The sequence below is a fragment of the Chenopodium album genome, chromosome 22 (assembly GCF_948465745.1).
Source record: "Chenopodium album chromosome 22, dcCheAlbu1.1, whole genome shotgun sequence".
Taxonomy (NCBI): Eukaryota; Viridiplantae; Streptophyta; class Magnoliopsida; order Caryophyllales; family Amaranthaceae; genus Chenopodium; species Chenopodium album.
This window is the reverse complement of record NC_137855.1, coordinates 29359951-29432039: the sequence shown is the minus strand read 5'-3', so window position 1 is coordinate 29432039 and position 72089 is coordinate 29359951. Positions and strand designations below refer to the sequence as shown.

At 34.6% G+C, this 72089-nt stretch overlaps 1 protein-coding gene across 1 annotated transcript; it reads right to left on the bottom strand.

Annotated features, from left to right (window-relative positions):
• Nucleotides 1-28855: 28855 nt before the first annotated feature.
• On the bottom strand, nucleotides 28856-65514 carry LOC145606003 (calcium-transporting ATPase 3, endoplasmic reticulum-type-like). Its single transcript, XM_081662067.1, has 35 exons — nucleotides 65370-65514; nucleotides 65015-65122; nucleotides 64868-64918; nucleotides 64637-64670; nucleotides 60520-60537; nucleotides 56937-57073; nucleotides 55294-55368; nucleotides 54557-54602; nucleotides 54327-54386; nucleotides 54142-54222; nucleotides 52870-52955; nucleotides 50870-50971; nucleotides 50682-50735; nucleotides 48254-48355; nucleotides 46110-46168; nucleotides 45867-46011; nucleotides 44347-44454; nucleotides 43716-43868; nucleotides 43457-43561; nucleotides 42566-42762; nucleotides 41877-41988; nucleotides 40777-40875; nucleotides 40468-40613; nucleotides 40032-40089; nucleotides 37354-37446; nucleotides 35753-35803; nucleotides 35526-35657; nucleotides 33899-34000; nucleotides 33277-33331; nucleotides 33017-33102; nucleotides 32135-32283; nucleotides 31099-31204; nucleotides 30950-31003; nucleotides 30122-30170; nucleotides 28856-29326 (listed from the first exon to the last, which is right to left on the bottom strand). The coding sequence occupies exons 2-35, from the start codon at nucleotides 65045-65047 to the stop codon at nucleotides 29259-29261; spliced, it is 3006 nt and encodes a 1001-aa protein (XP_081518193.1). The 5' UTR covers nucleotides 65048-65122; nucleotides 65370-65514; the 3' UTR covers nucleotides 28856-29258.
• Nucleotides 65515-72089: the final 6575 nt, after the last annotated feature.

Genomic DNA, 72089 nt, shown 5'->3' with positions numbered 1-72089 from the left:
ATGGTAGTGAGAACCACCCTATCGTGGCCAAATTCTGCCTCTAAATATGATTTTCGAGCAGTTTTTCATTTTTAACGAAGTTTTTTATGCTTAAAATTTTATCCTTGATTCTGATTAATAAAATTAATTATGTTTAAAGTTAATTAAGCATATAAATATGTTTTTTTTACTTTAATAAGTTTTTCATCATATTATATTGTTGGAAATTTGACGTGGGGAAAACTATGTCGTTGAACTAATCCTCCCTACGGTCAAACAAATTTATAATCACTCAACTACCTAAATACAAGTATAGAGGTAAGTCAAGGGTCGAACCACTAGGAACGGTTATGTTCAAGTGTTTCTAATTAACGCCTAAGCTAGGTCGAAGTCCAAGGTGAAAGTTAACGCTATTCTACTTTCTAAATCAAGAACCAAACAAATGAAACACTAGGGAATGGGGATCAACATGCATTCATGATAACCAAGGTAATTAGGGAGTCAAGAAATCCAAGCTATGCAAAGACAAATAGTAGGAGCAATTAGGGGCATTCAACTAATCATCCTCACACTCTCTAACATAGATTTCTCTAGTGCTAAACAATATGAAGAAACATAATCAAATACTCAACTAATTATGATCAAATCGATATCAAGTGGTCATGTCAATCAATTCAATCACGCAATCAATGCTAGCAATCATGGTTAGCTACTCCAATCAAACTTATGCAACATGCAAACCTCTATGAATCAATTTAATCACAACACAAGAACTACTCTAATTCCCAAATCAATCTCAATCCATCAATCACACATGTTTACCCAAACCCTAGCAAGTAAACTACTCAAGAAACATGATCAAATCTACTATCAACTATAGAAAACAAGAATTAACAAAATATCAAGAACAATTACTCTAATCAAACATCAAATATCAAAATCAAACCAAACAAACATCAAATTAAACAAAGCAATTAAATGAGATAAAGTTTAGAAATGCTCATTGATAATAGAGAAAATCTCAAACACAATTGTCACACTTGCATCTTCAATCTCTCAATCACCATTGAAATCTCTCACTTTCTCTCTCTAAAACTACTCCTAAAATAGCCTAATCTAGAGAGAGAAGCTCTCAACCTAAGAGAGAGAAAACTAAGCTAATCCCAAATAGAATAAAAGTTGGATACTAATTATCCCCCAAAAATGGGTATTTAAACTAAGCTAAGAAAAATAATAAAAGAAGGAAAATAAAATAAATAAACTAAGAAAAGGAAAATAAAAATAAGAAAGGAAAATAAATTAAGAAAAGAAATAAGAAAGGAGAAATAAAATAAAATAAAAAGGAAATAAATAAATAAATAAATAAATAAAAGGAAAAGAAAAAGAAAACAAATCCCCCACCCAAAACCAAATCATCAGACCCCAAATAATTCCCTTTTTCTTCGATGTATTGGCTGCTTGATCTCCATTGAAGCGCATCACCATCATCACCGTCCATCGACCATCATCAACACCACTCATCTTCATCATCTATCATCAAGCATCAATCGAGGCCGTTGATCTTCATTAATACCACGTGAGGAGCTTGTGATACGGTTCAAATTGAACCCACAAAGCCGCGCCCGCGGTGGTCTAAGCCGCGCCTTCTCCATAGCCACTGCGTCCGCGGGAAGACCTCGGGACAACCGGGGCTACTTACTGCCTGATTTGTGACATCGAGCCCGCGTCCGCTCCTCTTACACCCGCGTCCTCGGGGAAATCCAATTGAATTGGGGGAAATGAAGGAGGTTGCGAGAGTGGTGGCGGTTTTGGGTGGTCTTGCGACTGTGGTTGCTGCGGGATTTTGGTGGTTGTTTGCGGGTGTTTTACGGCTGGTGGCGTGTAATTGGAGGTGATTGGGTGCGGCTGGAGCAGGGGCAATTGGTGGTTGTTGCGGGAGCAGGGGAGCTGCGTGAGGATGATTATTGCGGGATGATTGGTGGCGGATTTGGTGTTTGCTGGTGGTGGAGTGTGCGGTGGCAGAAGCTGCTTTGGTGTTGATGTTTGCGGGATTGAAAGTGGTGAAGGTGGCTGGTTGTGTTGCGTGGTGGTTGAGTGTGTGATGGTGGCTGGGAGCTGCGATTGGTGTTGCTGAGTAGTAGTTGTTGTTGTTGTTGGTGATTGCAATTAAGGGAGTGATTTGGTGAAGGGGGCAGGGGAGGTAATTGGTGTGGTGTAGGATAGGATATGGTGGGGTGTAGGATAAGATGGCAGCAAGGGGATAAAACATGTTGGCTTGTGATCGTTGCAACACTTAATTGACTTTGAACTTAAGACCTCGAAACATCAAGCTTGAATATCGGAATTCCGAATATGACAATGTAACTCGTGTCTTGTCCCGAGCAATCACCTACAAGAACAACCAAACATGAGGGAGAAATAGAAGACAAATAAAATAAATAAAATGAAAATAAAATAAAGTAAAGAAAATGAAATGAAAATAAAATCAAATAAACTAAAATAAAATAAAACTAAATCTATAAAATCTAAAATAAAGAGAAAACAACTAAAATAACGAAAATAAAAGAAATACGGGAGAAAATACTAGAAAACCATAGAAAGGTAGAAAAGAGAGAGAAAGCATAAAATCGAGCATTTATTGAGCAAGAAAGCTATGAAAAGAGGATAAGAAAGGACCTAAATGCTCATCAAATGTGTGCCATTTATGACACACATCAAAATTACTTGGGATAGTAATATTAATTGTTGGTTGTTTTCTAGGAAGTGATTATTCCCTAGGAGAATTTTAAGTGATTAAAAGTGGCTCAAAGGATTGTTAGTACGAGGTACGTACATGTCTACTTCGTTATAAGTAGTATCATGTTAGGTACCAAAAGGAAAGAACTTAGTTTCATGATTAGAGAACACTTGGATGGAAATTGTTTGGTTATATATTTAATTAATTCATGTATTTATGTTATGAGGCATATTTTGGTGAATTAATTATTCTTGTATGAATTATGGATGCAAGTGTGTTGAATTATATTGGATTAATTGTTTGTATGGAATGTTGATACAAACATATTTTATTGGATTGGTTTGTTAACCACATTTGGATCATTAAAGGATTGGAATTGAATGATTTAAGTGGAATGAATTTATTAATTATTCCACAAGGTTATTATTATTTATTTATTACTCAATCATAACTTGTTAGTATGTTGAGTAAAGGTGGATTAAGCCGAAATGGCTAGGTGAGTTGACTATGTTCAACAATTTTGAATAATTTGGAAGTTTTATAGAATTAAAGGTCAATTTGTGATGTGATTACCATTGTCCTAAATAAGATTAAAAATGAATTGATGTATGATTGTTATGTATGGTTTTCTTGATTGAGTCGGCTATTAATTAAAATTTTAATCACGTAAAGTGAAACATGGATGAGCAATAAAACTCTGGAAAGCGTGCACTTCTAGAGTATTGACAATTATGGGTTGGGGTACACGGTGGTAGCCCGTGGCTTTTCGAGGCTTGTTTGATCAACATGTCCTCTTCTCTTTAGGTATTTACATTTTATTTTATAATGAAAGTTAGATGGGATCCTAGACTAACTTTGTGAGAATGGAGTCGCGCCCATTCTTGCATCGCGCTAAACTTTTATTTCAAATGGTCATTTGGGACCTGGATTGGACAACCTGGTCTATTGCTTACTCCAAACTAAATTAATTAAATTATATATAAAGGGTCAAGTGTCTGGAATTAGTTAGTAAGTATGTTGAGATAGTTGAATTGTCTAAGTGTGGAGTCTTGATTAATGAATTCGTGTTGTATGTTTATTTACTTCAATTGGTTGAGCGTGCCAGGTTTTGTGCGTTGTAGCTTGTATGTACTCAGCTTTGCTAATTGCGTGCTTTTGTGTGTGTTCTTTTGGTCATGGCCTTCGCCTTTCAATGACCCTGTGATGATCCAATTATTACTCTTGTATTATTGGGGAGCAGTATTGCACAGGTTAGCTTGATGATGTGAAATTCAGGGATTTGACGTACGCATTGTCAAGGGTTTAGTGTGGTTGAGAGTATTCGATTCTTGTGTCGAACTTATTTATGCTTTGCTATTTCATTTATGTTTTGGACTTTGATTATTGGTTTGATTTTAAATAAGGGCCTTTATGGTTCCGATTTGTAAGTTTTGGCTTATTCGTTTTCTAAACAACGTTATTTTAAATACTTAAGTTTGATTTTTCCGCTGCGATACTTTGATAAAGCCTTAACGTTTTAACACGTGGCGGTAACACGTCAATGATTCTCCACTATTTTATTTAAAGTAAGTGGTTTGAAAAAGGGAGAATTATTGGGGTGTTACAGCAGGATTCCGTATTATTGCAAAACGAGCTTGTAGTACTCCAAAATGTTTTCTAAGGTATTCTTCACTAAAGTAAGAGATAATTCCTTCCACAAAATGTTGTAGTGAATCTCTTCCAAGAGATGCACTAATTCGAATGTAGTCATCCACAGAATTAGTAGAAGTGCTTTTGGTTAGTGTTAGGTTTTTTTATTTTTTATTTTTTATTTTTATTTTTTTTATAATTTTGACTAAACTCAAGCCAAGCCTTCACAAGAACCACTTTTTCAGCTTTTGACCAAAACTTTGTTTTTCCATCTTGATTGTCTCCTTCATCAGGGACTTTGAATTCTTCAACTTCTGGTTTATTGTCGTTATCTGATGCATTCGATGTGAATGAGCAGTCGAAACTTGGAACGCGCCATCACCTTGTGACATAGGAAATTGGGACATAGGAAGTGTTGAATCACCTGAATTGAGAGATTTGAATATTCTCAAAAGATGGGATAACACTTTGATAATTTGAATAGCTAGGATTTTGTGGTGTTTGAAAAGGAAAAGAAGTGAAAGTACTTGGATTTGAGAAATTGAGATTTTGTGAACCATAATTTGAGCATTGTTGAAAATATGTATCTAAATCTGAGTTGAGATCAATTGGAAGGTTAGAATAGTAACGTTGAAGATTTGGATTATTTTGGGATTGTGATGAGTTCTGAGATTTTGTAGGGTTTTTTTCCTATTGGATTTCGGAATATTTGTAATACCCCATATTTTTATATGTATTTTAATATAAATAAGTACTTTGTAAAATGTTTAATTAATTTGAAATGATTTTTGTATGGTATTTTACTTATTTATTTAATAATTTTGGATAAACTTTATTTTATAATTTAAAAATTTATTTTGGGGCATGTGATTTTATAAAAGGTAACTTTTAAAGTCAAATTCAAATTTTAGTTGGAATAGGAAAGGGATCATTAAGGGTAAGAAAGGAATTTTAGGAAGGAGGGCTTTGAGAGAGGGTAAAAATACCCACCATATGAGCAAAATCATACATTGCCCAAGGTAGAGAATACCCAAAGGTAATTTTCTCCCTCTCTTCTTTTTTTCTCTTTCTCTCTCTTATTTTTCCCTTTCCCTTTTTTTAAAAACACCACACACACCACCACCACCACCACAGCCGTCTTTGCCACCCGTCAGCATAGTGCGGTAGTAGCAGCAGCCGCGGGGGAGGTGGCGCCGACCATCCTCCCCTTCTTCTCCTTTTCGTGCATCAAACAAAAAAAATATTCTTTTGCTTTAATCCTTCATCTAATTAATTCTTTTGGGTTTTGTGAAGAATTTCTCGAAGATTGCTAAACCTATGACCAATCTAATGAAGAAGGACAAAAAGTTTGAGTGGGATGACAAGTGTGAGGAAGCATTCCAACTCTTGAAATAGAAGTTAATTACAGCACCAGTGCTTACACTGCCAGACGATAGTGGGATCTATGATGTATACAATGACGCGTCCTAGAATGGCTTGGGATGTGTACTTATGCAAAATAAGAAGGTGATTGCGTATACATCAAGGCAGTTAAAGACTCATGAAATAAATTACCTTACTCATGACTTAGAATTAGCTGCGATCATCTTTGCTCTTAAGATTTGGCGGCATTATTTGTATGGAGTGAAATGTAGTATCTATACAGACCAGAAGAGTTTAAAATACATTTTCACGCCAAAGGAGATGGTTGGAATATACGACGGATTATGACTTAGACGACATACAATATCATGAAGGGAAAGCAAATGTAGTTGCGGATGTTCTAAGTCGTAAAACTAGTCATAGACCGAATACTTTGATAGTGGTCGATGAGTTATGTAGAGAGATGAGGAAAATGAACCTCAAAGTTGTAGTATGGGGAGTGCCAGCAGACATACTTGCGAACTAAAACATCCAACCAACAATATTTGATGAGATAAGGGAAAATCAAGCAGGAGACGTTAAGTTGGATATGATTCTAAGAAGATTTTTTGTGAGGCAAAGCTATAAATTTAAAAATTCATGAAAATGGGAGTTTAAGGTACAAAGGTCGTCGGTGTGTACCACAGAAATGTGAGGCGGTTTAAAGAAAATTAATGGAGGAAGGTCACAATACACCATAGAACAAGCTATATAAGGACTTGAAAAAGGTGTATTGGTGGCCTAGAATGAAGAATGAGGTTGCGGAAATTGTAGCAAAGTGTTTGACTTGTCTTGTCAAAAGGTGAAGATATAACACAAAAGACTGCAAGGGACTGTACAGTCATTCGAAATTCCTAAATGGAAGTGGGATTGTATTTCAATGGACTTTGTGACTTGCCTCCCAAAGTCATAGAGTGGAAACGACACCAATTGGGCAGTGGTGGATAGTCTTACACTACTAAAATTCGGTTAAATTGCGACTGTTTTTCTATGACCGTCAAGAAAACGGTCGCAAAATATGAAATATGCGACCATGCGGTCGCAATTTTACGACCATTTTGATCTACGACCGATTTACGACGTTTTTGGTCATGTAAATGGTCGCAAGGATGTTTGGACAATTAAAAATAATTCTTAATTAAAATACCTTTATTGCGACAGGTAAAAACGGACGTAAAAGACCTTTTTTTTAATTAAAAAAATACGGTATAAAAATATGCCCAATTCTCACAAGTCACAAACCCTAATCTACTTCAGTCACTTCCTCACGCTACTCACCCCTCCTCTTTCTCTTTCTCACGCTCCTCCATCTCTTTCTTTCTCTTTCTCACGCTCCTCCATCTCTTTCTTCTATTTCCTTTTTCTTCTGTTTCCTTTCTTCTTCTTCTCTTTCTTATCACGTCTCTGATCACATCTCCATTTTCGTTCGCATCTCACTCCCCTCCATTTTCAATTTGTTCGCATCTCACGCCCCTCCATTTTTGTTCTCTTTTTCTTCTTCATTCTTTGCATATCTGGAGTTTTGGTGTTCGGATTTTCGTTACGAAACAAATTATGGTGTTCGAATTTTCTTCAACAAATGAGTTATGGTTTTTCATGGTCAAATCGAAGGATTTATGTCTTCGTCGTGTGCAATTACTAGATATATAAATGGATCAAATTATGGAGATAATTAAGTCCGTACATTTGGGTCGTCGTTTTCCCATATCTAGAGGTACTAACGATCTTTTGACTAGTAATAAAAGGCCAAAGCCCGATTGGAAGGATCCTATAAGGTCACACAAAGGGGCTAGATCGAGCATTAGAGGACGAGGCCCATCATGGGCCTCATCACTCTAGGTGGCCGGCCATATGGAAGATTAGAAGGGGTTTTGGGCTTCGTGCCCTAGTCTAATTATAATGAGATTATAAATAGACTAGGTGCCTAGGTTTGCAGTAATGCAGTTTTACTGATCTATTGATCAAACCCTAATTAGCAAACACGAAGCCCAACCCCTCTCAAAGTCCTCTCTCTCACGGTTCTCTCCTCTTCCTCGGTGCTGGTGGTATCTCGTCGTGGTGGTGGTTCATGCGGTGGTCGGTTGTCCGAAAAGGTGGTGATCACGGTTTTCCTCAATCACTCGACCAATCTAGTTTTTGTGGACGGCTCGTTCGAATCTCGTGGACTAAGTAGAGGAGCAACATTTGGGGCTCTATTCTCTCCCTGATTTGCCTGTCGAATAGCTACGTGGAATTCACGCTTCAAAGGTATGTGTAGACACCAAATTGTATCTCCCCAAAACCAAACCCAGTGATGAATGCCTTTCGCGTTGAATCATAATCGAATAAAGTGAAAGTGTGAAAAGTCAAGTGTTGCGGTTAGTTTTTATTAAAATCTTTCTTTCTGTTTTCGAAAACCAACTCTATTTTATAAAAATATCCAATCCAGTTTATCTTGGTCCATGATAAGGGTCCAATAATAGTGTAGTTGGATGGGGCTCGCAAAGAGCTTTCCGACGATATATTATAAGCCCAATTCCGATGAATATTGAGGAGGTTATGGCCAAAATACTAAACTGGGCCCGGTTTGATCTTTACATGCGGCCCAATGATCTAGGGGAGGTCCCAATGTCAATTATCATTCCTAAAGCTATTAGGATTAGGGGTGATCCAAAAAACCCCCGATCCGATTTCCTAATGACCCGGTAAATATCCGATGGGAAAATTGGAGGAAAAAATTATTTTTTCGGGACGGGTTCCCGACCCGAGAAAATTGCTTGTTATCCGGGTCGGAACATGGGTCATATTTTTTAATAAGCGGGTACCTGGATTACCTAATATCTTTTATTTTAAAAAAAAACCTCCCTTAAAATAAAGCCCAACCCATTTAAAGCAATATTATCAAAATAATTCAGAAAACCCTAGTTATGGTTCTCTCTCTCTCCCTCTCTCTCTCCCCTTGCATCTCTCTCATTCCCTCTCTCACTCTCTCTCTCTCTCTTTCTCTCTCTCTCTCTCTTGCATTACCTTCCTTGAATTGAGCTTCTTCATCGACGGGAATCGACGGGAATTTAGTTCCTTCATCGACGGGAATCGACAGGAATCGTTTTCTGCCATGTACGACAATGAAGAAGAAAAGAGGAGGGGTTTATACAACCATGTTCGATTGTTCATGGCTTCTATTTCTAATTCTTGTTCTCCTCTTAATTTTCCAATTTCATTAAATTGTCAATCCCTTTTAAATTATTTGTTTATTTTTCGCATCAAAGATTCAATCTTTAAGTTGTTAATTCCATGGTTTTTTTTCTACATTTTTCCTAGAAATTGTAAATTTAATTTTGGATTTTACATTGTGTTTTTTTTTTTAAAAAAGAAAGAATTTCGAGTACCCTATGTCCCGACCCGAATAATTCGGGTACCCGGGTTGATATTCGGGTCGGAACATGGGACAGATTCACAACTACTCGAAACTCCGGGTACTCGATTTGAATACCCCTAATTAGGATTGATTATAGTCTTCTAGAACTCTCTAGAAGATTCTCTTAAATCCTAATGGAATTAGGATTGATAATCGTGTTTTTATGAGTTTTACTTGGAATAAAATGTTGTTTTATGTAAAAATACAATTTTAGCCTTCGTACGGACTGTCCAGATCAATTTTGATTGACAATTGGACTTCGTGTTGAAAGCGCGTGAAAATCCAAGCTGTCGCCAAACAACAGGCTTGTTGCCACGCGACAAGGCTTGTCGCTTGGTGACAAGTTAGTTTTGCGGCGACATCGTGGAGTTTTATTCCTTATCAAATTCTACCTATTTCCGGACTATTTTTTCCTATAAATAGGGTCTTTGGACCTCCGTTTTTAATAATTAATTCTCTATCAACTCTCATTAAGAACTACTTGATATTTTCTCGCTCTTTCTAGCTAGCCTTTTACAAACACAATACTGCACTCACAAGATCTTGAAACACCTAACCAAGTTCGAAGTTGCCTTCGCCCTAGACTTGAAAGGTTGATAATTTATGAGGGTTTAGTCCCAAATCCAGTCTAAACTTTTTAACTCTTTCTTTCAATTATTTAATTTAATTCTTTGATTTTTTTTTCATTGAAGTTTGCTAACTTGTTTATTTTGTTATTGAAAAGAGGTACGAGGCTTCAAAGTAAGTAAATTATCTTACTCCCTATTTTAATTTCAATGTAGAAAGCATGTTTAGATTTGTTTAAAACTAGTATCATGTTGGGATGTTATTTATTGTTTTCTAGTATCATGTTTAGGATGTCTCTTATTCTTTTCTAATAGCATGTTAGTATCATGTTAGATTTAAATCTTTGATCTTTATTGTTTAGTGACATGTTAGGATTTGTTATTAATCTTGTTAGTATCATACCTAGGATCTTGCTATTATTATTAAGCTTTATTATGCCTTATTATGATTATGATAATGATTATGGATATCATTGATCATGATTATGTTGCTTGATTATTGTTATTTATTGTTATTGCTTGATCATGCCTTTATGCATGTTTAAAGGGAATTTGTACTTTAAATCACGCTTAGTAAGATAGTTAATAATTTGGTTTAGGCTAATATGATTTTAATTCAAGTGATTGCCAATAATATTTTATTTGTGCATTAATATTCAACCAACATAGAAAAACAGGTTTAGGGTTAATATAATGATTGCATGTTAGTCAAAAAGCGCACATGAATACGAGTAGAATAAAGTAGAGGCCTATATTTTAGGGCGGGTCCTTTCTTTTGTAGATTGGATTAGTACCCTCATCTCCGAACCCTATTTGGTTCAAGACCTTATGGAGTTGACGATCTCATGGATCGTTAAGGGGTGTAACCTTCACCTCATGAACGATTTACAAGTTCCTAAAACTTGTTGACGACTCTTTTGCTCTCTTTTCTTTCCCTTTGGACGCCACCATACTTAAGTGTATGATCACAATAGGGTTCAAGCTTGGAGTTATGATGCTTGAAATATTCCCTATAGTATGATTATGTGTCTTGTGTGTTATGCATGTGATTCTTGGGATTAGGTGCTTAATTGAATATGATTCTTATTATTTCTGCTGCGTAGTACCTATAAACTCCTACACATATTCGACCATAAAAATTCCAGATCTGGAGTGTAATACCCCGTATTTTCTAATTAATTAATTAGGAATTCTTTTATAAAAAGGGTATTTTAGTAAATTTATTATTTGGAGCCAAAATAATATCTGAATTTTGGCGCCAAAAGTATTTTGAAAACTAATCATTATTTTGGATTATAATTATTATCCATTTATCCTATTTTAAAAATCGGATTATTTATATATTTCGGATATTTTATTTAAGGCAAAAACTATATTTTATTAATTAATTAATATGTCAAAAAATTCCCATTTATTAGATAGGAATTTCGGATTTCCTATGTGTAGGAAATCTGATTTTTCTTGGTTATTTTGTTGGTGAATAATTGGTATTTAATTAATTAATTATTTTATATTATTTATACAATTATTTTATTTCTTAAAAACCGAGCAAAATCTTCCTAAATATATCTAGAGGAATCCGAAAATTTGAGCTATGGTAAGCTCAATATTTTCGGCCCTCTTGAATTATTTTGGGGGAATTTATTAGGTAAAATTGTATTTTTAATTATCTCCAAAAATCTCTTATTTTCCTTAATTCTATTTCTCCATCTTTGTAATATTTAATCATCACATTTTCTTGCCATTCATTCTTCTTAATTATTCCCCAAGTAATTCCAATTTCCTTATTATTTTTTATGACATACATACCTTGCATATTCAATTATACACAATCACCTTGATATTAAAACTTTCCTTAATTCTTTTACTCACTTCTCCAAGTAATCCCTTAAACCCTATGTAGACACCCAAATGTGTCTCCCTAAAAACCAAACCATCAGAAGGTATCAACCTTTCACGTCTAGGGAGAAGGCAACTTCGAACTTGGCTAGGTGTGTCTAGATCTACTGTGTGCGGTATGGTGTATTTTGAAAAGGCTAGTTTAGAAAAGCTAGAAGGAGAAAGAATAAGTTATATTGCTTAACTGAGAGAAGAGAAGAACTGGTTGATTTGAAAACGGAGGTCTAGGACTTTATTCATAAAAAAAATAGTCCGGAAATCGATAGAAAAGGTTAGAATTTGAATCAGAATAAAAGACCTCCTGTCGCCAGGTGACAGGTGCAGCGCCTGCGCCAGTCGACAGGATTGTCGTTTGGCGCTGAGACAGTTTTTTTTTGCGGATTTTGTTTTTATCATATCTTTTGATCCAGAAGTTAAAATAAGGAATATAATATGTTGTTGGAAAGATCTTGAAGTCTAATTTCCAACCCAATTAGAATCAGATTAAAGTCTTTTGTAGATAAAAAAATATGGCCGAAATAGTGGAAGGGTCTCAGTTTTGGATAAAGTTTCGTATTTCTTTCATATCTTTTTTGTTATAGCTCGGAATTAATATTATAATATATCATTGGAAAGATAATTTCAAGATATACCCAACCGTATAAAATTTGGATAAAGATTATGAGGGACGAAAATAATATCTGACTGTCTTTGAACATCTTTAAATTCGAATAAAAGTAAGACTTAAAAAATAAAAAAGTAAAGTTTTATTTATTCAATTTCAAATTCTTTGATGTTATCTTTTCAAAGAAGGATAACTAAGATCTTTTAGAATCTTATAAAAGCTTCTAATTAATCCTAATTAGTTTAGGAATATTATTAAACCCTTGGACCCTCCTCCTGATCATTGGGTCGTAGCTAGGTAAAATTCGGTTTGGGCCCAATTTAGTATTTTGGCCATATCTTCTTCATTATTCATTGGAATTGGGCTTATAAATATCGTTGGAAAGGTCTTTTCAATCCCCATCCAACTACACCATTATTGGACCCATATCATGAACCAAACTAAATTGGATTAGACGTTTTTCATAAATAGAGCAGGTTTTCAAAATCAGAAATAAGGTACTTTATTAAAAATAACCGCATCACTAGACTTTCCACACTTTCACTTCATTCGATAATCAAATGACGTGAAAGATATTCATCACTGGGTTTGGTTTTGGGAAACTGATAAGTGACTTTTATGTCACTTTTAGGGTATTTATTGAGTCGTATTCCGGCTTATTTTCCAATAATTTCACCCTTTTTATCCTTATTTCTATTATTTTATTACTCTCGTCTTTTATATTTATTTTGAGTATTTTTGCTTTTTTATTAGTTTTTAGTTTATTTTTGTAGTTTTAGTTAATAATTTCCGGCTTCTCTCGTCTTATTTATTTTCTTTTAGTTTCTAGTATATTTTATTTTATTTTATTTCATTTATTTTTATTTTTATTATTTCTTTAGTTTTAGCATTTTATTTTATTTTACTTTATTTATCTTATTTTATTTTACTTTATTTTTCTTATTTTATTTTATTTTCCAATTCACCCTCGTGTTTTTAATTGTAGGTGTTTCGGGTTTCAAGGTCATGTTCGAGTTCGGGGTCCGAGGCAAATGCACAATGTCCCTGCTCTTCCCCTGCTGCTACGTTAACCATCACCACCCCACACCTTAACCTACACCACACCAGTCACGCACCCGTCTCCCCTGCTCCCTGCTCTCCCTCACGCAAAACAGCCCAACAACAACAACCAGCAGCACCAATTAAACCACCAATCAAACCTCCAGCCTGCAACCCCGCAAACACCACACACTGTCCTGCTCCAACCTCCACCCACCAACACCAACAGCAACATCAATAACACAACACCAGCACACGCACTCCCCCTGCTTCTCCCCTGCTTCACCCAATCAACAATACACCATCACCCCGCAACATCCCTCACAACAACACCTCAAATCAGCCTTGCAACTCACCCCAACCACCATCAGTCACACACACCAGGACCCACCAACACCAACACCAACACCAACAACAGCCATCTTACACCACACAAATTCCCACAGCAACCACGGCCTTCCCCTGCTGCCCAGCCCCGCATCTACAGCCTTCACACCGACACCACCCAACACCAGCAGCTGCAACCAACACCAACACCACCAATCAGAATAACAGCCCAAACGCAACTCCCCTGCTCCAGCCACCGCAACTCAACGCCTCCAGCCACCGCAATCAATTAGCCCGAATTCATAATTGCAGCTACCCAGACCTCCGCGGGCGCACAGCCCTGTCAGAAGGCGCACACAATTGGACTCCAAAGAACAGAATGATACAGTAGCATTTGCGCGACCTCTGCGCGATGTCTTCGCGGGCGCGCAATTGTGGGTTCAATCACGAGCTTCTCACGCGAGTTTTAATGAAAATTGAACGGCCTTGATTGACGCTTGATTGATGACGATGAGGATTGACGGTGGTGATTATGATAATTGATGATGCGTGATGGTGATGATGGAAGTACAGAACATCCAAATGAAAGAGAAGGGGAGATCGTGGGTTTCTGAGGGAATCTTTCTATCTAATTGATTCTATGCTTTTAATTGTGCTTTCAATCAATTGTGCGAGAGTGAGTTGGTTGAGGGTCTAAATTCTTCCATACCTTTGCTAGGCTAGTTGCACGAGAGTGAATTAGTTTAGTAGGATAATTAACATGCTTAATTGTGCGAGAGTGAGTTAATTGTGTTGATTGTTCCTAATCAAGGTCATTTTCATCTAATTGTATGATTTTGTTGAACGCATTGATGTAATTGGATTCCACCTTCCCTAGTTTTAGTTATTTGTGTCCTTAGTTGTGTTTAGTTGAATCTCTTTCTATCTCACAAGCTTTTCTAGTAGTCTAATTAGCATAGATTGATACACTTAGTCCTTTTGGGTTCGACCCTTTACTTACCCCTATACTCGTATTAGGGTAGTTTAGGTTATAAATAATTAATTTGATTAGGGTTAGTAGACCAATGACACTATCTACATTTGGGTTTCTACAGAAGCTCACACTTGCCATGGATAACCAAGGATCAAAGAAGTGACTAAGGAAAGACTTCACCCCCATTGGGATGAGCTATAATGCTGCCTTCGATCGACTCTATACTAAGGGATTTATACTCCCATTGGATTTATTCAAGATCCCGCACCTGAAAAGAGATTGCCTAGTTGGAATCTAGATGCACATTGCAAGTACCATCAAGGTAGGGGTCATACTACTGAGAGCTGTTGGAAGCTAAAGGAGGCCATCCAATATTTGATCGACAATAACAAGCTTCGTATACCTCTAGAGTCGGCAAGACGACCGTGTGATGATAAGGCACAAGACAAGAGGCGAGCTTTAACGACAAGATTTCGTGACCTCTTTTCCTATTTCTTTTTTATTCCTTTCCCCAATAAGTCTAGCATAGACACCTTTCTTTTTCCTTAGATTTATTTGGTAGGTTTTTTCCTTTTAATAAAATGAGCATTTCTTTTCTTGCATATGATCAGTATTGCATTGCAAATAAATAAATAAATAAATAAAATAAAATAAATAAAAATTCATGACGAACTAAGCACATGAATATGAGTAGAATAAATTAGAGGCCTATTTTATGGCGGGTTCTTTCTTTTTTAGATTGGATTCGTATCATCATCCCCGAAAATCCAGTCATGGTTCCAGGCCTATTGGAGTTGACGTTCTCATGGATCGTTTAAGGGTGTAACCTTCACCCCGTGAACAGTTAACAAGTTCTTAAAACTTGTTGGCGACTCTTTTGCTCTTGTTTCCTTCCCTTTGGACGCCACTATACTTTAGTGTATGATCACAATGGGGTTCAAGTTTAGGGGAATGCTTGAAATATTCCCTACACCTTACTTACCATAATTCTTCCTACATTTTTCTACCATAATTCATGCTTACACTAGCCTATAAATACCCCTTCAATTCATGATCAAATCTCACACAAATTCTCATTATTCTCTCTCAAATTCTCTAATTAATTTCTTATTCTTTTTCTTTTTTCTCCTTGTGCCAACCATCACCACCGAGCACCACCTTCCACCACCGGCACCACCTGCCGCCTCCAGCCACCACCGGCAGCAGCCACCTGCCGTCGTGCTGCTGCCCTTGCCGCACCTCCTCCCTTCTCTTCTCCTTGGTTTCTTATCTTTTCTTCTTCTTTTCTCTTATTCAATTATTATTATTATTATTATTATGGGAGATTTATAAAAAAAATTATTATGAGTAATTTTAATCTTTTAAAATAAGATTTTAATAATGTTTATGATAAAGTAATTTTAAAAGGTTTATGTACATATAGTTGGGAGGTTTTTAATTTAATTATTGTGATTATTTATTAACCTTATATTAATTAAGGTTATATTTATTTTTAGGGTGTTTTTGATCAAGATCCTTGAGGTTTCATTTGGAGTGTTTTGGCTAAGCGAGGATTAAGGTACGTTAGGTGGCTAGATACCTTGAAGTGATTGGTTGAATAAGCATTTTTGAATGATTTTGTGATGTTTGAATTACATTGAATTGAATTATGTTTTATAAAATAAAAGTATGTTTAAATAAATTTGTATTGATAAAGAAATTGGTGTATTGATTTTATATCATGTTTTAAATAAATTAAATTATGATTCATGTTTTTAAAAGGTTTGAGGTTGGAAGCATGTTGAATTTAATAAAAGGAGTTTTGGAATTTATTATTTTAAAAAGTGGGAATTATTGGTTTTAAAAGAGGATTTATTAATCATTTTGAGTTATTATTATTATTATTATTATTATTATTATTATTATTATTATTATTATTATTATTATTATTATTATTATTAATGCTTTACAAGCATGTTGGTAATCCTACTATGCGGATTTGGTTTATTGATAAGGCCTTGGACTTTGTATGACCGGATCTTTCCTCAAGAATAGCCTTGTAACATAAGGAGACTAGCTTGGGGGGTGCGCAGACTTGGGAGAGGAATTAGTTTTAAGATAATTTGATTTGGTTTATTGAATATTAATTTTGGTTATTGAAATTGGTTTTGAATCATGAGTTTGGAATTATTGGAATTGATTTCAAAAGCATGTTTGCAAATAAATTGAGTTTAATTATCTTGCACTTATCGTACTTAGCATATTTTGCTAACCTGTACTTCTTATATATTTTGTTTTGGTTCGCCCTGTTTACCGTAATGGTAAGCAGTGTTGATTTATTTCATGTGGAGTCAATGTTGAGCATTTGAAGTCACGGGAATGGTTTCACCTAGATTAGGAAATATTGGTCTTTGTATTTAACTTTGAGTACTCATGACATTGGTTACTATTTTAGTATATTATTAATTAATAAAGAAGAGTGTTGAAGTTTCCGCTGCAAAGTATTAGTTTATTTAGTAAATTTGAGTAGCCTTGCGTAATCACGCGACAGTATTACGCCTAAGTCTATCTCTACGGTATAATTATATGTATTATACTAGTATTTCCGTATAGGGAGATTTGGGGGTGTTACAAAGCGGAATCAGTTTTCAAGGTCCTAAAAAAGATTAAAATTGGAATAATAATAAAAATGGTGGGTAGACCTAAGAAGGGCATTAGGATCGATAGAGTTTTGCATTTGTGTGAAGAGTCAAAAGCTTTACTTTTACTTAAAAACTATTTTCCTATTTGTGGAAAGATGAAAGGGAAAAGGATGCTCGAGTTCTCTACGGAGGCCTGTAATGGGTACGTCTTTATGTCTTGAAAAGGCTTGCCTCAACGTCGTAGGTAACTTTCTTGGGAGACGCGGGCTTGACCGTCCTTTAATCTAGATTCAAGTACATATTTATTATTTTAAAAAATAAATAAAAGGAAAATTTGTAAATTACCACCCAAAAATAGAACCATTTTCGAAATAACCACCCATTAAAAATTTTATTTTAAATTACCACCCCTTAAATTAATTAATCACGCAGATTACCACCTTTTTAAAATTTCCGACTAAATTCAGATGTGTGGGTCCCACAACCGTGACTTCCCTCCTAGTTTTTGTTCCTTTTTGTCGATTTCACTATTCTACGCTATTGAAACTACTCCTCTCTCAATTCTCTCTTTAAATTCTCTCTGCAAATCCACCTATCTCCATAAATTCTCACCCATTTTTCAAATTAGGATCCTAAATTGCAGATTAAAACCCTAAACTCGTTTTAGTTTATCCTAAAAAGTTGCTCCTGTCTGATTGGGGTTTTGCTTGAAGCTTGATTGCGAAAGTCGCCATTATTAGGGCGTTTGCTAGGGACCAGTTGCTGAGTTCATTCACCTGACAATTGCTTGTTGTCAATGGCGACGTCAGAGGTAAGTACTTAAGTACACAAATTGCAAACACAATTTTCCCAGAATTAGCAGCAATTCAATGACTGAAAACGAAAATTGACCGAAGAACATGAACCCTAATTAACTAAACACCCAATTTCCCCCAATTACAATACAATAAGAACCCTAATTTACGAAGAAAATAAACCCTAATCAACTAATCACCAGTTTCCCCCAATTTAACAACAATAAGAACCCTAAATTTAAAGAATGAAAAAATTTACATGATGCGAATTCACCTATGAAGTTTCTTGAGGACGCTTCTGCAATTACAAGCAAATATGTTTGGGGTGAAATTTGTGGAATTTGGGGAGAATTTGGAGTATAAATTGCAAAGTAGGGTGGGAGATGTGTTATATAGGACAAAATCGAGGGGGAATTCATTTGGGAAGCAAGAACTAGCCGTTATTTGCCGTTAGGAGGGCCCCACACATCTGAATTTAGTCGGAAATTTAAAAAAGGTGGTAATCTGCATAATTAATTAATTTAAGGGGTGGTAATTTAAAATAAAAATTTTAATGGGTGGTTACTTCGAAAATGGTTCTATTTTTGGGTGGTAATTTACAAATTTTCCTAAATAAAATTGAAATTATTTGAAACTTGAGTATGCGATTATGTGTGCTTTAAAGTTGGTGTTAAAACACCTTAGGGAATGGTCATAAGCTCTGAAATTTTTGGAGTTATTACCCATGGTTGGGTGATCTTGAGTTATGCTTGGTTGATTGAGTTATAAATTGCATATGTGTATGAAACAAATGGAAAAGATTGATGAAATGAGACACCAATATTTTGACATTCATTACTTGAAAGATAGTGGAGTCAAAGTTAGTGAGTTCATGAATGGAATTTGTACTTTAGCCTTGGCCCTTTATGAGAAGTGTGGTGAGGAAGCCTTGACCCAACAACCTTGGATGGTTCTTTTGGCCTTGGCTCATTTGCCTAGAATTGAAAAATACCAGCCTCACTTTGACAAATATGGGGATGTGATCTAGGAAAATGGGATGTGGTATGAGAAACGTCATCATGAAGGGAAGTGGTTAGCAAGCATGTCTAGACTTAAGAGGGACTTGCACTATGTGGAGCGCAAGTATGAACCTAGGAGAGAAGTTGTGAAAGTTCCCACGATCCCAAAGGATAGCACCTTTGGAACTAATGATCAAATGTACTTCTTAAATGCCCAAGTACCTTTTTCTTACCAAAAGAAGAGACATGAGTATGTGGAATCTAGTGATGAGTCCATACCACCTCTTGGTAGGAGCAAGCATTACCGTTCTCCTAGCCAAATTCTAAGCTACGAATCTTCAAAACATTCTAGCCCACTTCCACATTGCTAAAAGGCCTAGAACCCGTGCCCAAGTTGCCAAAGAAAAAGCCTCATGCTCAAAAGCCCAAAAACCCATTGTTTCTTCTATAACCCTGGCCCGGACAATAACCAAAGTGATTCAGGGTCAAGTTCGTCAGGCCTTACTCCAAGCTATAGTGGTTACAACCCCATCTTTATGACTGAACCAAGTGATAGGCGAGATGATTTGATTATGATCAAGTTGAAGATGGCTATGCTCACAGTGCTATCTGAATGAATAAAACATGACTATGTTATTGTCTTTTTTTAAATAATTGCCTAGATTGCAAAAGTTGTACTTCTTATAAATTATTAATGATATGAAAGTTATTTTTATTTAAATTTTCTCTATGTTATTAAGTGAATTAAATGCTTGTATGAGTAGGACTTGTTTTGATTTCCAAAGTGTAATCATGCCCAGGAATTATGTCTCCAAGAATGAGGGATCAATAAAGAAATAAGTGCACTAGTTCCAAAGTTGGAAAGGTCCTTAAGTAGTTGACCCAGATTACTGAGAACATCACGAAAGTGGTGAATAGGGAACACCGAAATCCTGAGCTTGATTCCTATAGTGAAGTCTTTAAGAGGGTAGCTGTAGCTAAGCCACCTGTTTACTTGGGAAAGGAGGACCCAGCAACCTTGAAAACTGGATTAGGGAGTTTGATAAGTTGTTTGATGCTATCAATTACCCAAGTGAGCTGAGGGTGAATAATGGGGTTTACTACTTGAGGGAGGAAGCTGACTTATGGTGTGCCCAAAGAAAAGATGAGTTGCTGAAAAGACCAAACTATGGGTGGGATGAGTTCAAGGAAGCCTTGAAAGGTTTACTCCAATTTATTTTGGTCCATAATCTGGGTCCAATGATTGAATAGTTCGTTGAATCTTGAAAAATTCTTTCCAACGATATATTATAAGCCCAAATCCGACTTATAACGAATAAGTTATGGCCAAAATACTAAACTGAGCCTAAACCGAACCTAAGTCCACTTTACCTACGACCCAATGATCATGGGGAGGGTCCAAAGAATTTAGTCCCATTCCTAAACAAATTAGGATTAATTAGAGCATCTCCAATGGCAAGCTACAATGCTTTGTAGCTTGCTTTTCCACATAAATTTCTAAGCTACAACACTTTTTAAGCAACAACTTGTTTCAATGGTAAGCCACAACATATTGTAGTTTGCAAAAAAATAAAGTTTTAAAAAAATAATAGATAATTATACACATGTTCCAATATGAATGGAGATTATTTGTCTCTTTTTCAATCAAGCATGTAGCTTGGTTGGGCTACAATTGCTAGCATGTTGCTCAATTTTTTATTCTCCAATGGTAAGCATGTAGCTAGGAACTTTATTTAAATTGCGAGCAAGTCCTTATAATTGAACCATTGGAGATGCTCTTAAAAGCTTCTATAAGTTTCTATAAAATCTTAATTATCCTTTTTGAAAAGATAAGATTAAATAGTTTGAAATTAAATAAAACTTCTCTTTTTGAAAGTTCTAATTCTATTCGAATTGAGAGACGTTCAAAGATAGTCAGATATTATTTTCGTGATTCATAGTTTTTAACCAAATCTTAAATGGTTGGATAGTCCTTGAAATTATTTTTCCAATGATTATAATATTAATTCCGAGATATAACGAAAAAGATATAAAAGAAATACGAAACTCTATCCAAAACTGACACGGTCTTACTATTTCGGTTACATCTTTTATTCTACAAAATATTTTAATCTGATTCTAATTGGGTTGGAAAGTATTCTTCAAGATCTTTTCAACGACATATTATTTATCTTATTCCAATTTTTGGATCAAAAGATATGATACAAACAAAAACTGCAAAAATTGCTGTCTATCGAGTTTTATTCCGATTAAATTCGGATTTTATCTTAATTCTTCGACCCTTCTTTTTTCATTATAAATAGAGGCCATATCACCCCTTTTTCAATTATCAACAAGCTTGATCACCAAATCATTCTCTATTCCTCTCTTATACACAAAAATAATTCTTTCTTTTCTTTCTCTTGCTCTAGCCTAAACCCTAGCCACCATATTCTTCCATAATACATCTTTCCATAATTCATGATGTAGCAATTCAAGGAAACGCGGAAAGTGAGTAAATAATCACTTAATTATTCTTATTGATAGTATCAAGATTGGGGTTATTATTTGATTTGACTAACGCTATTATTGTTGAATTGCTTCCAATATTAATGTTGGTTTTATTATATTTATTATGATCACCATATTGCATGTTAAAGGGAATATAGGGGTGTTCAAAAATACCCGACCCGACTGACCCGACCCGATGTCCCGACAACCCGAGAAAAAATATTCTCTTGTAATTGAAAATCACAACTAATAAGATAATTTGGACGACCTGACAAGGGAATAAACGCGTCGTCAATTGTCTATCCCTAGATCAAATACAATTTATACAACCTAAACAAACCTAATACGAGTATAAGGCAAGCATAGGGGTCGAACCACAGAGAACGGTTAAACACCACCAAATGTTATCAACAATTAAGCTAGTCCGGAATAGGAGATAAATAAACTAAAGTCTAAAAATGCTAAAACAATGAAATAAAACATTAAGGGAAATGGTTTAGGTATAGCACTCACTTGAACATAAACAAAAGCATAGAAATTGAATTAACTATGAACTAAACATGCTCAAATATCGAAATAAAAGATCCAATCTAGCCGCCTTCCGGGGTCAATTGGCTTCTCCCAACATAGCCTTTATGTTTCCACATTAGAACCATATACTAGGAGGTACTATTAAATAACAATCGATAATAATGAACCTTAACTAAGACAACTTCCGTTCCTTGTTAGCAAAGATTCACCTTTAATCAACCAACAATGTGCACTTGCAAGAAGATTAAAGAATATCAAGCATATAAAGACTTTAATTACAAATAAATCAACTCTAAACCTAGAACATGCTCAAGATCCAACTACACCACAACCATCCCCTTAATGGGGAAATTACTCACTAATCATGATAATAACAAGATTAATTAACAAATAACCAAGAATCAACATGATTAACAAGTAATACCAACAACTAAAACAATAATAAAAATAAAGCAATAAAAATAGAGGAGAGAGAGTTAGAGATTCTCATTGATTGAAGATGTAAATTAATAGAAAAGATGATCAATTTCTTCTTCAAAATCCAAGTTCAATAATGGTGAAACCCTCACTTTCTCTCTCTAAACTACCCTAACCCTAAACTAAACCTAGAGAGAGAAGCTCTCCTAAAAACTAATTAGAGAGTAGAATAAAATGGATGATTCAAAAGTTCCTTCTAATTACCCCAAAAATGGGTATATATACTAAGCTAATAAAAATAAGAAAAATAAAATAAAGAAAACAAAGAAAATAAAAAGAAATAAAGAGAAAGGAAATAAAAGGAAATAAGAAAAGGAAAATAAAAAGAACAAAGAAAATAAAAGAAAAAGAAATAAAAATAATCCCACAATTCTCCCAAAACCGTCAGCCCTTTCCCCTTCCTTCGCATTTGGCTGCTCTGAACTCCATTGAAGCGCATCACCATCTCAACCGTTCATCAACCATTGATAACAATAATCAACGGTAATCAAGCAATTATCACTCAATCACCAGCCGTTCGATTAATGGAAGGAATCACAACCGCACAAATTCATTAATCCGTACAATCTCACACGCGAAACTCGGAGCGGCCGCTCATACTCATCGGAGCGTCCGCTCTGATCTTCTGCCTCAAATTGGTGAAATTGAACCAAGAATGGAGCGGCCGCTTCAGAGGAGTGAGCGTCCGCTCTGAAGGGTATTGAAATTGAGGCTGAATTAGAGCTTGCGGCTGGTGGCTGTTATAACACCCCAATAATTCTCTCTTTAAACCTGTGAGTACCCTGAACAATATCCAAGAGAATTACTGGCGTGTTACCGCCACGTGTTCAAACGTTAAGGCTTTATCGGAAAATAGCAGCGGAAAAACTAACTCAGTTATAAATAAGTTTCAAAACCAATAAACAAACCGGATTAAGTGTTACAAGTTGGAACCATTAAGGCCCTTATTCAAAATCCAAACTAGAAGAAGAAGTATAAAAATAAATCCGAGTTTAAATAAATCCAAACTCATGAAAAGAAATAAACTGCGAACAATAACCAACTCTTCACTCAAAATCCCACAACCCTGATGCGGATGTTACATGTGTAAGAACTTGTGGTTAATCTGCTCCCCAATATTACAAGTGTAAAAAAATTGGATCGTCACAGGGTCATTGAAAGGCGAAGGCCATGACCAAAGAAAGACACACACAAAAGCACGCAAACAGCAAAGCTGAGTACATATGAGCTGCGAAATAAAATAAGAAATCCCTAACATGCTACTAATAATCAATCATCATACATCTTTAAATTGTAGACTCAACACACGACTCAACTATCAATTTTTTTAAGACTTCACTAGTTAATAGTAGCTAACTCATTTCAATTTATTCATTGGATTAAGCAATAGACAAGGTTGTCCAACCCATGCTCCATTTGGAACATCAATAAAGAAAATCCCATGCCTCCTTTCGGAAACATCAATAAACATCCAACGACCACGGGCGCGACTCCGTGACCGTAGTTAGTATGAGATCTCACCTAACTCCTAGTTTTGAAAAGTATTTGAAATAAGAGACTCGCAGATCAGACGGCCTCGAGAAAAGTACACGGCTAATACCCCGTGTACCCCAACCCCTGATTGTCATTACTCCAGAAGTGCACCAATCCAGAGTTTTATTGCTCATCCATCTTGCACTTTACGTGATTTACAGGTTTAGACTTGGTGATGACTCATAACAATACAATCAATCCAATATCAATTCAATCAAGTAAAACAACTTTCCAATTTTATTTCTTGATTTATTAGTGACAAGCAACATTTATTATTTATTCCTTTAACTACCTCGGTGTATAAACACCTTGAGTGCATAGGGCACCCCAAAACCTTAACCTCGTCTTATAAGACTTGAATTCTTCTTTTACTCATCCTATTTCAGTAATCATGAATGAGTAATAAATAAACCATTCCACATACTTACATACCTTTGCCTCTAATTGCACCTTGCAAAGTTAATACATAAATAATATTTGCCAAGTAAAATAGTACACATCATTCGAAATTCACAATGTATAACCAAACAGTTATTCCCAGTCTTCTCTATACATGCTACTAAGTTCTCGTTTCATTCCTAAACATGCTTCTAAAGGCAAGGTTTCGTAACTCGTACGTATCTTGAGTAAACGAATTTGGTTGGCCACTTAACCAACTAGAATTCACCTCCTATAAAGACCTCTCCTAAACCAAACAATAAGATTTCAATCAATACTCAAACAACCAAATTTACAGCAATACTAACTTACTTTACCTTCAAAATCCAATTAAACAGCACTTTTAAACCTTCCCTTTTATTATAATCAAAAGCTTATATATAGTTCCTTATATTTCCTTCATAAAAACCTTAAAATACACCTTTATACATAAAATTACAGTATACTTAAGCTACTAAGAAAATCTGAAAATTTAGCTTGTTATTATCTTTTGGAAAATCAACACTCTACGCTTGAATAAATATCAAAGTAGTAGCTTAATAAAATGTGTAGAGACATAAATACGTCTTATTTGATACTAAGATAATACAATTCATATCACAAAGTCTGAAATTTAATTAAAAAAAACTTTAAATTTGAAACTTTATTAGCAACCCATTAACATAGTTCAATTAGAATAGCCAAGTAGTATAAATAGAACTCTAAAAATATGATTTAGGATAGTTTAAACCCAAAAAAATACATATTTTATAATCTGAAAATTAGTTTTAATAGATAAAAATATAATTTTAACATAATATATACACTATATGCTTAAGAAACTTGACTAACACATTTTAAGCCCTAAAATCATGAAAAACCAAGGCTTAAACCCTTAATTCTTAAATTAAACCAAATCTGAAATTTTATTTCATAAAATAAACATGATAAACTTATAAATTTATACTCTTTTATAATTCATATACATAAATTAAACCATAATTATAACAATTCAAAATAAAAACCTAATAAAGATTATAACTTTAAACAATTTAACAAAAGAGAAGAAAGAAGGAGGGAGGAGAAGAGGCAAACTGTTGTTGGTGTACGGTGGTGGTATGCTGGCGGTGCGGCAGAAGGTGGACGCCGGTGGTGGACTAGAGGCGGCAGCAGGTGGTGGTGATGGTCACCGAATTTTCTTTTTTTTTTTTTCTTTTTTTTTTTTGCTGTTCGTGAATAAAGGGGAAAGCAGAGGAAGATTTTTTTGAGGTTTCTTTGCTTATGTACGTAGAGTAGAATAAGTAAGGGGTTTGGGGGGTTTTTTTTTATTAAATATGGGCTTGGTGATTAGCTAGTTCTAATAAGAGATATGACTAAGATTATAGTATTGGACTTAAGGTGAGTGAGTTTTTTTTTAAAAAAAAAATAGGCTTAGTAAATAATGGGTTGGTCTTTCACAATCACTCATGATTAAAATATGGGTAGAGAAATGATTTAATAAAATACTTTTATTAACTTTATAAATATTAAATTAATTTGCTTATATCATAGTAAAATAAATTATGTAAATAAATAATCGAAACTAAACATTCACATAAATATGTTAAAATATATTTATAAATTTCATAAAATACGGGAGATTACAGTTGTTCTGATTGGAGGCCGCTGCTATGTCGGGCTTTGTGGGCGGTGGTTTTGGCGGCTGACGGTGGTTCAGTGGAGAGGTCGGAGCTGCTATAATTAATGGTTGGTGGTGCTGTGAGGGTGGCTGCTGTTGGTGGGTGCGTGAGTGATTGTGAGTGACGATGGAGCTGCTGTTGTTGTTGGTGTTGCGCGAGTGATGATGTGTGTGGTGTTTGCGGGGTTGCAGGCTGGAGGTATGCTGTGGTTGATTGTGGTGGCGAAGGAGCAGGGGGTTGTGATGGTGGCTGTTACGGGGTGTTGGTGAGGGGCTGCTGTGATTGTTATTGTTGTTGGGGCTGCTAGGTGTTTGGAACAGGGGAGATGGAGCAGGGGAATTGGTGTTTAGTTGGTGTGGTGGAGGATAGGAGATGGTGGGGTGAAGGTTAAGGTGGGCAGCATGCTTGTGAAATGGGCATTTGGCGTTTGACTCAAATTGGAACCCGAACTCACTTGACATGAATCCCGAACCCCTACACACAAAACCGAAGGAAGGAATTAGTATAAATAAAGAAAAATAAATAAAATGGAAATAAATAAAATGAAAATAAATAAAGGACGAAATAAAACAAAGCCACGACAAATAAAATAAAATAAATAAAATAGAAATAAATAGAATAAAATAGAAAATAAGAGACATAAAACTAAACTAAAAATAATTAAAACTACGCAAGCAAATAAAATAAAGTAAAATACGAAAATAGACTAAAACTAATAAAATAAAGAAAATAAACTAAAACACTCCAAAATTACCAAAATAAACTAGAAACTTTATTAAAGAGAAAACAAGAGAATAAAAGGAAAAATAAGGGAAAATAAACACGAAAATAACCTAAACACTACCCCTAGGAGTGATATAAATGTCACTTATCACGACCGATTTAGGTTCCTTTAATCTTGTTATTTAATTAAAGTGATAAAAAATGTTTTAAAATTATATGTTGCATTAATATTCAACCAATTTAGCATAATAATAGTTTGGAGCGAATTGAATCTTTGTTTGCATGCCTTTGAGATCGTAGGAATACTTTTCACTATAAGAATCGAGTAGTTGTCAATACGGGCGAATGTGACTCCATGACTCACTTCGTACCATCATTCCCGATCCTCCTTTCGTGGTTCAAAATAGAGCTGTCAATTAGGGTATTTAAGTCGGGTTCAGAACGGGTTAAATCAGGTCTCGGGTTAAATCAGGATCAGGTTATGTCGAGTCAATCTAGCTTTCAGATCAGGTTCGTGTTCGGGTTCGGGCCGGGTCAATTTCAGTTCAAGTTATAACAGGTCGTTCACCTTTTTGGATATAGGTCGGGGTTCAATTCAAGTCAAATTTAGATCGGGGTTCAATTTCAGGTTCGGGTTGTGTTGAGTCGGGTTTGGATGGGTTAATACAGTAATAAGATGGTACATTCGGGTTCGGGTTAGTGTTGAGTCGGATTTTGGTTCAAGTTTAATTCTAATAAATATCGACGTGGTCAAGTTGAACTATATAATTACGCTTCCATAATTTAATCTAGCATCATCAAGATTTTACTAAACCTATATACGAGTAATGGAGATCAAAAGGTATATAAGCTGAATAAAAGATTTTATTAAATTGGATTGAGGGTTTACAAAATTATACCAGTATATAAGCTGAATAAAAGGTATATATAAAATTTTATTAAACCTTCCATGATTCGGTACAGGTTTTAATTGGATCGGGTACTAGTTCGGGTTCGGATTGTTTTCGGGTCGGATTAAATCGGTTGACGGTTACTGGTTCAGGTCATAAAGTATTAGATCAAACTGGTGTTCGGTCAAGATCAGGTCAGGTTGAGGTCGGGTTATAGGTTACTAGTTTCACCCCATTGTTCGAGTACAGATTGGGTTCAGATCATTGTCGGTTCAGGTCGAGTATTCGGGTCGGGTCAGCTTTTGACAACTGAACCCATATGGAGTTAGTAAACTCATGGAGTATGAATGTGGTGTAACCTTCACGGGTCAATCGTTGTTGCCTATCATTGTCTCTTATTCGTGGTTGCCTTTAATGATTCGTGAACGGTTTACAAGTTCCTTACAAACTTGTTGGCTACTCCCTACTTTCCTTGTCCCTGATCGTTGTCCCTAATCGTATATGTCAATTCCCACTTCCTATGAGTGCCAAACATATTCACCACATGCTTTTACGTAGGCGCACTTCGAAAAACGCCTACACATGGTAACCTTGTTATAACAAGTCATTGACTTAGGGTTGACCAATTGGGACTATTGGAGGCAAACACATAAGCACATTAAATAGTTGAGATTATTAGATGATAAACCATAGTTTGGATATTAAGTAATAAGAGTTGGAATTATTAAAATTAAACCGCTTATATTGGAATTATTAAAATGTATTTTTCCAACACTTCAAATAAAAAGAAAATACAAGTTTATCTCCTTGCTAAACAAAATATGTTTATCAAATGATAAAAATGTAAATTAATCAAACTTTTGGTCATATATGAATCTCACAGTTTTGATTTATTTTCCGAAATGTCATGATAATTGACAAAAATGTAAATAAACCAATAAATATTTGGTCAAATATGAGTCCCACTGTTTTGATTTATTTCCCAAAATGTCATGATGAATCGACAAAATTGTTAATTTATTTATGATTTTGCCATTTGATATCAAAGAGATAAATTGGGTCATCCTCTTTTTTATTTATTTTTTTATTTCATATGATTTATCCTGTGCAATCCAAACACCTCCTCTATATATTTCAGTTATCTTATTGATCTTCAGTAGTAATTAAAAGTACACTATTAGTAATCATATTTAGATTAATTGCACAAGTATGAATACCTACGCTACATACTTTACAAGAACAGGATACAAATTTTGATATCAAAATTCTTTGTAATTGTGGCCTGGTATACACAAAAAGAGAGTTCTGTATTATGTTCAGTGTTCAAATTCCCTCATACCTTTCAATCTTTCATTCAGCTCAGCTGACAGCTTGGTGCAAGCATATAGCGAAGTTTAAGAATCATAGGCAGTAAAATTTCTTTTTCATGTTGTAGATGACCTGATGACAACAGTCATTTACTGGAAGGTGCCGCACAGAAGCTGAAGGCCAGACAGCAAGCATTGTTCTGTAACACAATAAAGCATGGAGTGCTTGGGCTCATAGCCGCCGTCAATTACTTATCACGCATTTCTCTTTTGGGAAGCAAATCAGTTTTCCAGAACCGTATCCTTAACCTTATGCCTGTAGACAATGAAACTATGAGTAAATGCTTCTGCAAACTACATAATTACATTACTTTCATTTTTCAGCAATTAAAATCTGATTAAGTTCTTAGAAATTGTGAAGCCTACCATAGATTTCAAGGACATAAGAAATATTTGGAATAAAAATAAGAAATTCAATTCTGAATGTGGTGTTCTTTACTTAGAGAGACTCGATATTCAAGTGAGAGTTTCATTGATGTAAGATACAAAAGATATTTCCTTAAAATAAGTTAGGAGTGAACAATAAAATGGAGACAAAATTCCAGCCAACCATTCTTGAGACAAGGCACATCTTACACTAACAAATATCTAGATGCCTTGGTGATACTTGTCCATTCTGATAATATTCATAAACAAAGCAAACACATATACATGACTTTGGCTGTATGGTATGATATTCATTTTTTGTCAGATATTACTACCAGAGTACATCAGAAATTTATTAAAAAAAAAAAGTGTAAGATTTGGAGTCAAAAGAAAAAGTACTCCAACCATTCCGATTTACTGTCATATAAAGCAATTTACTAGATCTCACTTGATTAAAAGAAATTAATAATTACCGTGTATTGATACCTTAAACAAAAATATATTCACGAACTTTTAAGATGACAAATAATATGAAACTTAAATGGTCTGTTAATTTGGTGTGGAGTACATCTTAACCATATCATGCATTATCACAAAGAGAATAAATCTGGACCCTATCAATCATAATTTAAGATTCTAGAAAAAAAAAAAAAGAAACTGTTTACTCAGGGCGCAAGAGCAATACCTCTTGAATTTCTGGATAAGAATTTGAGCAGTTCATCAATTAAAATTACCTACAGCCAGTATAAAATGCACTTTCAATCAATCAATCAATCAAAGCCTTAATCCCAAAAGTGGGGTCGGCTAACATGAACCAAATTTGATTATTCCGTGTAGTCATCAACATAAATCTTTCTCCTCCATCCCTTACGATCCAAAACTTCATCCTCACGTAAATCCATGCACTTCATATCCTTCCTCACTCCTTCCAACCAAGTCTCTTGCATCCCTTATGAGTATAAAATGCACTTTAAAATTCATTAAATAGCTAAAATGAGATTATCAAATTGATTTTGGCAGATAAGTGAAAGTTGACTGTAATACAGTCTCTTGCACAACCAGTGCACATTATATGTATTTGTACACCAAGCATACTATTGTATGAGAATCCACTGACTATAATTAATGCAAAACTAGGCTTGGTGCACACAGGGTAACTTTAATAGTCACTTTAAAAAGAAGTGAACAGTAACTTTACTAAGTTATACATGGGTAGAAATGGAATTGGAACAGATGGAGCATCACCCCCTTAAGTCTCTTGGCTTACCCTTACCCAGACAGGTAAAAAAAAAAAAACTGTAAAGAAAGAAAACTGTCCTATTTTGCATAATGAATGCTGGTTTACTTCATTTGGCGAAGATGCGTCATGAAAAGTTCGTATTTTGCCAGCTCCACCCCCGCCCCCCCCCCCCCCCCCTACTTGGTAAAGACCATAGGTAAAAAGCCTAAAAACCGAACGTGTCAACATCTCAGAACAATTGAAAATCTTTTATAGAGAATTTAGATGGCTAACCGGAAATGATAGATACAAAACAACTTTCCATTCAGTCCAAGATAGTGCTGTCACCTGAGATTAAGCAAAAATTGGTTACAACATGCAGCATCAGCAAAGAGAACAAACCAATCGATGCAAATAACAGTAGTGAATTGTTAACGACTTACAGAGAACAGAGCTGATAATGGTTGAACATACAAAATTAGTATGTGAAGAAGCATGGTCAATATGATAGAACCTACCAGCCACAAGTTAGTCCAGGGAGGTATAACACTGAACAAGAAACCAAATCATAACGATTAGTCACCATAAAATTGTCCACAGTCTGACAATAATTACAAGGGTAGTTACCATCTAATAATCACAATACAAGTGTTAACATTTAATATAATGGCAGCAACTGGTGAATAATCTTTAAAAATGCAAAAAACGTATTTACAAAGCCATATTGCTGGATGTCCCCCCCCGCCCCCCAACCCTCCTCTCCTCTTCAACTATGTTTTCTCTCCCACCAATTAAATTTACACATGATTGGGCCTCCAGTAGAGTTAGATTAATACATATAAACAAAGAGGATCCCGAAGCTCAATAGCTATTATGGTTCAAAGGGGAGATAAGATGAGAAATAGATCAATTATGAATACCACATGATAAGAAAACAATTAGAAGTTTAGAACCTCCAATATTCTTTTGAGTCTTGACAATATATATTCAGACAATCTGATCTTTGTTTTCATGAGGGTGATTAGGATGAAAAGCAATAACAGAATCTTTTAAAGACTTTGTAACATATCTTCAGGAGAGGAAGAGTTGAGTATTCAGTGTCTCTTTTGATACATACTCAAATTCTCTTCTTTGATAATTTCCACAACACAGAGTGAAATATGTAACAACATTTGTTTCCAAAGGGGTACTGGATCTCCCTCTTTATAACTATTCCCCCCCCATCACCCCCCCCCCCCTCTCTCTCTGGAATTTTTATAATAAGATCCACAGCATTGAAAGACCAGAAACACAAACGGTGAAAAAGAATAAAACTGTGATAATATTTCTTATGTACATGATATAATTTAGAATGATAACAACAGCAACAAGTATAGGGTTTTTTTTTTTTTTTTTTTTTTTTTTTTTTTTTTTTTTTTTTGGGGGGGGGGGGGGATAAAATATAGAAAAAAAAAAAAAAAACTTAAACTAGATACTTACAGAAGAGATTGATTTTCACACAGGTTATTTAGTGCATTGAACATCTCTACCACAACAAGTACTGTCATTGAAACAGTAGATGGATGCTGATCATCAAATATGCTGCATGGATACGTTGTCTGCCTCATATGGCAGGTGTCAAAGTTCATCTGGTACAGGAAAGAGGCATCATCATGATCCCAAAAAAGAGCACAAGTGAAACCAGCAAGAATAATAACGTAGACCGGAATATTATAACTGGTTATGTTGCACATAGTAACAGGGGAAAAAAAAACGAAAAAAACAAAACTGAGATACATTATGGAGTGAATAAATATTGTTCATTTATTGATTGATTGGATAATACAGAAATTGTACACCTAAGCTATTAGCACTACAATAAATATGTGTGTAGGTCAGAGAGATCTATCCTCATGTGAAAGCTATAACAAAACTTCTTCAGTGAGTAAAAGTTCACAGATTAGGTTTTGTAATAATCGGGGCTTTTTTTTCATAGTTGAAATTTATGTTTTATCAAGCAATTAATTGGGAGATACTGCGCCATTTGACCGTTAAATCCTCAATAAGTTGTATATTTAAATTTGTTTTGGTTCTTCCTCTTGTTTTCATCTCAGATTCTCGAATCTAAACAAGAAGCAGGCAAGATCCCTCGCCAAAGGCAGCCTGAGGCACGCACCTAGGCTCACCTAATGGACTGCACTGCGCCCAGACACTGGCCAAGCTAATTTACCAGGCGGCATGACTCGCCTAGCGCCTAGGGTCACCACACTGTGTAAATCTAAGCTTCAGTTACCAAAGAAAACTGGTTCACCAGTAGAAGCATTAACACAGTCCACAAGAGAGATTGTACAGTAAAAGAAAATAGGTATCAAAGACGCTTACCAGTTCACTGTACGGAAGCCTGGGTCCGGTATCAGCATAGACAAACCACCATATGAAACCCGCAACAGTGGCAAGGCCGACATACGCTGTGATAAATATAGAAGGGAAATAGGTTACAAAACTATTTCCTCTTTATCAAGAATCAAAGATAAACTTCCAAAAGAGTTGTGAGAGCCATATATCTACACAATCAACCCAGACCTCCACATTTCCCCACAGCTGACTAACGCATGTAAGCATAGATGATGAAAAAAAATTACCTCCAATGACTACATAACGGAAAAACAACCAGCCACTAACAACTGCTTCACCAACCTGCAGGTTTGACAATATAATACACCCACTTCAGAGCAATGCATAATTGACAATACAAAACATTATGGCTGGACAATGGAAGAAAGATTTTTTTTTTTCCATAAACGGACATTCAAACAACATGAGAATTGACTGTCATATAAAATTTTCAGTGGAAAGAACAGGAATAATATGTATCCAACTTTTTGTCTACATTCCTTTTGTCTACATTATGTCAGCTTAAACTGGTCTTTAAACTCAATGGTCAAGAACAAAGAATTAAAGGATTTGTTCTTGAACTCAAAGGAATCAGTTCAGCCTCTTCAAGCCTATGGTATAATAATTTATACCCGAAGTTCCTTTGCAGTCCTTGTTTTAGATATCGGTTACTACGTGACGTTGGAGTCACAAAGTATTATTTTGTATTCATGGATAAACAGCCACTGGTACTACCAAGCAATCTTGATATAAACTTTTCCAACCAAGGAATGACAGAAATTGGGAACTCATTAACAAGGATTCTGTCTCAGAGGATTTATTAACAGGGATTTTTACTAGGCTTTTAGATCATCAAACCAGCACATTTACCTTACGTGGTTTGGATTTCATCACGTCTGAGTCTTGTTTGTTGAAACCTATAGCAGTTGCAGGTAACCCATCAGTAACCAAATTAACCCATAGCAACTGAACCTGAGATTTAAAAAGTAATAGATGTTAAATTCAATGTGCATAACAACGTATGGATCTAAGAGTCTTCAATAATCGGCAACCCAAAGCCACAATTACAGAAGAGTTAAGACCAATGTTAGCAAGAAATTGTGCAATTTGTAATATCAAATATTTAAATAAAATCTAATATATTTTACAAAAAAAGATTAAACACTAGAATTGAGATAGGACAATCTTGATCTAAAGAATGAAAAAAAAAAAAAAAAAAAAAAAGACTTTTTCAGCTTTTTTAATTAACACATCACACATATTACTATCATTTATCATCAATTGTCATATATTTCAGATTTATTCTCATCAGTAGTCCAAAAACCAGGAAAATGAACAGCACTGTCATCAACAGAATGGAGATATTAAATTTTCAAAGGCCTTTGCAAAGGCTCTAATTTGATTCCCATTTGATAAGAAGGGACTTAATTTTTCAATAGTATTCATACTAAGTAACAAAGAAAACCAAAGTCTAGAATATAGAAGCCAAAACAAACCCATTAAACTCAAATGGGCCCACATCAATGAGCTCGTCAAGAGTTAAAAAGAGATTGCTGATTAGCACGTATAAGCATATTAGTTATAATGAGAAAAATGATAAGCAATTCGAGTAAGAATTAGAAGATAAATGATGAACTCATTGGGATATTTTTAAGAATCTTCTACTTGGAGTTGATTGATTAATTACTTGATTCTTCGTTCTTTTTTTTTTTTTTCTTTTTTTAAATATATATGTTTAAAACCAGAAATATTCTGTTATTTTCAATTCCATGTCAGATATTTGAGTTATTAAGAAAAGTTTTACAATTGTTTATCAAATATATATACTCCGAGCAAAATATACTAGTCTACTATGGTCTATAAAATATATATACTCCAAGCAAATTATCCCACTATTGTCTATCAAATATATATACTCAAAGCAGAATATCCTACTATGATTTATCAAATATAAATACTCCGAGCAAAATATCCTACTACAATCTTAAACAAGTGAGAATCCCACCAACAACTGCTAGCAAGGTTGACCCACAAGCAAGCCAACAAAACAGTCCCAAATTGTCTTTGATGTAATACTTTGAAGGCATAAACACCAAAATATATACAATGCATCCCTAGAAGAAACATTTCCCCAAATCTTTATTTCCAAATTGGAGCATGATCTTGATTAACATTAACATAAGCTCAATGCCTAACTTGCGTCGGATGGATGAGGTAAAATGTATGCAACCTTTTCATTAAAATAACAAAGTTGTTTCATGTAGACCCTTTTGTTGCAACTTTACCAAGAAATAAGTTCATAAAGTATAATGAGCAATTCAGTTAATTTCATGGTAAGCAAAAGGTCAAAAAACAAAAAAAAAAAAGAAAAACTTTTGACTCAATTGAATATGGACAGAGAGCAAAAGATTGATAGAGTAATATCAATTAAGCTTTCAGGACAATAATCACCACAATTAACAAAAGAACATTAAATTCATATCACTTATAGACTCACAGGCACAAGGGTGTCAGGGATTCCAAGTACAGCTGCTACAAATATACATACTACTTCACCAATATTTGAAGAGATCATGTATCTGATGAATTGCTTCGTGTTATTATATATAGCCCTTCCCTCTGCAACAGCCTGTAAGTGATTCAGCATTGACAATGAATTGCTAAATCACAATGATATAGTCACTGTTCAGTTATTAGAAATCAAATATGAAAAAGCAAAAATACCGCAACAATAGTGGCAAAATTGTCATCAGCCAAAACCATGTCTGATGCACTCTGCATTGGGAAAGTAGATAAACACTTAAGAAAATGTTGACTTGAATTAAAAACTAACAAATAAATAAAAAAATAAGCATAATGCCAATTACTAGACCACAGATTCACGCCAACATCCAACTGTAAATATGTGAAACAATCAACTGTGAAGGCCAGAGGATGTTTGAAAGATACATTAATGAGATCTATGAAAACTGCACAAGTAACTGGAGCATATGATTATATTTAACACTCAAACCCACAAGAATTGAGCGTTGAGAAATCAATACTGAGAAGGGTGACCCCAGATCCACCTTTACTCAAAATGTGTCCATCAAAAAGAGGAGAAATGGTTATGTAATGCAATTATCTTCCAAGAAGGCTGAGTGTGCTCAATGAAAGAAGCAGGAGGAAGAGCTGCAGCTTTTGCTGATGCTTGGCATGGTTTCTATCTGATTGGAAAGAAGAGATTTGGGTCCAGTTCAGAAGATATAAAGGAGACATCTTGTAAAGTTGTATATACTCTATGGGGTGTTGTCTAAGATGATATCTTCTCCGCAGTTAAGTATCTTACTTTACTCTCTGTTAGTCATGTACTCGTGCGAAAAGGGTGGGAAATACAGCTATTCATCTAATCATATATATTATAACTCATCTTCTTCTGCAATGGTTGAATGAAATACTCCCCCCACCCCCTTATTTCATAAATTAATGAAAAAAAGGAATAAAAGGAAAGTCAAATGTCAGGGTCCAACTCTAAGTCCTTTATGTCAGCCTCAATGAGTGGGCATAGGCGACAAAGGGGGATCTCAAAGGTTGCCTCGCCAGCCTTCCATATAGATTTTGGGCATGGCAATTATTTTTAATGAACACTCAATCAGCAGTAACAATACAACAATAATAGGCACGGGGCTCATTTGAGCAATTCATCCATACAAGGCTTGTACTCATTCAAGCATTGCAAAACATTCTTTGAAGCACTAGAGCAACACTATTTCTTTGTTGCTTTTATATTTCAACACTTAGCCATTCATGAGCCACAAAAAATGAATCAATTTCAACAGGAGTGAGCACTGAGCAGCACGCAGTGGCAAAGAGACAAGGTCAACACACAATATGCAGGTAAACGAACATTTCTGTTGCACCCACCAAAATAAAGTAAGGAAGGAATTCTTCAGTCTTAAAAGTTTTTCAAACGCTTTACTGACATTCATCTTCCAAATCTGACAGAATCAATCAACCAATCAGGCCTTATTCCCATAAGTGGGGTCAGCTAAATTTGACAGAATGTTGATTATAAATACTGGGTAGGGAAACTGTCATTAACGAAGGTCTTTGAGCTAGGGAAGTAACAAAAGACACAAAGATCTCTGATGATGCATTTTCCAACAATCTAAAGCTCCTGAAAAAATAAGATGCATGCATATTTCTATACAACTGGACAGAACAGAAAGGAAATTCTGCAAGAATATGTGTCAAAATATAACAGCTCCAACCCTCCATCAAAATTTCTTATTTGAATTTATAGAGTTTCAGGCAGGTTGGTAATGCGGGTTATAGATGTGGCTTACCTTAGCAACAGCTGTTCCAGAACCCATAGAAATTCCTATGTCGGCTTTCTTTAATGCAGGAGCATCATTGACTCCATCACCAGTCATTGCAACCTGAAACAAAATTACAAAAACAATACAAAAAATAAATTACATTAGATGAGCTGGAACTTATAATACTGGTTGCTGGAACTGATGATTTACGTTCTTCATTGCTACACATTTTGTCTAGAAAAAAAAATTCTGCAAGAACCCACAGAGAAACAAAGGCACACGCACACATTCACACATATGTTTGCAAGTAGGGGGGAAGAACCCTAGAATCTAGATACATAGGATTAGTTGTCCAGAATGCATCAAAGGATTTGCCCACATTTTCCACTACCAATCGACCTTACCATTCCTTCAAGATATTTTATGGTAAAATAAAATGTAAATAATTAAGGAAGTAAGTACTACCTCTGTTACATGTTATGTGCAACAAAGGAGGTTGCACATTTCCCAATAAAAAAACGAAAAAGCTAATCAGTATTAGTATGGGCATGTGCTTATGGAATTAATTAATTAATTAAGATGTTCCACCCCAACTTCACTTCCACCCACTGCACCACCACCTATGTACATCACCCACAACAGCCACCAGCAACAGCCATACCAACCAACGAAACCACCCTAACAACAAACGAAACCACCATACCAACCAACCGAAACCACTGAAATCACCATACCAACCAATGAAACCACCATACCAACCACCGAAAACACCGAAATCACCATGCCAACCAACGACACCACCATACCAACCACTGAAACCACCAAAACAACCTAACCCACTACCATCAAGAACCAAAAACCTACTTCTTTCCTACATTACCGAAACCTGCCATAACCATCCTCTCACCACCACCAAGATCCGAAACCTATCCCACCAACTCGCATCCACACCGCGGAGCTACCCCACACCCACTCCGTAACCACCACCGCACCTTTCCTCCATGCTCGTCCCATCGATCTTTCACCATTTTGCTTTATATCTGAGTTTTCAAGCTCAATTTCAAATTCTATTTTCTAGGATTTCAATTTATGGTGACAGCCTTAACATGTGAAGAGAAGGCGGCGGCGACAATAACGGGGGGAGGAGTAAGGTAAGGCAAATCAGACGAGATGGGGCGGCGACATGATCTGCACGGTGGTGGTGGTGCGGTGGTTGTTATAGAAGAGAGAGAAAGTGGTGGTGGCTGAGAGGGAGGACAGAGAAAATGTGGTGGTGTTGGTGCCCTTGGTGGTGGATTTGGTTGTGATAAGGATAGAGAATGTGGGTTAGGACTTTAATAAGTGATTAATTAATTTTAATTCATTAGTTGATTACATATGATTTGATGTGTTTATTAAAATTAAGTAAGGGTAGGTTGGTAATTTACTAAAAGAGGAAAGTTTTTGTTTGTTGCACATAATGTGTAGCATCCTTTTTCTAAAAATGTTGCACATAACATGTAACGGAGATAGTATTACAAGAAACTGATTCGGGTTGCTGGAGACTGATGATTTAAGTTTTTCATTGCTATACACTTTTTTCTTGATTGAAAATAAATAAATTAAATAAAAATCAAGAACCCAAAGAAAGACACAGGCACACGCATTCACACATTAATTTGTGAGCCAGGGAGGAGAGGGGGGGGGGGGGGGAACCCTAAAAGTTGTCCTGAATGTATCAAGGGCTTCGTCCACATTTTCCACACCAGTCCTCCATCTACACAGCCCACATGACCTTACCGTTCCTTCAATATACTTTATGGTATAAGATTTAAACTTTTATGAAAATAAACAATAGTATAACAACCTAGTATGCATCAAATGCCTCATCTTGCCTAGGACAAGAGCATATCTCTAGAGGCATTGTAATGATGTTGATGTTAGAAAATAGGGGTAACTCTGTAGAGCCACTATCAGACCTTTGGATAATTTTATATGGGTAATCACCCAGTAGCACCAAATTCTTCATGAATAATTAATGGCCATAGGCGCACGCGCGCGCACACACACACACATACACACCAACCATAAAGCACGGAGCAATTAGGTAAGATAGGAACCCCTTTTTCAAAGAATCCTATTAAAACTCCCATCTTTGATTTGATGGCACAAGAAAGCTTAGTGTCCTCTAATATTCTTATCCTCTCCTCCCTAAAAGTCTCTCAAATAAATTATTATTAAACCTCCATAGTAACCAAGGATTGGATTGTACCTCCACGAGATTAGAGCCTTCCCTCACAAATAAATCTAGCTCATTTAGACTCATCCCACAAGAGAAATGAATGAAGAATGGTGGGGGAGAATATTAAACAAAAGAAAAATAAAAAACTTTAAGGGGGTGCTTAGTAATTTTTGTACCATAAACTGTTGCGTTATGGGATCTGTAATACTTTAAATGAGAAATTTGATCATCCAAATCTAAAAGCCAAGAATATATATTAAACCCCAGACTGCAAGGTCTCTAGGGGAAGCCCTAACAACTAGGATATCACCTACTGCTCATGTCATATTGTTATGGCGAATCTAGCAAGACTTCACAAGACTATAACTTTTCTTAGCTATAAGCCATCAAAGCTAGTATAAGTAAAACATGCGAATAATGCACAGTTAAAGTGTTGCAAGTAAAAAGAAACAAAGGAAGCATGTACCATTCAAGAATATCTTACCACTTCATTTTGATTTTGCAGGGCTTCAACCAGCATTCTCTTGTGAGAAGGTTCAACCCTAAAAATGTCATGTAAGGATGACAGATTATTTAAAATTGCAAGGCAAATAGATTAAGTGAAACTTTCACACAAAAATATAAAAATAGAAAATAGAAAAATAACACTAAAGAAAGTGTTAAATACAAAATGGACACTTTGACATGAAGCATCAATTTGGTTAATTAAACTTCAACATTCAGCATTTCAAGATTTCCCATATGTTTAAAATCATACAGAGCTTTCTACTAATTAGTGAGTAGTGCACAGCTTAGAATTACTTTCAAACAAAAAATTTATTTTAGAGCAAGAAAGAGAACAACGAATCATCGATCAAACTATAGTGTCACATATAAATCCCCTCTAAGATTTGACAGCTATCTGAAAATTTTGTTTGTACCTTGTAAAGAGAGCCATACGTTGCAATGCTATTGTCTTCTGCAAAGCTGGAAGTTCTTCAAATTCAGATGCTGTAAAAGAGTGCCCAACAAAATCTCCAAGGTGATCAAAAGCTCCTATCTTGCGGCATAATGATTCAGCAGTTGCCTAAGGTCGACAGTCATATTACAAAACCAAATTAGAAAACTGTGACAAGCAATAAATCAAAAGCCACCTCTTCTTTTTCTTATTTTCTTCTCTTTTTTTTTTTTTTTTTTTTTTTTTTTGGAGGTGGGGGGACAAATAAAATGAATAAGAAAAGTTAAACAACCTTATTGTCTCCCGTTACAACTATGACCCGTATTCCTGCAGTCATACATGCTAGTATGGCATTTCGTACTTCTTCTCTTGGTGGATCAAGCATTCCCACCTAACCACAAGATGGAAGGTTAATATAGAAGATACACCAACTTTACAAGCATGCACATAAGGAAGTAATCAAGCAATCCCACCTAACCACTCTAAACCGCTAATAACTTTCCAAAGAACCCCCTGAAACCAGTCCCAGCAAAAAGAATCAATTACCCCAAATAACATTCCAACCACCCAAATACACCTACAACCCTAAAATTTTAAAAAGCAATAATCAAGTAAAATAGAAATCAACCTTTCTATATCATCAATGATGGTTTTATATGGTCAAATTCAACCATGAAATTTCCAGATACGGAGTTTTCATGTTCGAATTTGACCTTGAAAACCAACCTTCTAACAGAGGTGGTGGAACAATAAGAAAAGGAAGATAGCAGGAGACAGCAGGGACGGGAATAGGGGGAGGCAGTGGCGGCAATGGGAAAGGGGGTGGCTGTGGTGGCGATGAGAAAGGGCAGTGGCTGTTGCAGCGACGAGAATGGGGTAACAGTGACGGGACTGGCGGCAAGAGGAGAACATCACCCAAACAACATATGATATCAAACAGAATTACTTTGCATTACCCTTCTATCCCTTTCTTGATTCCATACCCTTTACTCCGAACGAACCAATCGCCCCCTTAGTCTTAAGGTAGGGAATTGAACCAAAAGCAAGCTCTTTAAAGGTTCATAAGGGTTTATCTTTTAAACAACATTCTTCGTTCCACTACATGTCCACAAATCTAAGTAATTAAACTTTAGTTCATACTTCAAAGAGATGATGAGATAGATAAGCAACAAATATGTGTAACGTCAGCCAACAAACAAATCATAAACTAGAGCATGATCAAATTCAAAATCCATTCAAAATTTACCAAGGGGAAGAAGTCAATAAGCAGCGGGTCTAACAAATTAACATAGGAAATCATAATCATCAAAGCCACACCACAATGAGCAAAGTAGTAAACATCAGCAAAAAAGCATAGTGAAAAAATGTGGAGAAATTACAATGAAAGCATACCATCCCAATAAATGTTAGGTCTTTCTCGTCATCATAAGATAGAACATGTTGATCCATGGGCATACGTTTGACAGCCAAAGCAAGGCATCTCAAAGTTTCTTTTCCTGCAAAACTATTATAAAGGTATAGGTCAATTTTAATACAAAGCCCTAAAACTATATAAGTGAACTGGTAGAAATACAAATCTTAAAACACATTTTATACTGAATACTGCGAAGTAAGACTAAATAAAATTTTACATGGAACCAAGAAAACAAATAGAAATGTGGGATTTTCAACGGTGTCTGTGCAAATAGTCCTACCAAAGCTGGGCTTACTGAAGCATATAATTCTACACTACCCCTCTTGATGATAGTGTGTAGGAGAGGCAAGTTAGGCTGCATTTTGAGGTATAGGAGATGACAAATTCATGGAAAGATATATCAGATTAGGCGCAGGAAAAACAGTATGGGAAGGAACACAAATTATTTTTATTGTAGGGAAGGTTCATAACAAAGATATTTCAAACACTCAAGTTACAGCAAGGAGGAAAGTAGATAAATACTGGAGATCTGATGAAGACAGAGTCAAATAAATTATTGCGATGAAGGTATACAAGATGATTTCGGTATATATGTTGCATTGGAGAGCCATGATGGAACATACATACATGTATATAAATTTGGCAGTTTATGATATAATGAGTAAACCTGTTAAATTTTGCCTCCAACTCAGTTCGAATCTCGGCTGTCAATGGTATAATTGAACCATTATCATTGCAGAGAATACTCGTGCATCTTGAAATTATGCTTTCTGGAGCACCTTTAGAAAACATTGTTGTAGATTGTTTATGACTGCAAAGCACACTCATCATCTTGCGATCACGAGAAAATTCTAGTGCAGAGATCTGCAAGGTATTTATATTAGTGTCATTAGTTACCTTAATTCTTTGGAAAAAACTCTAAAAAGATACATATAAAAGAGCTTTAGATTACGTGTAAAAAGTTTAGAGTCAAAGGGAAGAAGAATCAGTCACAGTCCTTTGGATGTGCAAGTTTCACAGACTGGTACGCAATCAGTGTACGTCCGCTCTAGGGGTTCTCCAAGAAGTATAATGTCAAAACAATGCATGTGTGTGCATGTCTACTGCTCAAGAACGTGGATCTTGTTTTGACTTAACTATCAGTATAAATTTTATTTATCTTTTTATTTGTATTTTACTACGCATTGTGCTTAGGTTACTTTCAAATTAAACTAGGGTCCTTTGGGATTGGAGGCGAAGGTAAGGGAATCCCCACGCCCAAAGTGCTAGTAGTCGGTTTCCCACAATCTCATGGTTGTAAGATACAATCCTTATCACTAGACCAAGTACTACTTGGTTCCTAAGATGGTTTAATTGTAGAAAAACAATATGGAATAAGGTTTTCATTTGTCTTTGAGGGCAAGATGGTTTCTCTTTAAACTTTAGAAAGGAAACTATAAACCCCGAAAACATATAATGCATAAAAAAAATAAGTTAATGAATTCAGCATAATAAGAAAAAGAGAAGAGAAGGAAAAGAGCAATGCCACTGGAGAAACAATATAGGAACATAAGCATACCTTCTTGAATAGATTCTCCCAATATCGATTACAATAAGACGCTCGTTCATGCTTGCTTAACATATTCAAGGCAGATGGCATAGAATCGAAGCCCGGAATTCCAATCTGAATAGTGAATTCATTTATAAAAAAAAAAAAAAATTTAAAAAAAATCTTCTTTTCATCATATGCTATGAACAAACTGTAAAGATACATGCAAAATGAGCACAAGTGCATCAGTAAAAATGTGCAATGTGCATATAATGTACATGCCAACCACCTTTTCAGCCAATACACGAAGTGCCACTTCTGTAGACTCTCCTATCTTTTCATAGGCTCCTTTGTCTGGGTTATACTGCAGTGAAGACTCATTGCACATGGCTGAACACATGGCTATGTGAAGAAGGCAAGGTTGCTGTGAAGGCAAGTCAATCTGCAACAGTTCTACAAGTCACAAATCAATTCCTGTAACACATACATGAATTCCTGTAACATAGAAGACAACCGACATATCTATCTGATTTCATAAACACATCCCCCATCTCCCCCCCCCCCCCCCCCCCCCCGACAAAAACAAACAAAAAGTGAAAGTAAGTTGGATTCTGTACCATCCTGCACAGGCCTAGCAACAAACAATTTGAAATAATTTTAGCATTCCTTTAGCAACAATGAACCTGCAGACTGACTACAAAAACTACTCCCGTCCAGAAGTCAGAAATCTAAGTGGTTTCCACAAGAACTAAGGTTCATCAATTGAACATTTTGTAACATAAAAGTCATTCACTATGACATTAACGAAATGAAAGCTATAATACAACAACAAACAAACAAACAAACAAAAAACCAAACAAACAACCCCAAACATAGTAAACATTCCACTCTGTAAACAAAGATGTGAAGAAAGAGTTTACCCGGACACCATCATCGTTAAAAATTGCCCCTTCAGGGGCATATGTTGTCCCATCAACCGCATATTCTGATGTAGCAGAACTATGGTGTGCAGAATGAAAAACACAGATCTGCAAGAAACAATTTAAAGAAGCAAACCATCAAACTTAGGTGTCCCATGGGCAATTAGCTACCCAATTAGCTTACTATTATCCAGCATAAGTTTTTCAGAAAATTGTATTGTCTCTATACCACTAAGTTAATTTGATTCTTCATTTTGTCCTACACACCCATGTCGGACACTCGATAGTCCAACAAGAGTATGAAATTCTTACTCAACACTTCTATGTTTGCACAGAAAATTTAACTATCTAAAGCCACATAATCGTTACAGAAGAATGTTTAAATAAAAGGAAGGAAAAGAAGAATATGTAAGATATGTGTTTCCAATGGGCTTTGGATAAGCATTTCAACAAGAATAAATAATCAAGTGAACGTAAAATGAGTGAGATGGCATTTCGTAGGGGTATCCAGGAATGGGCAAGGGAATCAAAACAGCTGATTCCCTATGTTGATGTTTGTATTGACATTTAGGTCATTCCCTTCCCCTCTCAATTCCCCCAAAGTCAAAGTTGATTCTGCAACCCCCCCCCCCCCCCCAATTTGTTTGGATTCCCTTTCTTTAGCCACTACCGCCAGCATCTCACTGCCATCACCGTACTGCTGCCACCTCACTGCCAGTGTTGGGTGTCGGCACCCTAACTTCCGCCACTACCACCCTAGAATATCGACCCAACCCACCAAAACCACCAATTACTCACCCCCACCTCACGAAACACAACCCCACCCCCGAAAACCCAACCCACCTTCAAAAAACACAATCCCACCCATTTAAAAACCCACCCCCACTCCCAACACTGCCTCAGCCACCCGACTACCCTGAACACCTGAAATCCACAACATCCAAACCCGAAACTAGCTTAGGTATAGAAGATTATTCATAGAGAGAGAGAGAGAGAGAGAGAGAGAGAGTAAGGAGGGGCAGCGGCGGCGGTAGAGGCAGTGACTTTGGGAGTGAGGGGCACCAGCGGTAGTGGAAGAAGTAATGGGACAGCGGTGGTTGTAATGTGGTTTTTGATTTAGGATGATGGTGGTGGTTGAAAGGAAAGGAAATGGTTGTTTAAAACAAACAACTACCTAAATCTAAAGGTTTTTGTGAACATTCTGTTTGTTTCCCTTTCTTATGCTCATTTCCTTTCCCTTTGTTAAACCAAACGACCCCAAATTGTATTAAAGAATCAGAGTTCATGTGAAACAATCTTCTTATAACAAAATATGTTCCATTATAACATGACCCCACACCCAGTATACACCTCTTTGGATCTAACAAAAAAAAAATGTTTCTGGTATTATTTGTTATAGTATTATCAACCTGATGCCATAAGATTGAGCTATTTAACAATGGAATGCTCCTGTATCTCTCATGATTCAGATGAATCAGATCCTTGTTAATTTACATCATATGAATTAGGTTCAAATGTACCTTGGAGACAGACATCATATTTGTTGTCAGAGTACCAGTTTTGTCGCTACAAATCACAGTAGTACAGCCAAGGGTCTCTACTGATGGCAAAGACCTTACAATCGCATTCAACCTGGCCATTCTTTTCGTGCCAAGAGCCAGACACCTTCAAAATGAAAGGAGACTTGTAAACAACATTCTGAAGCCAATCAATACATTAAAGATTTATCAGTGAGGAAAATATGAAAAAAGCTCTATACACACGTTGTAACAACAGCTGGAAGCCCTTCCGGAATAGCCGCAACTGCCAATGCCACTGCAATCTAGCAAATAACAAAGGAGGTCACTCAAAAGAAAAAGAGAGGGGAAAAAAATAAATGAAACTAAAATGCTACTTTCAAACCCTGAAACATCGGCAGGCATTTTTCTAAACAGGAATAGAAATTATGATTCATGTTGCAATAATCTTTAAACATCATCAAAATTACAAACATGTCCCTTCTGATCTTCATGATGTTCTAAGGAAAATCAGCGGTAATTGGCGTCATCAGGTACAATCCAAATATAAAATGTGGTAACTTAATACAAGTAACGAGACCATCAGTTATGAGGCGCAGTCCACTAATAAATTTTGGTTGCTAAGAGGTTAATATACAAAAATGGAACACGAGATAACATGTTTTCTTTCTTTTGTTTATACCTCCTCAGTTCCCTTAATATTGCACCATTTACACATTTGAAACCATTCACACACTCCACTTCAACCACATACTGTGATTTATAGGTAAAGAAAATTAGAGTCTTGTGGTGGTCATGTTAGATTCGTCTCAGAAATACATTAATGATATCAACAGTTTATAAACTTTACTCTAATATAATTAAAGATATATAAGGTTGAAAATGTGCATTGGGATGTGTAAATCCCCTCCATGGTACAATGTTAGGGGCAAAGAGGAAGTATAGAGGAATATGCTAAGAAGAAACAAAATAGAGCTAATAATAAACATGATCTTTGGGTTATACAGTAATATATCCCCATTCTATAGCTTCACTGCTTCAGACTTCTAGGTGGGCATTCGGCTGCAAAGTTACACATCCTCAAGGAAATAAAGTTTATGGGAAATGAGAAAAAAGGTATGTTCCAAAGAAAAAAAGATGGCGCTTATTGTCAACATATTATCCATGTACTAAGACAAGCAATAATCATTATAAATTATCAAAGGCAGCGTTGTGTCATTCACCAATAGTGGCTTAATGACAGCCCGTAGAAAAGAGTTACAATTCTTTTGCAAGAACTTTATAATCAAGTATCCATTAGTGACTTCCTTTCCAAATCCACACATGGCATTGGATATAGAAAGGCACGAATTGCCTCATCTCAACTGCACTCTCCATCCTTGTCTAGGCCTAAAGAAATTCTTTGGGTTAACAAGGTTGAATAGGTTTGGTTTAACACGGATGAATTGGCATGTCTCATGTAAATCTAGAAACTTTGCTATAAAAAGAGCTTCAAGGAGAAATGAGAACAAGATTATCAAACTACTAGCAATAATGAAGTTCTTTGATTAAAGCACATCTTTAATTGGGGTGTTGACTGTAACTGTAGTCCAATCAAAAAAAATTCTAAAGTTCTTTCTTTGAAGCACGTCTTAAGTTGGGATGATATCTATAATTCCAGTCCAAACAAATAGACTACCATAAGCTTCTGGATCCTGAACAGCCATAGCAGACGGGCAGAGACCCTTTGATCAAGTACAAAATTTTCTAAACAGAAGGAATTATTCCTATCACGCAGTCAATTCTCAATTGATCACAATGTCTCCTTCAAATTAGAACTTCTAAGAGTGATGTCTACCCCAAAATTGAATCCACATGTCACATTTTAGTCATTAAATAATATAATAAAAAGAAACATTCCTATATGTCTGGTCACACCAATTTGAGACACCACCTACTTACAAACGGCTTCCTCAAGTTAACGTAAATCATAGGAGCCCTAAACAGTGAATTTCAATGGACCCTTAGCACAGCAAACATCATGCCAAAAATGATACAATGGAAGAAATCTCCACAATCAATAGCATGTTCTGGACCTGTTTTATCAGTCAGGTCCAGGTCCAGTCAAAGAAAAACTGGTCCAATCTCCAGGTCCTTTAATTTTAAATTTCCGGTCTAATCTTAAATTGGTGAGAAAATATTAGTTTGCGTCAAGCCCAGAGGCACTATCAATGAAAACAATCAAAAGTCCCCAACATACATCAAACAAATCCTTCAAAAATTTGATAACAACTCAAAATACAAGGATCAGTTGATGCTCAACTACATCAAATCAACAATTCATAGACATTATTTGTGCATGTATGAAATATATAGTTTGGAATGGTATAAGCTCAACCATAAATGATTACCTTAAAATAATGGATAGCACCTCGTAGAAATCCGCCATGAGAAGGATCACGGAAATGACCAATATTAACAACCCACACCAGTACACAGATACCTGCTATAACCTAAAAGTGTAGAAAACGCATTTGTTAAGTTAAGAAAAGACAATTTATCTAGAAGGAAATGCAAAATTACAAAGATGGGACAAGAAGGTCACCAAAAAAAAACAAAAGCACTTCCTCCGTTCCCCTAATATTGCAATATTTGGACTTTCACACAATTCATCCCCTCTCCTTTGACCATCGATGGTGATTCATACATAAGGAAAAAATTGTCTTGTGGGATATTGTTAAATTCATCTCTATTTATACTTGTAATACATCAATTTTTTATAATTTTTTACTTCTTGAAGTTTAACAATATTAAGAGTAAAAGTTATGTATTGGGCCGCGTATGAACTTAACATGTTGCAAGATTAGGGGAATGAAGAAACTATGTTTCGTTATCATATCAACCCAAGGAACACACCATATACATGGGAGAAATTAATGCTAAATACACCACTCTTTTCAATAAACTAACCAAAAAAAGAGGACACTTTATCACAAAAAATCCTATAATTCCTAAACAAAAAAACAGCATGTCACTAGCTTTCAGCCTCCCAAATCTTATGGTATCAGTAAATGCCCAATAAAAAGTAAAGGGAGAAACCCAATGAGTTCCTAAAAAACTGTAAAGACTCTGCTACAAAATAGACAATGCTTAACAGGCTAACATAGAAAAACAAATTATTCCCTGTTACCTCACTGGAATGACATAAAATGCACACATAGATAATGCCTAGCTCAAACTACAAACTACAATTTCTCATTTCTTGGTCCTCCAAGGTACAGCCCACAGAAGCTTCCAGCCACTAAAGAACCTTAACTTTCCATTAATGGAAAGACTAAGAGAAAATGATTTTAGATTTATTTATTGGAAAATTTGTGTAGAACTACCCTAAAGATAGACTGCTTTGTGAACAACTACCTCTTTTTTTTAATATTGTTTAGAACTACCTGTAAGATGACAAAAGTTTGTCTAGCACTACCCACAAACAACTTCCGTCAATTGAGCTGTTTGTGGGGCCCACTCCTACGGGTTCCTACTCAATTTTCTCCTCCTTCAATTATTTTCCCTCCAAAGTCCAAACTCATCCAAAAATCCAAGAGAAACAAATAATTTGAGCAATTCAACACAATTTCTCACTAAACCGAGTAATGATTTAAGCTATCATTTTAATTCTTTGTCTAATTAATTGGTTTAGGGTTTTTATTTACTTCAATTCATTAATTAACATAGTTAACGATTCAATTTAGGGTTTTAGGACTTCAATTCAATTCGGAGATCTTAATTTTTAGGGTTTGTGGCTTTAATTGGATAAGGGGTTTGCTTATTTCGTCAATTAATAAATTAGGGTTTTAATTTGAGCCATAAAAAGTAGGGTTTCCCACATTATGCTCAACAATCTATAATTTAAAGGTAAAAAATTACATAAATTTCTGAAAAGGGGATAAATTTAGAGATTTGCTTAGGTTAAATTAAGATGTTGAAAGGTGGAGGTCAAAGAAGATGAGTGAAAATGGAGGAAAAGTAAGTGAACGAAGAGGAAGACAGTTAAGGAGGGGAGTTAATGGATGGAAACCGTAGGAGTGGACCTCACAAACGGCTCAATTGGACGGGAATCGTTTATGGGTAGTGCTAGACAAACTTTTGCTATCTTATGGGTAGTTCTAAACAGTAACTTTTTAAAACGGGTATTATTCACAAAACAACCTATCTTTCTTATTTATTAGTGGTTATAAAAAGGAGACAAAAGGAGCACACAAAGAATCCAGCATCCCTCACTCCCCTACCTTAGAAATCTGACAAGGTTATAGTTTCAAAGAAAATTAGTAAGTTCCCTTAATTGTCACTGATGAGGTCCCTCCTAGCATGAAAGTACTACAAAAAGATAACACCATATCCTTCACATTAAAATACGAGTTTGATGGCCGATAACAAAAAAAAATAAAAATAAAAAAACAAGGGATAGAGATAGAGATAGGATTCACATTAAGTGATTTTTTTTTTTTTTTTTTTTTTTTTTTGAGGTAATTCACATTATGTGATTAATAAAAGGCAGAATATTCATTTTCTTAAGGAAGAACAAAGTAGCTTTGTTGTTATTCTTATGTAGTAAAAAAAACTTATAGGTAAAGTGTAAATTGCAATGTTACTCAAACTCTTTCATTTACCTCACGTGTCCGTGTCGACACGTGTCAGACACCGACACCGACACCGACACTTGGACACTTCATTTTTAACTAAAAACACAACTTTTTTCAAGAAAATGGGTGACTCTGATGCTTGGACACCTTTGTCTAATTTGACACTTCATCCGAGTCCAAATAGGTAAATTGAAACATGTACCTTGGCCAAGAATGAACCAAACTCATCCAGCTTCTTTTTCAATGGTGTCACTTCCTGCAATAAATGGTGTGCATTTGTGCATCAAATCCCTTTCAAAATAGTGCATCAGACTTCTCCACACAAAGAAAGAAGAAAATTCTCAATAAAAGATGCTTTAAGGCATGTTATCTTCCAACAAAGAGACTCACATCATCTGTTCTCAACATTGAATCACGTATGCTGCCCATAGCAGTATTAGAGCCAACACCAGTCACAATGGCTCTTCCACGACCAGCAACTACAACTGTACCCTAACAATTTACGCATAAAGATTAGAATAACAGAGGCATGGTTTACCTCAAAATGGCAATCTATAGTAACAAAAATACACAACTCCAATGCTTTATCATTCTCCCTTTTGGGCAAAAGTGGAAAAAATTACATACGTTTTACAATTTTCTTTTCGTGTTTTTCCAATTACACATCTCCATTTCAAGTAAGTTTTACTCTGTTTGTCATAATTCATAATTACCCACTTTACTTTCTCTATAATAACATTTTCTTTTAAGCTTTCACACTATATGTGTTTAACGAAAAAGATTTTTATTTTATTCACTCTAACAACTATTTTACTTGTCCCTATTTGTTTGCTCCATCAAGGGTTCACAACTTTTTAGATTTTTTGTTATTAATAGTATGATACAAACTCAAGGGGACAAACTGAATGGAAAGAAGGGCAAACAAAGTTGGGCAAAGGGAGTATCGATAATATCAGTGCCTAAAGTAAACGTGAAAATTTTAATGGGATACGATTATGCAATAAGCTCAAATGTGACTAAAAGTGTCATTCAAAGCAATACATACTTGTTTCATATATTATTTAAATCATAACGTGCATTTGACAACATTAGAGCACCAAGTCCATGTTTGACTCAAACATTACTCATATACATTTGGTAAGAATTGCAACACTTTCCTTTTACATTGGTCTCGTAATAATTGCAATACTTCTTTGGTAAGGATCCACTATTATTCCATTATTTCTCTCTCCCACTAACCCCACTTGCACAAATAGTTTATTATTTCTCTCCTACCAACCATACTTACACAACTTGTTTTTTAATTATTTCTCTACTACTAACAATTAAATATCCCCACCAACTATACTCTTTATATTACAATATTCCCCCTTTGGTCCCCACCCTATAATTTTCCTAAAACTTTGTGCAATGCCTAGTTTTGCAATTATTACGAAACAAAGGGAGTAATAAAATTGGTCACCTAGGTTTATGTATCTTTGATATTTAAAATTGGTCACCTAGTTTTGCAATTATGTATCTTTGATATTTGAACCAACCTAGATTTATATTGTCAAGTATTTTATAGGGTTATTCATTAGATAAATGGTTGTTATTGGATTGTGATATTGTGTCATATTGAATCAATATAGAAGACACTTAGTGGGTGTATTGTGCTTTCCTTAAGCCCTTACATTTTTCATCCCCAAGTTAAATTTGGTTTATTCAATCATCATGGAATCATACTCTCATGTATTTATGACAAGAACCTATGCATAAACCATGTTCGTTCAAATTGTCCATCTTAGTTGTCTAATCATTAAATCCATGCAATAGGTTTCCATATTTCTGTAAAATATTTGGTAGCAACTCCCTACTTGTCCCTAATTGTTACAAAAGTTAATCCTACGCCAATTACATTCATGTGTGCATCCCCTCATTGTTACAAAAGTTAATCCTATGCCAATTACATTCATGTGTGCATACTGCACATCAATAGTAGGCTCAAATCCTCACTCTACCCACAAGACTAACTAGCATAACCAAAAGAATAGGGTAATGAGCACTACACCACATCCTTCTTGTGTAATCCCCATAAAAAGCTTAGTTCCCTAAGGTATTCCGCAATAATTTTACTGGCACTCCTAAACCTCACAATGAACAACCTCCTCCAACCTGTAAAATGTGTAGTTTAAATTATTTAGAGAGTACATAATCCCCCCTACACCTCTACGTTATATATGACCTTTTTATTGAAATAACTATTCCATTACTGGTTTATTATAAACTAGTACATTAATTACACAAGCTTGCATTGGTTCACAACTTTACATAGATAAGATCAATTCATTATAACATAATGAATGCATGTAAGGAGCTCATTAAGTGCCAAATTATGAATATGTCATTACCGAAAAAAGAATATTTGTTTTGTCTTGATACACAGCATTCACAGCAGAAGTAGCATCAACTTCCTTTTCTACTGAACAACTCTCACCTGCCAACAAAATATGATCAAAAGTATGAGGAAAAATTTCCAAATCAATTATAGATCAACTTACAGTGAAAAGAGAAAAGGAGGCTACAAGATAAAAAGACACAATATTATAGAAAATGACTTCCTGAGAAAAAAATAAACGGAGGCAGAATGGAACAGCACCTATCACAATTAAAACTCACATATACATACTCACATTTTTATAATCAAAATTATACTGGTTACTTATCTTTACTTTTAGCTAGAGGAAAAAAAGTGGATCAACTTTACTTTGCACAAATGTAGATTCATAAGCAGGAAAAATCCTCATTGGAACTTACCTATTCTCCTTTAAAACTTTGAGTAATTGTAATTTGTAAATCAATGAACTTAGCAAAAGTAAATGCGGCAGTTTTTTACCTCATATTATCATATAACAGGATCATGGTCTTGGGTGAAAAAGTATAATGGAAAAAAAAAAAAAGAAAATTAAAAAGTTTGTAGGCCTTATGAATTCTACCAGCCATCCAATGACATAATCTGGTCAGTCGATACATTATCAGCAAGCTTGACCACATGTCACCAGGCCGTCTTTGGAACGTCATTGGGAATCATAGCCCAAATTGAACTGTTCCCAAGATGTGTCAAATGGGGTTTGTAGAGTTTGTAGGCTATGATGCTTGGAGAACAGTTCAAAGCACTATACCATGATTTTATTTGGGTTTATATTGGATCATTGTTGTTCCTTGGTCAGGTAGGTCCTGAGAGTGTGTTCATTTGTTGTAGTTATTGAGCACACACTAGTCAGATAGTTGAGCTCCACAATCCTTTGATTAATATAACAAACATTTTCATTTCATTTCAGTCTTTAGTTAACAAGTACAAGTTATGGAGAGTAAAGATATGATACATAAAGCTGTAGATTCTTGCCATTAGCTCATCGCAGATTTTGATAGTATAAAAAATAAAAAATAAATAAAATTATATAAAAAAAATTAGAGAAAAAAAAACACACACACACACATACACAATGAGAATGGTCAGTAACCACTAACTAGGGATGGTAACATAGAGTATCAAAGTGTCAACCAGTGGAATGAGCAGAAACAGCCAATCAAACATCTGCCTCACCCAAGACTAATCATTCAAAGAAATTTTACCAACACACAGGAACAACAAAATCTAGATACATAAAATCCAAACGTACCTGTAAGAATTGCTTGATCGACTCGCAATTGATCACTTAACAATTCAATCATCCGCACATCCGCTGGAACTTTACAACCCACTATATTTTCATAAAAAAAATGGAGTTAGCTTAAAAATTAAAATATAAACCATAGAGAACCCAGTAATATGGGATTTCATTTGGAACAGAAAGCACCAACTTACCACTGACCTCCACAATATCTCCAGGAACAAGCTCTGTTGCAGGTACTATTGAGAAACAACCTGTTGAGCAGAATGAGTTAGCATTGCAGACTAAACACAAGCACAGACAGAACAGCTTGGATAAGCCATCAGCACAAATAAGGAGATGTACTGACATATTCATGGCAAAATTCAGTATACTACATTTTTGAAACAATTCAGTATACTTTGTAATTATTACTTTATATTACCATTTCTGAGAACAGTTGCAACATCTGCTTGGTAAGCTCTTAGCTCCTGCAAAAATGACAATGAAGAGAATGAGGGAATATAAAAATATTATTAGATACCACATACAACAAGAACACACACATAAGGCGAATAAACTAATTACATCATGAGGAAAAGTCATGAATACAAGAACTAGGATTAGCAGAAATAAAAGCGCGTTATAATGGTCAAAGTTGAATGATTAAATCAGTATTCAGCCAATCAACTAACAGGTTTTTACATAGGCAATATGTACACCATTACCCTCACGCTTTGTGCATGCCATCTCTTTCTAGCCTCTACACAGCCCAAATTTTGGTTTACAGATTCAGAGCACAGTGCAGTCACTTAACACTTTACAATAACAAGAATAAATATTATGTTGACAATCATTATTGTGGAACTTGGCAAGCCACACTGATGATTTAAACAGGAAGAAGTCCAACAATATAACAACAAACAAATGAACCTAAATCAATATTTTAAACCACAAAAGAAGATATTAAATGAGTGAAAGAAACACTACTCAATACAAATTCAACATATAATGAAGAACAGCTTCTCTTTCACAAGACCACAACTTTATGCACATTTTCAAAAACAAATTATCAATCATGATCAATATTTATATATACTTAATAATTATATGAATAAGATGCTGAAAAAAGAGGTGTCACATCTGCAAGCAAACGCATTTTAAATTGAATAAAAATTTTACCTCAATAGCTTTTTCAGCATTTGTCTCTGTAATAACACCTACTGCAGCATTTGCAGCCAATATCAAGAGAATAACCTGCAAATAGCGGTAATTAACATAAACATGGAAAAAGAGACAACAAGGAAAGAAAGAAATAAAGATCACAGACCCACAGATGCAGCCTAAAACAACAATCTTGTACCCACCATTCCCAATTTGTTCTTCCCTTTGAATTTCATAGACCTATTTTAATTTTTAACTCTTTTCTAAAACCCCTGCAAATTTTAATCCTTGCAAAGTGATGAACCTGAATAGATTGACCTGTACCCAATTACTTGACTAGAATTAGCCAAAACCAAAAGAATCGCATTAAAACATGGAGTCCAATTTTACAAGAATTCTAATTTGCAAGATCCAATATAAATTTCAATAAACTGCTTCCAAAAAATTGAAATGAACAAAAAAAACCTAAATAGAATATTTATCAACTCCTTTTAATCAACTCAATCGGTTTGAAATATCCCCCATTTAGAACAATCATTGTTGCCAGGAATAATTATCGATGTTTTCCTATTGAATTCCGGCCTTACTCAAGCAATAATAGATTCTAACAATATCATGCATCAAGGACTTAATTATGGTGCCCCTGGATTGGAGAAAACTCCATAACCTCATGCATCCCATAATCAATTTAATTGGTCTAGGACCCCCTGCTAAGGTTCAAGCCTTACCTGGACGTCTTATCTAGAAAGACATGACACTAAAGACAGTTTACAAGAGATACAATATGGTAATGGAAGACATGGTGTCACCGATTCTTGCACAATACTAGGATAGTAGCATTCCAACTGAGAGTTTTAAAATTTTACTTAATAGATGGGTTGCATTAGCAAATCTATTTTGGTGCATTAGCAAATCACTTTTGTAGTTATGTCGTTAGAAGAACAGAAAAGATAGTTATCGTAGACGTCTACATGTTTGACCATCTAGTTGGTTCTGTGGTTGGAAAGAAAAATAACATAACAACTGGAAATTGAGTTCTTTAAACACAAACTTTTCAGGGTAATTCTCCAAGAATCACTGGATTTTCTATGGGATTATTTTAGGATGGCCAGCCTAAAAGACAAGCAATCTTTCACTGCGGTATCTAGGAGGATTCCTGATTCTCCTTCGATAAACTCTCAGTTTACATAAACAATTTGTTTTCCTTATCTAAATAAAGATCTTATCTGAGCAGAAGAGTCAAGCATCTCCCTAGGTGTAGTTGTTAATTTTGGTGAAAGTCGTTTGTTTGCCCTTGGGCAATTATCGTGTATTAGAGTAAACCAAATAATTTAACATCATTTGCCCTAAAATTAGTTTGTTTGAAAGGATTTGTCCGAGGTGACAATGGTTGTCAAATTTTCATTAATGTACAAATCAATCCAATGAATAACATCCTTACGGCTACAACAAATCATTAAAATTGTCTCTATGACCAGACTATATTTCAGCAATGTGTGCAAGCTCTAAACAATTGTAAGTTTGATTAAGGAAACCTCTGCATGATTCAAGATTATACGAATTTGTTAAAATTAGATTATCATTTGTAGATGTCGCATGGCTTTATACTAATGAATTGATTTAATTCAAAAATAGAATAAAAAAATACAGCTTCCTCTTACCGAAGGTTCCAAAAATGCAGTTAAGCCTGTATCTCCGTTTATTAAAGCCAAAAAAAATGAAACAAGGGCAGCCACTATCAGTATCTTCACAAGCAAATCATCAAACTGCTTTATGACCAACTTCCAAAAAGGAGTACCTGCAATGAGAAGTGACGCATAGATTTAATAAGAATTATCATTTGCTCTAACAATCAAAGTGTCCTATGAAGATGCAAAAGATTAGGGGGTTTTTTTTTTTAAGGGTAAGAATGTGTGAGTGTGTGCATTAGGAGAAGAGAGATAGCATGTATCAACAAAGTTAGTGGTACCAACAACTTTAGGGGATACATTTTATGACCCTGCAATTATAAGATGATTTCAGTGAAAACTCTCAATTATTATTTGTTGTCAAATATTCAAGAGGTAGTCCAATATTCTTTTACACATTACGCTTTGTTTACTTCAACCAAAAAAAAAAAATGTTCTAGTTTGACTCTAAGGTCAATCAATCGGATATAGTCTAGTGTGGTCTACCTAAGCTTTGATTGTAATTTACACTTATATAAGATATACCATTATCATGTGAGATCTTATTTGATTCATCTTTGTTTGTATATTCCAAATATCTATTTTTTATAATACTTACTACTATGGAATTATAGATACTCCCTCCGTTCGTTCTTCTATAATCTACTTGACTAAATAGAACGCATTTAAAAATAATATTAAAAAATGGAAGCGGGTATAAGATAAAAGTAAGAAAAAGTAAGAAAGAGAAAGTAAAAAATGTAAGTAGATGTAAGAAAAGGTGATCAAAGTAAGAAAAAGGGTGTGGAAAGGTGTAATTAAGATGGGGTAAAGGGGTAAGGTCATAACGGGGGGTAGACCTAAAATAGGATAACGCAAAGTGAGTTAAGCAAAAAAGAACATACCAAAATGAAAAGTAGAACAAAAGTGAATGCACTAATATGGAGAGTGAGTTGAACAAAAAAAGAACAGTGTCATAAGTAAGCAAAAAAAGAAAGAAAGAAAATTTGGTCTAGCATGCCCTACTTTGCTTTGATTTAAACTGAAATAAGGTAAATGGCACGTAGCTTTAGTATGACTCGCTAGATATTAGCCAATTGAACAAACATTACATTTGATATAAGGGGCACAGGGCGTAAATTTTTATTTTTTTATTTTTTCAACAAAATGTGTACATTAGTTAAATTGTGTCTATCAGTTAAAGATAGGTTATATGTTGTAACTTTTAAGGGAAGTGATTTATATTGCTTAATTAGCTTTAACCCATATATGTTAATAATTTTTTTTACTTTTATGATTTTTGAAACAAGTCCTAAAGGACACTAAATTTCATTAATTAAAGTCATACGGCATCTAAAATTGATAATTAATGATAATGAAATCGAATATAACAAAATCAAACAAGAACTAATCCGGGAAGGGCTAAGAATCCAAATACATAAATATAACAATTCGGGATTCGTTGTAATATGTTTAAATCCGTCGTCGCTTCGCAACTTTGTGAGAAAAAAAATTCTTGTGCTGATTTCGTAACCCGAATCCGAGCTATAACCAAATTGTAGCCTCGCACAACTGGAGACCAAATTAAATACAATAAAACCTTATCTTTCGAAGGAGATTGGAAAACCTTGTCATTCGAAGGAGTTTGAAAAACCTTGTCTTTCAAAGGAGATCGAAAAAACCTTGTCTTTTGAAGGAAATAAACCCTTTCTTTCCAAGGAGACATTATATAATCTAAAAAACAAAAAGCTTAAAAAAAATAAAGACTAGAGCTTTCCACCGATGAAATCCATTGGAAGCCCTTTCAAAATTAACAATGGAGGCAAGAGTTTAGGAGAGAGAAGAGAGCGAGAAAGGAGGCTAGGATTTTTTGGATTGCTAATAACCGCTACTTTCTGGTAGGAGTATTAATTTATTTTTTAATCCAATATGAACCGAAGTCCAATGAGCTATTTTAAGGAGTATAGAGATTAGATTAATGACATATTCTTCCTCTCTGTGTGTTTATGTTTCTTTTTAACTGACAACTAGTTTTTGGCCCGGGCGATGCCCGGGCCATTGTTTGTAAATAAAAAAGAATAATAAAATAAAATAAAGTACAATATATTAGTGGTTTTATAAGAAAAAATCACTTGTTTATTTTTGCTAATATTAGTAAACATTAAAATTCATTACTCAATATGTAGCAACCTAAATTTTATACTTAGTATTAGATTATTTTTCCTTTGTCATAAAAATTCCTTCAATTAAAGTAAACATATATGTAGTTTTTTAAGAACAAAGTAACTCTATCTTGTGGTTAAAAGAAAAAACCTTTAAAACCTATGCATTTTTCGGCTATATATTTTAAATACATATAACCTATATGAATTTTAAATGAGTAATTTAAAGAAATGAAATTAATTTGTAATCATATTGTTGTTAAAATATACCTACATGATTTGACAATTAAAAGTTTAGAATTTATGAATATGAATAACTCATTTAAATGCAACTTTATTACATTGTACCAAGTATCATAAGATGTGTCATATGATTTGTCAAACCATTATGACACGTGGCGAGATTAGCGACACATGGCAGGATTACTATCCTTGCCATTGAGTTTTAATATATATATTGATAGTCCCATGGCACGCAATTTGAGGAAGAAATTAGAGAGGATAAACAGTTTCTTTGATACAAAAAAAAATATAACCACCAATAAAAGGGATAATTTGGGATTTTATGGTATTAGTTTACTTTTATTTAGTGTATGTTTATTTTCTTTAATATCTTCCTTAACTTGCGTGCCAAAGGGCTATAGGTCAAGTATATAAAAATAGAGGAAGTAGTATTTTGCAGTTCATATGTATTAATAAGGGGAAAATAGGTTGAAATATTGGTAATTGTTAAAATTGTTGTCATCTACATTATTTTCCAAGAATCCTGCAATTCAAATACTAAATCATCAGATTTTGTCCTTTAACATCAAACCTTTAAGCCCCTTAAGAGTCCTCATTTTAGTAAAGTAACTCTTCTAATCAGCCTAGCATTTATTTTGCTAAATAAAAAAATGTTTCAACAACACAATATTCTAGCACAATATCACAGCCAGTAGACCAGCAATAAACCATCGCCTTCAGAATAGTTCTTGTTCTCGTTACCAACCACCCACAAAAACATCACAAGAATAAGAATTTACAACTTAGAAAAATTTACTTTATAACAAATAATAACGCATTTAAATTTATACTGCCACCCTATTATAGTTCTGTACCTTCATCAAGGAAATTTAATAAAAACATTACGACAGTCCTTAAGATGCGTATAACCATGGATTACGTTGGCCATTAATTAACAGAACCATCAGACGGTCTATATTTCTTTTTTTTTTCATATTAATCTTTGGCATTTATATATTTTTTCTTTTTTTAATAGTGAGTTGGCAACCTTCAACAACTTTCATATAAACAATGCTTTTCATAAGTGAAAAAGTAAATAGGGAAAGTAAAGGGGAAACAGCAGCAACAATAGTACCAATATGGATCTCTCTAATATTAATGTAAGAATAAGGAGGGTTTAGATATGAACTTACTCTTCTCTTGCGGAAGCACTGAGATGGTTCAAGAAGCCAGAAGCCCAAAAATTTCAGCATGTTAGTTACAAGAGGAAAAAGGATTCATGCATTAGAAAGCAAATAAAGAATACAATATTTAAGATCAGACATACAAACACAAATCTAGATAATCAAATAGTAATAAAGAGCATTTAAAATGTGAAGCATATTTAAATTGGGTACACATATGTGGACAATGTGGTCTTGTAGAAAAGAAGCATTTATATGATGCATACCAATAGCTGATAAAAAGGCTGACCATTTGAAAATAAAGCTGTCAAAAACTGACTCGACCCAATAAACTAACACAAACCTGATCATGACCGACCTGTTTGAACCCGAGAAAATGGTGACGCAAACCCAAACCTGAGCTAAAATCAACCCAACCCAAGTTAACTCGAAAATTCACGACTCGACCCAAACATGACTGGACATGGAGATGATTTGACCCAAATATAACTATCAAATTATAATGACCCAAACCCGACTTAATCTGTTGACAACCCATATTCAATTTGACTTGCTACTGACACAAATTCTACTCAGCCTATTACTGACCCGATTCAAATTCAGCTTAACCTATTACTAACCCGACTCAAATTCAACTCGACTTTTCCCTATGTGACCCAACATGTATACACCTCAACTTGAGTTCAACCTAGACATCCTTTATCTTATATAGCTACATACTTACATGCATGCTCCTTTCTAAATGTTTTCTACTACGAGAAGTATATCGTTCTCCAAACAACACTATATGAAATTGTACATGACTCGAAATGATACAAACCCGAACCCTGATAATGACTTGTTCTAAACTTAACTCGATCTGATAATATACCAACCCAAAATTGAACCGAACCCGATGATGACCTAACTGAAATAACCTACAAAGCCTGTATCAAACCCAAACTAAGTGCATCCAAACCCAAATTGAAGCAACCTAACCCGACCAAACCCAATAAGATGCATCACTTAACATGACCCAAAAACCCAACCCGCATGAATGAGACCATCAACCTAACATGACCCGACCCGAGATGACCTAACGTGCATTGACCCAATCGAACACCTGATTTAATAGCACTAATTGATTAGACAAAAGCTAGTTTGATCTTTAAGGTGAAATTGAAATGGCATGCAAAAGTATTAGTGGACGTGCTCATATAAAGGACAAAATGGATTAATACTATTCCCTTAACAACTAAGGGCGAGGATCCTTTTCTGTTATTCATTATTGCATAAGCTTCTGGTTAGAACGAAATCATGAATTAGGAAATGGGTAGTACATCCGTCCACCCTCCCCTCCCCCCTCCCCCCTCCCCCTTACAATCATACATTCATAATGGCATTTGGCATTGGCATCTAAATGTATATTGACAAAATTATTATTGTGGGGAAACAATGAAAAAGTCGTGACATCAATCAACTCAGAACGTGAAATTGATTTTTGAATGAAATTATAAGTGGGGAATAATATGAATCATGCTCCAATGGTTTGAGACATCTTCAGTCATCCACAAGACCCTACTATCTATTACCCTCTAGAGATATTTGTAAGAAATTTTTTCCTTATTCCCCTCGTTTATTGTTAAGTAATAGAAACTTATATTAGAAAGACACCAAGCGTACAAAAAAGGTAAAGTTGGCAAACAAAAGTTCACAAATTTTTTTTTAATGTTTGGCTATAATCATACAGTAGCCTTATAAGAGAAAATAAAGTAAATTCATGATAACAAGAACTTTTTCCCTCAAAGATTCAACAAATTGTCTTTTAGGCATTTAACTACACAATAATTTTAGGACACTGAGCTTAGTAAAAATAAATATTTAACATAGGCTTGACTACAGGAAGTCATGTCCAATTTGCCATCTATGTATGCTCTTATGAAGCTTTAAAAGTTTGCTTATAACCAACTACGGAAATCCCTACAATAGTTATGTTCTTTACAACTTAATTTCGATGAGCCAAATCAAAAACTCAATTCTCTAAATATCAAAACAATAGAAAATAAGTACTGATTTAATTAGATACTTTGTACTACCTTGATTTCTAAATGCTCTTAACACTTACTCCGATAGTTCGTTCCTTAAAATTCTTTACACTTTCGCTTTATTCTATTTTTGCCAAACCTAGTTCACTATTGTACCCCCTTTCCTGTACCCATTTACTAGTTCACTACTGTACCCCTTTACCAGTTCACTACTCTACCCCCTTTACCCAACAATATTTACACTTTTGTAATCGCTCTCACTTATTTTTTTTTTCCACTTTTGTTCTATACCCATACACATTTTAAACTCTCTCTTGCATTATCCACATTTTTCTTACACTTACTCACCACATAAACACTCTCTCAGTCTCTCTAATTGCCTAAATGCCCCTAAAAATAGCAATCATCAAAAATTGGGAACAGAGGTATTACTAATTTTTGAATTTATTTGTTATTACTTAGAGAAAACAAATCAAAAATTGTAAATAAAGTTATTTCACGCATAATAAACTCACCTATTAAAGTAAGGTAAAGAACAACATATTAGAAAAAAAAATAAAAAAATTCAACTCTTTTTTTCTTTTTTGGTTTTACTCATTTTGCATTTATGTTTGCTAAAATCTAAAGGGGACTTCCAGTGTCTTCCAACATAGTGCAAGAACAGCTTACTCTTATCACATCACAAGCAAAGGTACACACTGCAGAAACCAGTGGCGGACGAGCGTGAACCACGTGACCCAGGTAAATGAAAGCAAATGTATCAAGTAGCAGCTCAGTGGTTCAGCAGTAAATGCTTTGAGTGGAAGTCTTTTCTACATTATTGGCAGAGGATCATAACCAATACCCAACATTTTTATGTTTTTTCCCTATTTTATATGCTAGCGTTAGACATTACTATGTTTTTTTTGGTACTATGTTTTGTTTTGTTTTTCTTGTTGTTTCATTTAATAATTTGATTTGTATTATTGTTTGGGCCTAATTGTTTCTACTTTTCATTAAAATCAAAAAATAAGTTATATTTTTTTAAAACTATCATACTTTATTTGACTCTATTATTTTTTTACTTGACAATTTACATACTAGCCTATTAATTTCTATATAAAAAATTTCCTCATTTTATTTTTATTACTGTATGTATAATTTTTTTTTCTTTCATTAGAATCAAAGCATATATATATAATTAACTAATTTAAATTATCTTATTCAATGTTCGACAACTCTAAAAGTCTAAACCCATAATGGTTATTTTTTGAATCCGCCACTGTTTTTATTTATTTATCATAGCTATGTAGTCCATAATAGTAACCTATATTATATGAGCAATATCAATTAATCTTATTGAAATTGTAATTTAATTTTTAGAATGAAAAGAAAAATTTCATGTGATATAACAAGTTTCTTTTTTCCTAAATTCATCCTCCTCCTCCTCCACAAAATCATCCTCCATCACAAAGTCTCCACCTTTTGGATCAATGGATGATGGTGACCCAACACCCATAAAATCCTAGATCCACCACTGGCAGAAATCACACCATTCTAGGCCTCTACTACACCTGCATTGTCTCACAAGAGCTCATATCATCAAATAACTTGAAGCCTTGATTTGTTATCAAATTAATATGAAGTATAACAGAGATTTTTTAATCTTAATGCTTCCAGTAGGCAACTTTAGAAGTATAAATAGACCAAATATTCTTTTTTTAACACTTTGCTGAGACAATAGGTTCAAGAATGCTTAGGAGTATGGAGAGTTCCCTGAAAATCCCACTCACGAGAATTCTTTATAATTTGAAAGTTCTACGCAAATTTTTTAGTCATCACAAATGCTTTGTAACCATTGCTTAGTGCAAATTTTTTAATCAAAAAGCAACCTTTATTAAAAATCCACATGAATACGTCGTTTGATTTCAAACCACCATAGCTATGAACAAATAACCTTGTGCTGTTCTAGACAAATGCCTAAGAAGAACAATGAAAGTCTAATATAAGGGTCAAATGTCGGCATAAGAACTGAGCCCTAAGTAAGGCCTCATTCACACTTAAGCCACATGCTAATACAAAACTGATTTATCATAAAATTGCATAGCTTAAAGCTAAATTACCGTTTCGTCCGTACATCCTTCCATGATCAGCTACCTGCAAAAACAAAACCCCGAAGGCTTAACAAACAACACTATAGATATAAAAATTGCAATTCCAATTAAATTTTATTCAAGATAGCACGATAATAACCGGCGAAATTTTTTACACTGCATCACAAAAAATTGAATAAATAATTATAATTGCAACAAAATTCAAATTAAAAATGCAATGTGATTGAAGATTGCAAATACCTGGGAATCAATAAGACCTTTTGATGGGTCAACTGCAAAGAAGTCTAGAACCTAAAATCACAAACAAATACCATTAATTAAAATCAAACAAAAACCAAATTTAGAATAGATCAAACATTTCAAAAAAAAAAAATAGTATAAGTTTACCTCAGTAGCAGTTCTAGTATATGCATCCTCCATGAAATCGATCCCAATAGCAGAGATTTCTCTGCTAACTTATTTCACTCTCTTCAATTTCAACTCTCAACAATGTAACTGTTGCACGATTCGATGATCCAAGGTACAACAGAGGTTTAATTGATTAAAGGTTTGATTTGATGCGAAATCGAGAGAAAGTTATCGTTCAAGTTAAGCAATATAAATAATAAAGCATTGAAAAGTGGTAGAATTGTAATGATAAAGAAACTATAGAAGAGTAAATCAATGAAAATGTGGAATTAAACCCTAGATTGTGAGATTGGTATTTGATAATTAGAAGGAAAAAAAAAAAAAAGTATGTTACCTTAGAAGGTGCTCTAAGCAGTTTCAATGGAGGAGAGAGAGTGGGAAGAAGAGTGCAACGATGCAGCTTATACACGTGAAAATGCCTGTAAGTAAGAAGTGAAAAATGAGCCAACCCCAGTTAATCAGGCTTGTCCCGAGAGGACCTTCACTTTCAGGCTTTCAGTAAGGCTTGTACGGAGTACTAGTTTATTTTTATTGTTTTAGTTGCTGATTTGCCAAGGCAAAAAAGCCAATGCCGAGCCAAATTATCTATTCTCAGCCCGTATTTTTTGAGTATCTGAATATGAAAGATTTGCAAAATTACAGTCATTGAAAGCTTGTATATTGTAAATTACAGCCCTTTAACAAAATTACAACTTGTATCCCAAAAGTTGTTATAAAATGTTCGGTCAAGGTTTTTAATGACCATTTTATGGCTTAAGGATCCAAATTGAGCTCAGAATTGGCAAAAAAATTAAGGTAAGTGCCTCGTTTTTACAGAAAAAAAAAATAGTTGCCCACAAATCGATACATTTTTCTTACGCAAAATAAGGCACTTACGTTAATTTTTTGCCAATTCCGAGCTCGATTCGGTTCCTTAAGACCTAAACCATAAATGAACATTTTTGACACGCAAACCGATTAAAAATTAAATTAGGTTGCAATTTACAATTTATAACAACTTTTGGGCTGCATTTTGCATTTTGTTTTTTAAATGGCTGCATTGCAAATTTTTCTCTAAATTTATCAAACTTATTAATTCAATAAAATAGTTTGTAATATTTGTTGCCAATAATATTAGTAGCTAAATATTCCAATTAAAATATTTCCAACTCCAACTACTAATTAATCCGTCAAAATATGCAATTTTTTAAATTATTCATCATGATAGACTCATCCATGTAATCCTCTTACAATCACTAAATTTAACATTTTATTGGGAGAGACAGCAGTATTATCAAAGCTTTGTAGGTATTAACTACCTCTAAATTTGTTTATAAATTAATTATATTTATTTATCAAGCCCTTAATTTGTTTGTAATTGACTATTAGTAAAGGTGTTTTCATGTCAACTTAAAACGTATTAATGTTCTACGTTTATTATTAAATTTGTCATTGAAACATATTTCATATTTACTTTTAGGTGTGAGAAAATCAACATTAATGAAAGTTTTGTTGTTTAATAAAAAAAATAACACTATATCTATATACTTGGGATACTTCAATTCTCAAACTCGTAATCTAGTTGTTGGACATTCTTAAGAATTTGTTTCATATTTTTTTAAAGTAGATAAAGGTTTTTAAATATTGCATCTTAATTATTTACTTATTTCTTTGGCAGATTATTGATAATCATATAATGATGGAAGAAGATGTGCATGTTGTGTTTAATACACAGTATCAAACTCGTGAAGCACTCCTTGAAGATGTATCAATTAAATTTGGAGTTGAATTAATAAGATTTTAATTGGAATATTTAGCTACTATTATTATTGGCAACAAAACATCGCAAATTATTTTATTGAATTAATAAGTTTGACATATTTAAATACTCAAATGTTATGGGCAGCGAGTAGATAATTTGCCTTGGCAAAATCAGCGCCCTCTAGTTTTTGTTGCTTTTTCTTTTTGAATTTGTTTTATTTCCTCTTTTTTGTTGGGTTTTTCCCACTCTTTTTCACCAAAAAAAAAGAAAAAATTAATTAATTAGACTGGGAAACAAAATGGTCTAAATCAGGTGGCATCTTTGTTATTATTAGGGGTGTCAGTTCGGATAATCGGATTAGATCTGATATGGCTGGGTCGGGTCGGGTCGGGTAAATTTTTAAAGTTGAGTTATACTAAATTATTATGTCCACGTGAGTCCAAATCTGAATCGGATATTTTTCGGGTCGGTTTCGGATCGGTCGGGTGTGCTTTTAATTTGACACCTCTAGTTATTATTAGCACTAGGTTGTAAAATAATTTCCTATAGTACTCCCTCTCTCCCTTAATTACAGGCAAATATTCTATTTTGGGTGTCCAGAAATATTTTGCCTATTTCTGAAAAATAACAATCATCACTTATCTATCCCATACAAAATACGCATATATTTTTAAAAAAAGGAAAATTTGTCAAAAAATAATATAAACTTTAAACGGTCCGCCAATGTAACACCTCCGATTTACTAACTAATAATAAACAAGAATTAAAGGAAAAATAAACAACCTTTGAATAAAATGCGGAAGCATACACCTAAAACGGAGGTATTACTGCCACACTCAACAACTTGTCAAGTGTTAAGGCTTACAGAATCCAAACTATACAACTATATTACACATTGTAATCCGGAAGTAACCTTTGTCGTCAAACCCAACCTCGAATAATAATACAATCCTTCACTCAATTAACTCATAACCAATAAGTGTGTCATGCTCTTTGTTCTATACCTAGCCTTGGACATGAGTAATTCGAATAACAAACCAACAAGTATAAAAACTTGAATACTCTCAATAACCAGAAAATACCTCAGCTTGAACCAGACCATATACGGGCCAATTCTCACTGTAGGGCACCATAAAAAAATATAAATAAAAATTGTACCTCATTCCTAACTCATGATTATTAGGGGTGTTCAAAAAAACCCGACCCGATTGTCCCGACCTGATTTCCCGATGACCCGGGAAATACCCGATGGGAAATTCAGGAGAAAAAACCGTTTTTCCGGGACAAGTACCCGACCCGGAAAATATGCCTTCTATCCGGGTCGGGACATGGGGCGCATTTTTCCATTATCGGGTACACGAATACCCGATAATAAATTAAAATTTAAAAAAATAAATTCGCTACTAACTGACTAAGCCCAGCCAATAGTATAAGTTTGGAAATTAGGGTTCTCTTCCACAGTTCCACTCTCTCCGCCACCTGCCTCTCTCTCTCTCTCTCTCTCTCTCTCTTCCTGCCTCTCTCTCTCTCTTCCTCTCTCTTCCTGTCTCTCTCTCTCTCTTCCTCTATCTTCCTGCCTCTCTCTCTCTCTTCCTGCCTTCTTCTTCTACCTTGAATTACTTCCTAGTTTAATTTCATTGCTTCTACCCAGAGAGATTGTTGGTGTTTTTCGACGGATCCGACGTAAGTGTCGATTTATTCCATGGGAGAATTCCTTCCTCACTCTCGATCTTGAATTCCTTCCATGTCGACCTTGAATTCCTTCCTAGTTTAATTCTCTCACTCTCGATCTGCAATCTCCTGCTCCTAACTCCAGTGTCGGCGGTCGCTACATGCTACTTTGCCCAACAATGTCGCGGTGGTCGTTGATGTGTTTTATGTTGCAAGTTTGCAACAGTACCTTGGGAGCAAAATTTTCTAATTATATTTCTGATTATATTTTTATAATTACTAGTTTCAAGACTTGTAATTTCTAATGATATATTTTTTTCTTCTTCTAATTCTTTGTATATTTCAAATTTTATTATTATTATTGAAATGAAGCTTTGTGTAATTGGTTATTTTGTATCTTGGTTGTTGATTGTGTGGAGTTTGGGTAGTAGATCTAAATTGTTTTTCAATTTTTTACCTTTTGGAAGAAAATTAATTATAGTCATTCAAAAATCTGGGTACCCTATGTCCCGACCCGAATAATTCGGGTACCCAGAACCCGGGTATCCGAGATATTCGGGGCTGGACATGGGACAAATTAACAAGTACTCGAAACTCCGGGTACCCTTAAACCCGGGTACCCGGATTTGAACACCCCTAATGATTATCATCCTCTTACCAACATGCCAAGGACTAAGGTATATAACGTCAAGCCTCAAACCAAGAATAATATATAATTTTCAACCTTTTGATCTCATACATCGATCAAATAATCATTCACAAACTAATAAATAATATCTCAACAATGGCACAGATTCCCGAATAACATGACAATTCAATTCATAAGTATCTCAACTCTTATGGCAATAATACTAGCACCCAAAAAATAATCAAATCCCAACCCAAAAATAATACTCTGCATTAATAACCATAATACCTTAATAAAACAATACTTTCTATAGCAACAACATTAAAACCCTAGAAATAATCAATTATAAACAATAAAAGTAATACGATATTCAAATCCAATCAAATCATATAATACTAACAATTAATCATATACATATACAAACTTGATCACATGAATAACAATCATAAAATCTAAACATAATAATAATACAAAGTACAATCAATAAACAAATTATAACCAAACAATTCTAATAAACAAAAGATGCGTGTGATTACTATAGAAAATTATATATACATAAGACTCTTAGAATAGTGTGATTACCTCTCGAAGAGTCAACAAGACCGGTTGTTTATAGAAGAATTGATGGAGAATTAATAGTTGGATGGAGTTTTTTATTGAGTGGAATTGAAAGGGAAAATCAAAGAAAAGAATATTGCAGCTAGTTCACGCACGAACACAACAAATTCAATCCAAAGAGCAAAACAATTTTCACATAGCTGCACTACTAGATTAGTTTAAATAAATAAGCCTATTTTTAGGGTTTAAAAATATCTTTAAAAGCCAGAGTCCTATTTTTTTTTTTTTTTTTTTAAAAAAAAAAGGTTAAATTTATCATTTACAAAATGGAAAAATTGATTTTAATAATCCCAACTTTACCCGGTTTGCTATTAATAATCCCACCTATAGATTATTATTTAATAATCCCACCTTTACAGGGCATCTTGTTTTATTGGTCCCTTATGACCAATAACCTGTACATTGGGTAAACCCTTTTTTTTTTTTACACTAATAAGTGTCACTAAGTAATTAGATAAAAAATAATCTTTTTTTTTAAAAAGAAAACCTTAAAACAATAAAATAAAAATTAAAAAAAAAGCCTATCCCAACAGCCCCCAACCCCCACGACCACCCCCAACACCAACTCCTTCGGCAGCCCCTCCTCCCCACAACCACCCCCAAAACCACCTGAACTCAAACCCTCACCCAGCGAAAACCGGCCCCCCTTCCCCGCAAAACCAATCGCGCTCAGATCCCCTCCCTCCGGTGCCGATAACGACCCCCCTCCCTTGTGCGCATCACCGGCAACCAGGGAACCCTCTTCCCTAAAACCCTCCCTCCCCCGCAAAACCACCAAAAACCCATCTCCCACCCTCGAACTACCCTAATCGAACTTCCCCAGCCACTGCTAGGGGTTCAATTAGGGTTTTTTCGGGGGTGGTGGATGGGTTTTTGGTAGATTTGCGGGGGAGGGAGGGTTTTAGGGAAGGGTGTTAGTTGGTTGCCGGGGAGGAAGGAAAGGGGTATGGTGATTCGCTGGGGAGGGGTTCGGCGTCAGCACCGAGACTTTGAGGGTTTTGGGGGCGCCGGTGGTGGGTGGCTGGTGGAGGAATTAGGAGATGGTTTTTTTTTAATAAAAAGAATTTTTTTGAAAATATTTTAATTGTAATTTTTCTTTTTTGAAAAGTTTAATTGTTAATTTTTTTTACACAAATTGTTAATTAACCATAATTAAAGTTGTTATTAAGAATTAATTACATTATTAAAAAAATTTATTAAAAAGAAAAAAAAAAGCCTTAACCAATCATTCAGGTTGCAGGTAAAATAACTTGTTTAAAGCAGATACTCACCAAAGTTAGTATTATTCAAAAATATCAAAACTTTGACTTGTTTTTGTAATCCCCCGTATTTTTAAATATATTATTAATAAAATTATATTTTATTCATAATATTTATTTGTATTTTTTCGAATTTAATTTCAAAAGTTTCAAATTATTTTTGGGGTTGATAAACGATTTTATTACAAAGAAATTTTTATGAACCTTCCTTCTATAACTTATGTCCAAACAATCAAAGTCAACCTCACTTTACTTCCTTAATTATCCCATTAATTTTATGAGGCCCGATATCCTTACTTACCCTAGTACCCTCTCTCCTATAAATACCCCATACATCCCAAAAAATTTCCCCACACAAAAGGTTAGTCTTATTTTCTTTCTCCTTTGTTTTATTAATTTGTGTAATTATAATTATTGATTATGGGTTTTGATTTTATTGTTTGAAATTAATTTAATTAGTATTAAATTGTATTTTAATGATTAAACTTTATAATTTCATATTTTATAAATGTTATAATTTTCAGATTTTGTAAATTTTATAAACTAGGGTTTTTAATTATTGAAAATCATGATTTTAGGGTTTTTTTGAACAATTGATTTAGGGCTTTTATAGTAATGATGTTTTGAAATTTTAGTGATTATACTACTAATTAGTTTAACTTAATTTCATATTATTTTGAACACGTATTTTCGTGTTTTAATGTTTAGATTTCGGTTCGTTAATATTAATCCCGTTTCAATCCTGATCAGATTCTGAACTCATCCGATTTTGACAAAAAAGTAGTGTTTTCCATGTGGAAACAATGTTTTAAGAAAGACTCACTAGTGTTGGTAGTGAGCAGTACCCTCTCGTGGCCAAATTCAGCCTCTAAATATGATTTTCGGGCAGTTTTTGATTTTTAACGAAGTTTTTTTTATGCTTAAAATTTTATCCTTGAGTTTGATTAATAAAATTAATTATATTTAAAGTTAATTAAGCATAAATATATGTTTTTATTGAAGTTTAAAGAGGTTATTCATCATATTATATTGTTGGAAATTACTTGGGTTAGTAATATTAATTGTGGGTTGTTTTCTAGGAAGTGATTATTCCCTAGGAAAAATTTAAGTGATTAAAAGTGGCACAAAGGATTGTTT

What these genes read in the sequence shown, in the direction of transcription:
- LOC145606003 (XM_081662067.1), bottom strand. Translation starts at nt 65,047, where the DNA reads ATGGAGGATGCATATACTAGAACTGCTACTGAG. An exon ending in TTGGAGGCAAAATTTAACAG is followed by an intron (nt 41,989 to 42,565) that starts GTTTACTCATTA and finishes CCTTTATAATAG; the next exon opens with TTTTGCAGGAAAAGAAACTT. An exon ending in TCCCTGACACCCTTGTGCCT is followed by an intron (nt 34,001 to 35,525) that starts GTGAGTCTATAA and finishes TTTAAATCTCAG; the next exon opens with GTTCAGTTGCTATGGGTTAA.